We start from the raw sequence: 69,717 nt of genomic DNA on the forward strand, positions 1-69,717 counted from the left end.
CTGTACAGAAAGAATCGGACTCTAAAATATTGTACAATTAGCTTGTGAAGGAAATCCAAAATGAGGGCAGGCAAAAATATAGGGATTGGGAATTCAGTGTACTGGTTCTTAGTCCTCTCCCAGAGTTCTTTCGTGGGTGTAGCTGGTTCAGTTCATTACTGCTCCATTGGAACTGATTTGGTTCATCTCATTGATGAAGATGGCTAGGTCCATCAGAATTGATCATCATATAGTATTGTTGTTGAAGTATATAATGATCTCCTGGCCCTGCTCGTTTCACTCAGCATCAGTTCATGTAAGTCTCTCCAGGCCTTTCTGAAATCATCCTGTTGGTCATTTCTTACTGAACAATAATATTCCATAATATTAATATACCACAATTTATTCAACCATTCTTCAATTGATGGATATCTACTCAGTTTCCAGTTTCTAGCCACTACAAAGAGGGCTTGGCACCAATTTTAAACCCCTGAATTTATATTCTGACACATTCACCTTGTGACCTGTGACAAAATAAACTACATTCTGAAGCATTATATGAAAACTATTCCTTATTCTTAGCTCCTATGGTATATGCATTCTTCATGGAATGGCATTATACATATTAAATACTGAATGAATCTTATGTTTTGCTCTATTATACTATTCTATTAAAACATTCTCATTGTGAGTGAACCTTTTAGAAATGCAGCAGAAAATAGCCCTTAATATCACTTCATTAATTATTTGAAGACTTTCTCTAACCAAAAACATTTGCATGTAAATGTTTATTAAATACTTATTTAATTGTAGGAGGGTAAGGAGTTTGAGGGCAGAATTTAACATAATAAGTAAATTATTTACTTTTAAAAACAGTAATGGTGATTTTATTTCCTCCTATATAGCTAAGAGGAAAGAATACTTGACTTATTAATCCCCTCACAGATTCAGAACCACATATGATCCCCATTCTTGTCTCACTTAAAAAGAAATTTTTAAAAAATAGAGTCTAGAATTCTAAAAGAAATTAAAAAGGCCTTGGGGAAAAAGCAACAAACTTTGAACTATTAGTATGGAGGCATTCTTTCTTACTCTCCTGAAATTTCTGAGTTGGCACTGAATGGATGGACTGATTATTGAGTGAAAAAGCATTTTAAGTCTTTAATAAGTGCTGGGCATAATTCAAAATTCTAGATATGCCAATATAAACAAAGAAAGCAGTTAACTATATTCAAAGTAACAACTTTCTAGTAAGGAATACAATATTTAAAGGGGCGCTAGAAATCTGTAGGAATAGCAATGAAGAATTTAATAAGAGTATTTTGTATCATTTGGAATTGGTATTGTTTGGCTTGATATCCTTAATCTAGAAAAGATAACAAAAAATCTTATAAACAAAAGCTTTGCCCTCTTAAGGTCCCAAAGAGAGATCATCCATTTTCTTCCTATTTATCCATCAATGTAGGTTTAGTGTATACATATTATTGAATGTTTCTATGACTTCACTCTCTATCCCTTTGACCACATAAATATACACACAAATAATATAGAGCAGTTTTACTTTGAAAGAAATAGTATACCATTTGATTATGAATAATTATTTATAATAGTCCCTTCTCTGTCAAAAGGCTATCTTGGAGAGAAACCCTTTCCTAGCGAAATAACAGGGAAGAGTTTGTACTGAGAGGTCAGGTCAAGAGAACTATGGGAAGTTGGAGGAAAAATGGTAAGATTTGCTCAAGTGACTATGGTTAGTGTAAAATGATTGCTTTGCTGCAATGAGGGCCAAATGAAGATTATTTAAGAAATTCCTATGGGTCTAGTCATCCTACTCCTATAATCTCTATTTTTTTCATCTGCTTGTAAGTAGAAGTAAAGGCAGCATATAGGGAAAGTAATCCAAGGATGAAATTTAGCAGGACAAGATCTTCAACAGGATAATGGAGCAAGGGATGTGAGAGAAAAATAGTTTTTTTGTTAACAACAAACAAACAAACAAACAGTTAAACTGTTTACAAAAGATTAACTAGATCTAATTTGAGATAGGATAATTTTTAATCACCAACTTTATGCTTTACCTAAAGTGGATGAATTGATAAATATTTAAAATAGCTTGGTGAGTTCCAATTCCAATATAGTTTTGTCACTAGGAAAAAAAATGTCATTACCCTTTCTTTTTTATTAAGTCATACGGCTATTTACTTGCTTAGGTCAAAAAGAAAGACAATATATCAGGAATTATTGATAACAGTTTTTGAGCCTGCCTGCTCATATCTCTTGATTTGATTCATGGTTGACCTTTACAATTTTATTGTATTCATTTTTTTTGATGTGTGGTTTTCATCACTGTAGTTACTCTATATATTGTTTTCTTGCCTTCACTTACTTTACTCTGCAAAAGTTCATGAAAATTTCCATGAATGTCTGTATTTATCACATACAGAACAGTATCACAATTTGTTTACACTTCCCAAATAATGGGCATTTAATTTGTTTCAAATTCTATGTTATGATAAATAATGCCACTATAAATATTTTGATGTATGGGAACTATCTTCTTGTTATTAACTTCCCCTGGATATAAATCTCATAGTGGATTCTTTAATTTAAATAGTATGGATCTCATATCATTTTTTGCTAAAATATAAATTTTTTTCCAAAATGATTATCATTTCATAGCTTCAATAATATGTTTTCCTATCTTTCCACAATCCCTTAAATTCAATAAATATTTATTAAACAACTATACTGTGTTAAGTTCTGGTATATAAATTAAAAAAAAGTATTTTCTAATACTTTCCCTCAAGTTGTTTAAAAGCTAATTGTGGAAGACAAAACAAAAAAATTAAAAGTTGGGGAGAGAGGTCAAGATGCCATGGCAGCTATGATGTTTTGTGGAATAGAAACAAAGTAGAACCACTGATGGAAAATGGAGAATTATTTGAAAGTTCTGAGGCCTCTGGAAAGGAAGATCCCCAAACTGGGTATTGCAATTTTGGTCATCTTTACTAATTTCTTTGGGACTAGAGGAAGACTTGATTTTGAAGACTAGCTCCAATACTTATCTATGTGGCCATGCGGAAGTCACCTAAGCTCTCTAAGCCCCCATTTCTTCATGTAAAGTGGAAGTAAGGGAATCTGTAGTACCTATTTCCAAGGATGGCTGTATGATCCAATCAATTAATCAACTGCCAAATATGGTGTTTGTAAAAATAAATGAAGCAATCTTTTCTCTTAAAATTCATTCTATTAGAATGTAAAGCAGATACATATACATGTAACTATGGAATAAATATCGAATAACTACTAAATACATACAATGTTGTTTTAAAAAAAAGCAAATTAGGAAAGGAAGACACTAAAAATAGATAAATGAAGAAAGACTTGGTATTAGGTGAGAATTAAACTCTATATTTCAGCTAGTAAATTGAACATGTAAGATAAACTGGGGAACTATCAGGGCAAAGTTCCAGAAATGGAAGATGGAGTATTCTGTGTAATGAATAAAGAGATCAGTTTGGCTGTATTCTCATTAGTGAGTGTAGGAAAGAAAAAATGGAAAAAATAAGTTGGGACAAGATGATAAAAGATTTTAAATGTCAAACCAACAGATTCATAGTTTAATCTTAGAGGCAGTAGGGATTAAGGGGAATTAATTGTCTAGGGAAGTGAAATCAGCAGACAGGTGCTTAAGGAAAATAAATTTGGCAACTTTATGGAGAATGGAGAGTGATTTGAAGCAAGGAAACCAATAGGAAGCCTTTGGTGAAGAGGTGATGAGGACCTGAACTAAGGTGATGACCATGTGGGTAGATAAAAAGGTAGTGGATGGGAAAGATGGTGTGGAGATTGAATTGGTAAACTTGACAGTTGATATATTTAGGATAAGGGGATTGAGGAGGTTATAATAATATCAAGGTTACAAATCTTATTGAAATGGAATAATGCACTTAAAATGTTTTGAAAATAAATGTTAGTTATTATTATGGAAATTATTGTATACCTAGATATGCTAAAATGTATGCTTCTTGGGTTTATCATGGAAAATCCTGAGTGAATATTTCTCAGGCCTGATTCTTATTCATGAATGGACACAATTAGAATGTTGAGTTAGTTTGAAATGTAGCATTTTTATCTAGAAAATCTGTCAATTTTATTAATAAAATGATTTAAGATCACAAGTATATTGTTTCACCCTTATCTAGAGGTGTATTTTTCACTCATTATTACTTCTACTAAAAACTATGGGTTTTTACCCACAGACTTCTCAGAAACTAGACTGTAGTTTTGTGTCACTAATATTCATTCAAAATATTGAAGATTAAAAAATAAGGAGATATATGTTATGATAATGATCATAATAAGTTTAGAATATTTGTGGTAGTGGTTCAACTATCTTTGATTCTTGGATACAACAATAATAGCAAATAATGTTCCTAATAGCAATCAGGAAAGTCAAATGAAGTCTCTCTTAATATCATCTTGAATTGACCTTCATATATAATGAACTTCTCATTTGTTAAATATATAGGCAGAGATGGGAAGAGAGGTATGAGGCATTAGGTAAGAGGCATGTTGAGCAATCATTTTCTTAATGAAAAGTAACTAGCAGAGAATAATGCAAGTGAATTAAAAGCTTAATACGTAAAAGCTCAGGATAAATTCTTCTAGTCACTATAAATTTCAACTATTGCACTTTAAACACACAAACAAACTGGAGAGATCTTAGGTGACTCTCTTGCCTCTTGAGATATTTCTTGATTAGGAAACATTCAAGAACAAGAAGCTAATTTTATACTGAAATATATTGGATGATCCTTTGGTATACTGATACTACCTTGATTACTGTTACTCCTGGTATCCCAGGAGTCAACTAGTATAGTTGGCACACTGTCTTAATATGGCACCTACTTACTCCCAAATTTGATACTGGGAATGAATTTAGCATCTAGGTTGCCTAAATTGTTTTTTTTTTTTCCACATGAACTTCTCTTGCTTAGGAATAAACTTCAGGCAGGGTGCTTTAAGATGACATCACTGTATTATTAGTTTTAATTGTTATTTTTTTCCTAAGAGATGTTTCATAAAGTGGAAATAATCAGTAAATATTTGTAATATAAAATATCAATAAACTAGGAGAAGAGAGGGAAGAGAGAAAGAGACAGAAAGAGGCAAAGATAGAGAGAGAAAGAGTGAGAGACAAAAGAGAAAAAGAGACAGAGAGAGACAAAGTATCTTTACACACACAGGGACAGAGATACAAAGAGAGAGACAGAATGAGAGAGACAGAAAGACTGAAACAGAGCCAGAGAGAGAGAGATGGAAAGACAGAGAATTGGGATTGCTAAGTACTAAGAATTTCAGGAAGGAAAGATGGTTTACCTCTTATTAGTACCCTTGGTTGTTATTATGGGTTATATGGTAGTTTCTTTATGGCTTAGGTCAAAATTCTCTTCTTCCACAAAAACCTTTCCTGATCCCTTAGAATTATTACAAAATAGATTTATATGTCTAGTGTACTTGAATAACCTTTTTTTGTAAGCATTTTTTATTCATTTATCAGTTTGCCTAATTTTTCTCCTTAGATCAAAAGTTTCTTTAAAGATAAGAACTGTCTTCTTTTCATCTTTGTATTTCCAGGCCCAGGATAGGTCTTTAAATGCTTATGTCCATTCTATTGAAAAAACAAAGTTGTTGTTTTTTTTTCTTTATTTGTTTGTTTGTTTGTTTGTTTTTTAAGGAGTTTTCTTTATTCTTCTCCAGGCTGTATTCTAGACTTTGTCTAACATCTGGAAACCTCACCATGTCCCAATTATACAACATGAAGCCTCGCCTTATCCCTGGAATTCATGTATTTGAAGAACCTTCCATCTCAGTGTCTGTTCCTTTTGATTGGTTGGTTCCTTCTAGAATCTCCAAAAAAAGAAAGGCTTAAGGCCTGAACTCTTTTATATGTTATTTTCCTTCTTTAAAATGTGAGATCTTAAGAGGACAGGAGTCATCTTTTTTACCTTTTTTTTTTTTTTTTTAATTTTTTAATTTTAATTTTAATTTTTTTTATTTAATAGCCTTTTATTTACAGGTTATATGCATGGGCTTTCAGCTTAACAATTTGCCAAACCTCTTGTTCCCAATTTTCACCTCACCCCCCACCCCTCCCCAGATGGCAGGATGACCAGTAGATGTTAAATACATTAAAATATAAATTAGGTACACAATAAGTATACATGACCAAACGTTATTTTCTTCAAAAGATCAGATTAAAAATATTGTACAATTAGCTTGTGAAGGAAATCAAAAATGCAGGTGGATAAATATAGGGATTGAATTCAATGTAATGGTTTTTTAGTCATCTCCCAGGTTCTTTCTTGGGCGGGCTGTTCAGTTCATTTGCTCCATTAGAAATGATTTGGTTGATCTGTTGCTGAGGATTGATCCATCAGAACTGGTCATATAAATTATTGTTGTTGAAGTATAAATGATCTCCCCTGGTCCTGCTCTTTCACTGCATCAGTTCTTTGTCTCCAGGCCTTTCTGAAATCATCTTGTTGGTCACTTAAGAACAGTAATATTCCATAATATTCATATACCACAATTTTTAGCCATTCTCAACTGATGGAAATTATTTCCAGTTTCTAGCCACTACAAAAGGGCTGCCAAAACTTTGCACATAAGGTCCCTTTCCCTTCTTTATAACTTTTTGGGATATAATCCCAGTAGTAACACTGCTGGATCAAAGGGCACACTTGATAACTTTTTTAGTGTTCCAAACTACTCTCCAAAATGGTTGGATTCTTCACAACTCTACCAACAATGCATCAATGTCCCTTTTCCCATCCCCTCCAACACTCATCATTATTTTTCCTGTCATCTTGAATCGCAGGTGTTGGGTGGTATCTCAGAGTTTTTAATTTGATTTCTCTGATTAATAATGATTTGGCCCTTTCATAGTGGTAATGATTTCAATTTTATCATCAAAATTGTTTTCTATCCTGCCATTTTCAATTGGAGAATGGCTTGGTTTCAAAATTAATAGCTCTTATATATTTGGAAATAGGGCCTTTATCAGAACCTTTAACTGGAAGATGTTTTCCCAGTTTTTTGCTTCCCTTCTAATCTTGTTTACATTAGTTTTTGTTTGTACTAAGCTTTTTAATTTAGTAATAAAAATTTTTATTTTGGATCAATTGGTCTCTATTCGTCTTTAGTCCAAAATTTCTTCCTTTCCACAATCTGGAAGATAAACATCCTATGTTCCTCCAATTTGTTTATAATCTTTTCTTTATGAAAACTGGACCCTTTTGATCTTATCTTGGTATACGGTGTTAAGTGGGGTTCCTGAATTTCCCATACTAATTTCCAGTTATCAGCAGTTTTTTAAATAATGAATTCTTATCCAAAAGTGAGGATCTTTGGTTTGTCAAACACTAAATTCTATATTGACTATTCTGTCTTTTGAACCTCCTGTTACTGATCAATAATCTATTTCTTAGCCAATACCAAATGGTTTTGGTGACTGCTGCTTTATAATATTTGTAGATCAGGTCCAAGTAAAACCCCTTCATTTATTTTTTTTCATTAATTTTTTGAGATTCTTGACCTTTTATTATTCCATTTAAAATTTTTTGTTATTTTTCTAGATCATTAAAATATTTTCTTGGAAGTCTGATTGGTATAGCACTAAATAAATAGATTAGTTTAGGGAATTGTCATCTTTTATTATATTTTCACCATCCAGGAGCCGATTTTTCAATTGTTTAAGTCTGACTTTATTTTGGGAAAGTGTTTTGTAATTTAGCTCATATAATTCTGACTTTCCTTTGGTAGATTCCCAAATTTTTATGCGTCAACGTTTTTGAATGGAATTTCTCTTTGTATCTCTTGCTGTTGGATTTTTTTGGGATGTATAAAATGTGAATTTATGGGGGTTATTTTATAATCAACTTTGCTAAAGTTATGGATTATTTTAATAGCTTTTCAGAATTCTGGGTTCTCTAAACACATATATCATCTGCAAAGAGTGATAGTTTGGTTTCCTCACTGCCTATTCTGATTCCTTTAATCTCTTTCTCGCTCTTTTGAGGCTAGTGTTTCTAATACAATTTGAATAATAATGGTGACAGTGGGCAACCTTGCTTCCCCAGATTTACTGGGAAAGATTCCAGTTTTTCCCATTGCATATGATGTTACGTAGTTTTAAAATATGCTCCGCTATTTTAGAAAAAGTCCATTTTTCCTATACTCTCAAGTGTTTTTATTAGGAATGGATTTGGATTTTATCAAATTTTTTCTGCATCTATTAGATGATTATGGTTTTTTTTTTTGTTATTGATTAATCAATTATGCTAATGTTTCCTAATATTGAACCAACCCTGCATTCCTGGTTTAAATCCACTTGATCATATGTATTATCCTGGGGATGATTTTCTGTAATCTTTTTTCTAATATTTTTTTTAAGATTTTAGCATCGATATTCATTAGAGGATTTCATAATTTTCTTTCTCTGTTTTTCAAACCTGGTTTAGGTATTATACCATGTTTTTGTAAAAGGGTTTGGTAGGTCCTTCAGTCCCTATTTTTCAAATAGTTTATATAGCATTGGTTAATTGTTCTTTAAATGTTTGGTAGAATTCAATGTAAATCCATCTGGTCCTGGGGACTTTTTTTTGGGATTGGTTAATGTTTTCTATTTTTTTTTTCTAAGATGGACTGTTTGGGATATTTACTTTTCCTCTGTTAATCTGGGCAAGCTATATTTTGAAGGTATTCTTCATTTCATTTAAGTTGTGATTTATTGACATAAAGTTGGGCAAGTAACCAATTTTGCTCTAATTTCATTTTCATTAGTGGCAAGTTCTTTTTTCATTTTAAGACTAACGTTTTTTTCCTCTTTCCTTTTTAAATCAGATTTACTAATGGTTTGTTTTTTTTGGTTTTTATAGAAAACTCAGTTTTTTTAATTAATTCAAGGTTTTTTTACTTTTTTTTATTGATCTCTCCTTTTATTTTAAATTTCAAGTTTAGTGTTTGACTGGGGTTTTAATTTGTTCCTTTTCTAGCATTTTTAGTTTAAGCCCAATTTTTGACCTTTTCTTTTCTACTTTATGCAAAAGCCTCTAGAGATTAAATTTCCTTATTACCCTTTGGCTGCATCCCACATTTGATATGATGTCCATTATTGTCATTTTCTTGGGAAGTTATTAATTATGTCTTGTTTCTTTTCGAATTTTCTTTGTAAAATTATTTGTTTAATTATTTTTTGGTCTATTTCCTGGCTTTTTGTTAGTGTAATTTTATTGCATCGTGTTCTAAAAGGATGCATTCACTATTTCTGTTACGCTTTGGTTTGGGTTTTTATGTCCTAAATATGGTCTATTTTTTGTATAGGTTCCATGAACGTGAAAGAAAGTGTACCCTTTCTGTCTCCATTTTGTTTTCCAGGGTCTATTATCCTTTTCTATATTCTATTTCCTCTTTGACTTCTTTCTTTTTATTTTGTGATTTGATTTATCTAATTCCAGAGTGCAAAGGTTAGGATCTCCACTTTAGTTTTTGGTTATTTCTTCTTGCAGCCTTTAATTTTCTTTAAGAATTTAGATGCTAACTACTTGGTGCATATATTTTAATATTGATTTCTTCATTATTTATCCTACCCTTTAACAAGATGAAATTCCCTTTCCTTTCTCTTTTAATTAGATCAATTTTTGTTTTGTTATCTGAGATCAGGATGGCTCCCCTCTTTTTGCTTTACCTGAAGAAGTAGATTTTGCTCCCATCCTTTTACCTTTATTCTGCATGTATCTCCCTATTAGGGGTGTTTCCTGTAAACGACATATTGTGGATTTGGCTTTTAATCTTTTCTGTTTAATCCTTCTTCTTTTGGGGTTCCCCATTTCCATTTATGTTAAAATTCCCATTCTGTTTACTTGCCATCTTGTTAACCCCATTTTGCTTTTCTCCCTTTCCCCTTCCCCAACCCTTCCAGTATTAAACTGGGGCCCCTTGCTTCCTGCCCTCCTTTTTATATCCCTCCTCCCCACCCGGAATTCCTCCCCCTATCTTTTCCTTTTTCCTCTCAGTTCTGTATTCCTTGCAGCCATTCCTTCCCTTTTCACTTTTCCTTCTCACTTTTCAATGAGATGGAAGAAATTTCACCCATATTGAATATGTCTAAAATTTTTTTCTCTTAAAGTCAATTCTTTGGCGTAAAATACCCACTATATTCATCCCCTCCATTCTTTCTCTCAGATATAATGGTTTCTTTTCTTTGTGAGATATATTTACTTTCCCTTTTCATCAATGTCCTTTCCACCTCTAATTTCAAAACAAGGTATACATGTATTTTTTATACATCTTTGCAAAATATGTTTAGATTTTTTTTACCTTTTCTTTTTCTTGATTCTGTATTTAGATCAAACTTCTTTTAAGTTCTGTTTTCACCAAAAATGGTGAAATTATTTATTTCGTTGAATGACCATTTCTTCCCTAGAAAAAAACATTCTGGCTGGGGTTGTTATTTTGGGCATCGGTTCTAGCCTTTTGGAATATTAATTCAGGCCCTTCGTCTTTTTAATGTGGATGTGCTAGATCTTGGGTAATTCCTTATTGTGGCTCCTTTATATTTGAAGTGGGTTTTCTAGCCGCTTGATATTTTTCCTTTGTTTGAGGGGTTCGGCATTTGGCCACTATTTTCTTGGTGTTTTATTTTAGGATCCCTTTCATGGGTGATCATGACCTTTCAAGTTATTTTACCCTCTGTTTCTAGACGTCGGGCATTTCTCTTTGTTTCCTAAAAGGTTTAGGCTCTTTTTCATCTTTTTTCTGGGGTAATGTTCTAGATTGTTCTCTAGACCTGTTTTCCGGTCTATTTTTTCCCAGAAGGAATTTCACATTTTCTCCATTGTTTGGTTTTTTTTGGTCTTGCTTGACTGATTTTCTTGTTCCTCAAGTCATTCAATTCCATTTGTTCTATTCTTATTTTCAATGAAGTGTTTTCTTCACTCACTTTTTTATATCTTTTTCTAATTGTCCAATTTGTTCTGGGAAATGTTTTTCCATTTCCCAGTTTTTTCTTTAGAGAGCTTTTTCTGTTTCCAATTCACTAATCCTTTTTTCAAGGGTTTGTTTTTTATCCACTCTGTCTTTAAATGAGTGGAAAGAAACTTCAGACTCTTTTGCCAAGCCTCCCCTCCTTTTCCTATTTTTCCTCTTGTGAGAGCCTTTTTAATTTTCTTAATTATCTGTCTGAGGAACGATGCCCTCCTTGGGATTCGCCCGAAGATAATCTGTTTTTCCTCCAGGTTTGATCTTTCTCTGTCTGTATAAAAGCTGTCAATTTTTAAAGTCCTTTTAACTTTTTGCTCATTTTTGTCAGAGAAGAATCAGAGACAAACTAGCAAAAGAAAAAAGGGGAAAAAACCACAAAAGGAAATCTGCTTTTTGGGGAGGCTGGGTTGACCCTCTACAGACTGGGGGCAGCAGCAGTCTGGAATGTGCTCGCCTGTGTTCTAGACTCGGGGATGCTGAGATGTTGTGGGGGGGGTGGCGGGTCCAGAAACTCCACTGTTTGGGGTTATTTCTTCACCTTGTGTTTTTAGCTTCTTCAGGCTACTGACTTTTGTCAGGGCAAATTCCAATCCTGTGGTGGCCTCCCCACAGGGCGGCTGAGATCACACCCCAACCCCTCGTCTCTCGGCCGGGCGCCAAAGCCCTCGCTGCCACTGTCTGCCCTCAGCCCGGCCCGATCTAAAATCCTGCCCTCGAGCAAAAACAGACCTTTCCTGGCGAATCTCAAGGATGTCTTCTCTTGGTAACTGTTTGTGGGGTTTTTTTTCAGTCAGGCATTAATTCAGAGGCTTGTAATGAGATGGATTCTGAGAGAAAATGCAGAGCTTACACAGCTGTGTGCCTCCTCGCCACCATCTTCGGACCCACACTTAACACTGCATACCAAGATAAGATCAAAATGGGTCCATGATTTAGACATAAAGAACGAGAATATAAACAAATTGGAGGAACATAGGATAGTTTATCTCTCAAACTTGTGGAGGAGGAAGAAATTTGTGGCTAAAGACAAACTAGAGACCATTATTGATCACAAAATAAAAAATTTTGATTACATCAAATTAAAAAGCTTCTGTACAAACAAAACTAATGTAAACAAGATTAGAAGGGAAGCAACAAACTGGGAAAACATCTTCACAGTTAAAGTTTCTGATAAAGGCCTCATTTCCAAAATATATAGAGAACTGACTCTAATTTATAAGAAACCAAGCCATTCTCCAATTGATAAATGGTCAAAGGATATGAACAGACAATTTTCAGATGATAAAATTGAAATCATTACCACTCATATGAAAGAGTCTTCCAAATCATTATTAATCAGAGAAATGTAAATTAAGACAACTCTGAGATACCACTACACATCTTTCAGATTGGCTAAGATGACAGGAAAAAATAATGATGAGTGTTGGAGGGGATGCGGGAAAACTGGGACACTGATACATTGTTGGTGGAGCTGTGAATGAATCCAACCATTCTAGAGAGCAATCTGGAATTATGCCCAAAAAGTTATCAAACTGTGCATACCCTTTGATCCAGCAGTGTTTCTACTGGGCTTATACCCCAAGGAGATACTAAAGAAGGGAAAGGGACCAGTATGTGCCAAAATGTTTGTGGCAGCCCTGTTTGTAGTGGCTAGAAGCTGGAAACTGAGCGGATGTCCATCAATTGGAGAATGGTTGGGTAAATTGTGGTATATGAATGTTATGGAATATTATTATTCTGTCAGAAATGACCAGCAGGATGAATACAGAGAGGCTTGGAGAGAATTACATGAACTGATGCTAAGTGAAATGAGCAGAACCAAGAGATCATTATATATGTCAACAGTGATACTGTATGAAGATGTAATCTGATGGAAGTGGATTTCTTTGACAAAGAGACCTAGTTTAGTTTGAATTGATAAAGGATGGACAGAAGCAGCTACACCCAAAACAAAAACACTGAGTAAACTGTCTGCATTTTTGTTTTTCTTCCTGGGTTATTTTCACCTTCTGAATCCAATTCCCCCTGTGCAACAAGAAAACTGTTTGGATCTGCACACATACATTGTATCTAGGATACACTAGGACATATTCAACATATATAGGACTGCTTGCCATCTAGGGGAGGGGGTGGAGGGTGGGAAGGAAAAATCGGAACAGAAGTGAGTGCAAGGGATAATGTTGTAAAAAAAATTACCCTGGCATGGTTTCTGTCAATAAAATGTTACTATAATAAAAAAACTCATTAATATCCTTCCTGACATATGATTTGGAGATTATGAATCTTGTCTTTTGTGATACTTTGCTGTTAGTGAATATATCTTCCTTTCAGAGGGGAATAATTCATTCTCAATACATTTTTGATCATGTATTCTCCACTTACTGAAAAAGAATACAGGAAATGAAATTATGTGAAGGTTAAGAATTGATCATCAAGATTCTGTTTTCAGTAGGATATCCTAAAAAATTGAAAATTATAGCAAATCCTTGTTCCTACCCCTTTTGAACTTCCAAATGAGCCAGAATTCCTATCTCATTCTTTGTCAGTTTATTTTGCAAAGGTTTAGACAAAAAACTGGTTGAATAACATTTCTTCTTTGTATTGTGGGGGTTAAAGATAATATAACATAAAAAATCGGGTAGCCTATAGAATCCCAACTATAACCAATAGAAATGTCTATATGCTTTCTCGATTCTCAATATCTCTTTAAATAAGTCAATTCTAGAAGACACCTTGGTATACTGTAAAAGTTGGAATCAGAAGTTTTATTTTCAGGTCCAGACATTTTATTTAGTTCCTATATGAGCATGGACCACTCTAGGCTTTCTGACATTTTGAATCTCTTTGTAAAAATGAGAAACTTGGTCTACCTGAACTTGAAGATTCTTTCCAATGCTGAATTTTTTACTCCTTTAATTTTATGATCATTCAAATAGCAGCTCACCCAAAAGTGATGCAACGCCATCATTACACTCTCTCAGCTTTACATTTTCATTTGCTCATAGTGTTGGCACTCCATGCTTAGATAGTACCTCATTATAGAATCCATGTATCATTTAATCAATAGCTAAATCTTAATTTTATCTTTTGAGGTGGAGCACAAAAATAACTCAAATTCACTTCTCTATGATACACTGATAAAAGTCACTTTTTCTTTAAGATCCTGAGCACCAATTCTCGTATCTGTTTGGTTCTGATTCCATAGATGACAGGATTGAGTGCAGGTGGTACAACTACATACAGATTAGCCAGGAGAATGTGGATGTAGCCAGGTACCTTATGGCCAAATCGGTGAGTGAGAAAAGAGAAGAAAGCTGGAATGAAGAAGGCCAAGATGACACAGATGTGGGAGCCACAAGTATTGAGAGCTTTGAGTTGAGCTTCCTTGGATGTGAGGAGGAAAACAGCATGAAGGATCTTTAGGTAAGAGATGGCAATTAGAATAACATCCCCAAATACCATAGCTATAAGAATCAATCCAAATATCATGTTAATTTTAATGTTAGCACATGACAACCGAGCAATACCCATATGCTCACAATATGTGTGAGGGATGATATGGTGACCACAGAATGGCAGCCTCAGGATGAGAAACACCATTGGAAATACCAAAACAAAATTAGCAATGAATAAAATAGACATAGTAATAGCAATGGTTCTGTTGGTCAGTATCATACTATACCGAAGGGGATGGCAAATGGCAACATAACGATCAAAAGCCATGGCTACAAGCACAACAGTTTCCATGGCAGTGAACATGTGAATGAAGAACATCTGGGCAACACAACTTCCAAAGCTAACCTCTCTCTGGTTAAGCCAGAAGATACCCAACATTCTGGGAATGGTGGAGGTGGACAGACCTAAGTCAACTGTAGACAACATGGCTAGAAAATAGAACATTGGCTGGTGGAGGCTGCGTTCAGTCTGAATCACAAAGAGAATGGTGAGATTTCCCAAGAGTGCAATCAAATACACAGAGCAGAAGGGAAAACCGATCCAGATGTGCATGTCTTCCAATCCTGGGATTCCCAGCAAAAGGAAGGATATAGGGTGAAACTGAGTATCATTGGAAAGAAGCATTCTGCTCGTGATTAGTTCAGTAGAATGCCACTCCTTTGTTCATTTCATGTCTGGAAGAGGAAAAAAGAGATGTATTTTGAGTACTCCAATATGTAAATTGAATATGTTCAGTACTTCTTTTCCAAGATTCAAACAAAATAAATCCTCTTCTTTTATATTCCTGTCATTGTGTATCCTACAAGCTGGTAGAATTGGGCTACAGAATGAAACACGCATATATTTTTTTGGAAGTAGTCAATGTGAGTTTTTTTTTTTTTTGCTTAACTATAGATATTTTTATAAGGCTTTTTTTTTGTGGTGATGGGGTTGAGAGAGAAAAATATGTTTTTTATTCTAATTTGATTTATTTAATATTTCCCCCCAATTATATTCAAAACAATTATTTTCATTTCTTTTTAATATTTTTGAGTTCTAGGTTCTCTATATTTCCTAAACCACATGTGAAGTCTCATAAAAGTCAAGTTATGAAAGAAAACATAGCTCTCCTACCCTAATAAAAATAAAAACTCTCAAGAAAAATTAAGTTAAAAATAAAGAAAGAGATGGGGAGAGAAATAGAGAATGCTTCAATCTGTATTCAGACTCAATCAGTTCCTTTTTTGAATATAGAGATTTTTCATCATAAGTCCTTCAGAATAGTTGTCAATGATTGTACTACTGAGAATAGCAAAATAATTCACATCTGGTCATCCTAAAACATTGCTATTACTTTGTATACAGTACATTTTACTTTGTTCATTGAAGACTTTCCAGGTTTTGTTTTTCCTGAGAACCTTCTCCTGATCATCATTTCCCAGAGAATAACATTCCAAAAGAGAAACTTGTTTCAAAAATTCTTTTATGATTACTATTGCTAATTATATTTTCCTCCCCCGCCCACCATTTATTCTCTCTTTCTTTTCACCCTTTCCCTCCTCAAAAGTGTTTTGCCACTGAACATTATATCTAATGTGCTGGCCAGGTCTAGGGCTACTTTTACTGCTGCTACACTGGGACTGCACACCAGACTACTATCCCATTGCCACAGACCCTCTTCACTGACCTTTTTAGTCCTCCTTAGTATCCTTGGACTGAGAGATCCAGAAGTCTCCAGCACTACTGCTCCTTCAGAGATACTGCCTAGCTGATGCTGGGATCCAGTCCATAGCTGGGGTTGTGAGCTGGGGTCCCACTCTAGTTTCACAGACCTTTTCTGTGGACCTTCCAGTTCCTGTTTGGTGTCGTTGAGCTGAGAGGTCTGGAAGCCATCAGTACTGCCACTGGCTCAGAAGTTGATCCAGGCAGGGCTGGGACTGGGACTGGAGCTGGGTCCGGGAACATAGTACTCCCACCTTTTTTTGCTGATCCTCTAAGTTGCCTTTACCTGAAAAATGTTCTATTCTATATTTTGGGGTGTTCTGATGCTCTAAAATTTGCTTGGTGTCATTATTTAAAGGAATTTGGATCAGTTTGGGGAAGATGTTGGACAAGTTCCTGCCCTTACTTTACCATCTTGTTCTGCCTCCAAAAATCAAAAAAAAATTATTTAAAATAATTTAAAATATTATTAGTTGAAAGGAAGAATTACTTAATCAATTATGACAATTTTGTATACATTAAATGAAAGGAGTAATAAATTCAGTCAAATAAAACAACAAAATTCCGTTGCAGATAAGAAATTTTTACTTTCCATAAGAAAAATTTGGTGAAAAGTAAAAAACACCTAAAAGAAGAAAAAACTATCTCAGGTGGTAGAAAGTTCCCATCATTGGATGTCTCAGAATAGAGTTTGGATGAACATACAGCAGAATTCTTGGTGAAGTGTGTATTCAGGTACAGTTTGAAGATGAACTTTGGTATCTTTGCAACTTGAGAAATTTTGTAATGTTATTTGCTGAGATCACTAGGTTGATTCTGGCTTGAGTCAAAGAAATTGCTTCACACTTACTTGGTCATCAGGTGATTCCTTTGAAATACTACAAACTAAGATGAAGCTTAATTAAATTGCCTAGGTTAATACTGGTTTTGATTTTCTCCTCCTAGTTTGCCTTCCTGCTCTCTGCACTCTAGTGAAATAGTTATTCTTCTCATACTTATATGGCAATATCCTTAGGAGAGAAGTCTATAAATGTTTCACTAATTGCTATTTTTCTTGCAATTCACATTTACAAAGCATAACCAGAAAGTTTCTATGCCATTCTTCTATGTACCTTTTGTTCACAGTTTTCCCCTCCAACTAAGACTTTAGTAAACTCTGCTTAGCTATTCCAACACACAGTTGGTTCATCCTATCTTTTTTTTGTTTGCTTCTGAGTTTGTCTCCACAAGATTTGATTAATTTATCAGAGAACACAGAGCAAGGATAAAGAGTATTGAACCTAGTCTTCACAAGGTCCAGCTCTGCGCAGAGAGCACAGAGACAAATAGATCACATTGAGCCCAAACATTTCCAATTCTAGGCTATGTAGAAGGTTTACCAAGGGGTGTCATAATCATTCAGGATTATAATATAAATTTCAGTCAATCCTTTCCCATTTCTTATCGAATTCTACTAGTTTCATTAGAGGAAGTAATTGTGCAAGAAGGCAGGCTAAATTAATCTACATCACTTATTATAGAAGTGATTGTTCAGTTTGAGAGGATCATTGCCAGACCATGGCCCAACCATATCAGGTTAACTGTTATTTTCTGCACTGTTCTCTAGAATAATAAGAAAAAATGCCCTCTGTTTACCTCTTATTCTAAATGGATGACATTAAAAATCCATAGACTTTGCTATTTTCAATTTTCAGGATTACAACTGCTAGGAAGAATCATTCTCTCCATCACACTAGAATAGACTTCCTTCTTAGGCACACATTGTCTTACAACCACAGATTTGAAATAGTCTGGGAATCAACCAATGATTATAAAAACCAATGATTTTATAAAACAACCGGGGCTCAGAGAGATTTAATTTCTTATTCAAGTTCATATTTGAAACCAGAGCCAGGCTTTGAATGAAGAACATATGACTCCAAATCTTAAATATCTTTCACAGGACTATGTTGCCTCTCATAGATTTGTGTCACTTCTCATCTTGTTTCCTCTATCTAGCATTTTCTCCTATATCATCTCAGCTTATTTCAGTTATTAAAACAATACAACTACTTTATTGGAAACTTCTTTGTAGCATGATTGTATATATGTAACATGTATCTTTCCTTTAGACCTCTGACGATCAGGAAATATGCTTCATGCCATTTATATATCATAGAATAAACAAAGTAGATGCTCAATAAAACTAAATAGAACAATGGATATCTATCTATTGATTGATATATGGACAAGTGGATAGAAGGAGAAGGATAATTATTAGCTATCTTAAGTGTTCTCTATGCTTAGAGAAATAGGAATAAAATAACATATTGGCCTTACAAATTTAGGACTCCATTTTCTTTGTGGTACTTCTTATTTCTTTGGATCAGAAAAGAATTGATGTGATTCAGAACTCTCATCTGAAGTTTAAAGCTTGAGGATTTATTGTCTCCAAACAAAGGGAAATAATTCATTTCCACCTCCATCAATTTTCCTAACTATTAATTTGACATTCCCCCATCAGTTCATTTGTTGATTCTTTTTCCTAAACCAAAGTAGGACATTCTAGAAAATCCCATCCCATATACTTTAGAAATTCTGGGACTTCCCAGCTGACTAGAACTAAATTTTTCCTTAGTGAAATTATAAAGGATAAAATAAAACATCTGATGGAGGTGGGTGAACTGTGAGTTTGTTTGTATATGTGAGAGTGGAAGGTAGCTTTCTGATAGAACTATTTGTATTCTTATACTTCTTTCTCTAAATTATTACCTTAATGCTCACATCTGCTCAGCCCTTCTGCTGTCCATGAAATATACCCTGAGCTCCATATATGCTTATTTTCCATTTCTCTAGTTACAAAGAATTTGCTCTAATTCACTCCTGCCTCTAAGTCCTTCATGGATGTTCTCTATGCATCCTATTCCTGCTTAGTTTCTTATATCTGAATCAGCCATACTTCTGGATTTCTACAATGATGATTTCATTAATACAGAATACTAAGCTTTTTCCTCTCATTCTGTATGATTTCTTATTTATTTTTAGGAGATCATCACTTGGATCCTAGAATTCAATTATCTCTTCCCCCCTCTCATTCATTTTGGTACTCTGTGTTACCCTAAGTGACTGAAACTGAAGGAATAGACTCACCAGATGCCTTGAAAATGAGTAATGCTCTTTCAGAAATAATATTGCTCATCTTCCAATTTCTCTATAATTTTCCTATAAGCTGGAAAAGGTTTATATTGAGGCTGAAATGCTCCCTTGCTCCCTTTCCTAACTGAAAAAAACTTTACATAATAAAGATGTCCCTAAGGCCTACAGTTTTTCTATTTTCAGTGTTTTACAGTCCCTGGGCACAGGTAATCACAAAGAGTGAAGAATGACTTTGTGATCACACTTTTTGTAAGGCATTGGGACTGATGACTGAAGACATTTTCTGCCCCTATGTAACTTATACCAGATACATAGGTAGAATTAAAACTGGAAAGATAGATACAATGTATCAGTGTCCCCGTTCCCACATCCCCTCCAACATTCTGCATTATCTTTCCCTGTCATTCTGGCCAATCTGACAGTTGTGTAGTGATATCTCAGAGTTGTCTTAATTTGCATTTCTTTGATCAATAGTGATTTGGAACACTCTTTCATATGAGTGGTAATAGTTTGAAAACAAAATTAAAAACTTTTCTCAAATGCCCCCTTATGGAAAATATGAGGAAAAACAAATTGTTTATATGAATCATAATTGTAGAAATGCTGGGTTCTTGAATTTTAAGGAACTTCATGGATTAGCTTAGCAAATGTGTAATTTAAAAAGGATAATTTGTAAGATCATCTTTTGGCAGTTTGAGTGGTATGGCACTGAATAGGTACATTAATTTCGGTAGCGTTGTCATTTTTTTATATTACTTCAACCTACTGATGAGCACTTGATATCCCTCCAATTGTTTAGATCTAACTTTTCTTGTGAGAAAGGCATTTTGTAACTGTTCATAGTTGTTGGCTTTGCCTTGAGAGGTAGAGGCCAAAATATTTTATATTATCTATAGTTATTTTAAATGGGATTTAAGAACATAGGTCTCTAGAGAGAGACCTATGGAAACTGAATGTGGATCAATATACGCTATTTTCCCTTTTTTGTGTTTGTTTTCTGTTATTTATTTTGTGGTGTTTTTTCTCCTGTTGATCTTGGATAGGGCGAGCAAATATAATAAAGATGACAATACTACCTAAACTAATCTATTTATTTAGCGCTATACCAATCAGACTCCCAAAAAACTATTTTAATGACCTAAAAAAATAACAACAAAATTCATATGGAAAAATAAAAGGTCAAGAATTTCAAGGGAATTAATGAAAAAAAAATCAAATGAAGGTGGCTTAGCTGTACCAGATCTAAAATTATATTATAGAAGAGCAGTTACCAAAACCATTTGGTATTGGCTAAGGAATAGATTAGTTGATCAGTGGAATAGGTTAAGTTCAAGGGACAAAACAGTCAACAACTATAGCAACCTAGTCTTTGACAAACCCAAAGACCCCAGCTTTTGGGATAAGAACTAACTGTTTGATAAAAATTGCTGGGAAAATTGGAAACTAATATGGCAGAAACTAGGCCTTGATCCACACTTAACATCATACACCAAGATAAGGTCAAAATGGGTTCATGACCTAGGCATAAAGAATGAAATTATTAATAAATTAGAGGAGCACAGGATAGTTTACCACTCAGACCTGTGGAAGGGGAAGGACTTTATGACCAACGAACTAGAGATCATTACTGATCACAAAATAGAAAATTTCGATTATACCAAACTGAAAAGTTTTTGTACAAACAAAACTAATGCAGACAAGATTAGAAGGAAGAAAACTGGGAAAATATTTTTACAGTCAAAGGTTCTGATAAAGGCCTCATTTCCAAAATATATAGAGAATTAACTCTAATTTATAAAAATCAAGCCATTCTCCAATTGAAAATGGTCAAAGGATATGAACAGACAATTCTCAGATGAAGAAATTGAAACTATTTGTAGTCATATGAAAGATGCTCCAAGTCATTATTAATCAGAGAAATGCAAATTAAGACAACTCTAAGATACTACTACACACCTGTCAGATTGGCTAAGATGACAGGAAAAAATAATGATGAGTGTTGGAGGGGATGCAGGAAAACTGGGACATTGATGCATTGTTGGTGGAGTTGTGAACGAATCCAACCATTCTGAGAGCAATTTGGAACTATGTCAAAAAGTTATCAAACTGTGCATACCTTTGATCCAGCAGTGTTACTACTGGGCTTATATCCCAAAGAGATCATAAAGAAGGAAAGGGACCTGTATGTGCACGAATGTTTGTGGCAGCCCTCTTGTAGTGGCTAGAAACTGGAAACTGAGTGGATGCTCATCAGTTGGAGAATGGCTGAATAAATTGTGGTATATGAATATTATGGAATATTATTGTTCTGTAAGAAATGACCAACAGGATGATTTCAGAAAGGCCTGGAGAGACTTACACGAACTGATGCTGAGTGAAATGAGCAGGACCAGGAGATCATTATATCTTCAACAACAATACTATATGATGACCAGTTCTGATGGACCTGGCCATCCTCAGCAATGAGAATCAACCAAATCATTTCAATGGAGCAGTAATGACCTGAACAGCAACCCAGAGTCTGGGAGATGACTAAAACCATTACATTGAATTCCCAATCCCATATTTATGCCCACCTGCATTTTTTATTTCCTTCACAAGCTAATTGTACAATATTTCAGAGTCTGATTCTTTTGTACAGCAAAATAACAGTTTGTCATGTATACTTATTGTGTATCTAATTTATATTTTAATATATTTAACATCTACTGGTCATCTGCCATCTGGGGAGGGGGGGGGGTAAGAGGTGAAAAATTGGAACAAGAGGTTTGGCAATTGTTAATGCTGTAAAGTTACCCATGCATATAACCTGTAAATAAAAGGCTATTAAATAAAAAAAATAACATATATTGGATTGCTTGTCATTTAGGGGGGGGGTGGAGGGAAGGAGGAGAAAATAGGAAACACAAGGCTATGCAAGGGCCAATGTTGTCAAATTATCCATGAATATATTTTGAAAATAAAAAGCTTTCTAAAGTATATATACACTTCATATCATCTGCAAAGAGTGATAATTTGTTTTCCTTATTACCTACTCTAATCTTAATTTCTTTTTCTTCTTTTCTTGCTAAAGCTAACATTTCTAATACAATTTTGAATAGTAAGTGTGATAGTGGGCCACCTTGTCTTACTCTTGATCTTATCGGGAATTGTTCTAGTTTATCACTGATGCCCTACTGATGGTCTTAAATAGATATTATTGATCATTTAAAGGAAAATTTCATTTATTCCTATACTCTTGAGTGTTTTTAAAAGGACTGGGTTGTTTGGCAGTTTAGTCCTCAATGTCTAATATTTTATCCTGCCATTTGATTTTCAGTATCTTCCTAAGACAATTCAGTGGAAAGAAATTCAACTTCCTGACATGCTGCTGGTATATTGTCCAGATTTTATAAGCATACAACAATGAGTTTAGCACAAAGACTCTTTAGACTTTCAGTTTGGTGGTCAGTCTGATACCACTCCTATCCCACACTTTCCTTCAGAGCCTCCCAAACACTGAGCTAGCTGTGGCAATAGGTGTGTCAATCTCATTGTCAATGTGAACATCCCTTGAAAGTATACTACCAAAGTAAGAGAACTCATCCATAGAATTCAAAACTTCACCATTTACTGTATTTGCTGGTTCCACATATGGATAATGTGGTGTTGTCTGATGGAGAACCTGCATTTTCTTGGTGTTAAATTGTTAGTCTAAAATTTGCACAAACAGCAGAGAATCAAATCCATTCTTTGTTCCATCTCAGTTTCAGAGGTTGCATTGATCACACAATCATCTTCAAACAAACAACAACAAAAAAAATTGCTCCACTTCAGTTTTAACTTATAGCCTTTTAAAGTTGAAGAATTTACTATCAATGGGGTAGCTGACTTGGATTTCATGTTTATCCTTATTGAAGGCATTTGAAGACATGGCTGAAAACAGCATAGAAAGGCATATAGCCTTGCTTCATTACAACGGTGACTGGGAAATCTCAAGAGCATTGCCCATTTTCCAGAACCTAGGGAAGCATGCAATTGTGGAACTGACATGATGAACTTCTCTGGGCAAACACATTTTGACATAATTTTCCATAAGTCCTCAATATCAAAAGCCTTAATAAGAGTTACCAATATTGTATACAGAATTCTGTTCTGCTCCTGGAATTTTTCCTGAAGTCAGGCAATAAATACAATATCAACTGTTCCTCAGCCCTTTTGAAGCCACCCTGGCTCTCAAGTAGATGATCCCTTTTTAGGTGTAGAGTCACCTTGTAAAATGAGGGGTTTGGATTTGGTGACCTCTAAGGCCCTTTCCAGTTCTAAAACTATCATCCTATAATCTCCAAATCTCTTTGAGCATGTCTATGTTAGGCAGCTTCAGACTTTGACAGTGGGGTTTAAACACTCTCCCATCCATAGGAGTTCTAGGCACAAGAGGTAATTCCCAAGTGCTTTCTATTGCAATATAAATGTCTCTTTCTTCAGTAAGCTAGATAACAATCCTAGTCAGTCAGAATACAACCAACGTTGGTGAGCCTTATTTTAGTTTAAGGGAGATGATGGGATAATATTAACAAAGAAGAGAGAATTCACAACTCAAGACTTGTAACTGGGCAGAGACCTGGATCTATCAGAAGCATACATAAAGGTAATAACATTTCCAGATAGAAATAGTGGATTTTCTATGTTTCTCTAAGGTTTTTAGCATTTAGAGGTAAATTGGAGAGAATCACCCTGTAGCCACAGACTACACATCTTTATAGGTAGCAATAAGGAGAAAGAGAATACAAAGTGACCACATAAAGGTTTATATTTCAGAGTCAAAAACAAATGACACAATTGTTTCTTATATACAACAATTCTGCCTAATTTTCTATAAAGTTGTATGATTAATATATTTGGCTGAGAACAGTAACTACTTATATAGTCATAGAATCTGGGGTTGTGGAGGGAACACAAAGATGCATAGTCCTACTTTCTTTGTGTATGTCCTAAAGGGGGCTATTAAGTTTCAACATAGAATGCCCATAATGAGGATTCTACAGTACCATAATTAGAAAAGTGTATATAGATAGATAGATAAAGAGAATATGTCTTTGTCCTTATAACAGTATTTCTGACAGTTTATATCTGAAATTTAAAATCTTTTAAAACTTTCTTTTTAAAATGTTATTTTTAATATTCTGTGAATTCTGAAACAACAGCATTATAGCAGAAGCACCTTTGTATCTAATATGAGCTAGAACTTTTGCTAAGGAAATTAAGAGGAAATTTATAAAACATAAATCATGATATAGTTTACCTAGAAATTGAACTATCAGTCAGAAAACTATTTGGGACTATCTCTCTATTTCTGTCTTTATCCCTTGTGTTCCTCAGTTCTGTTTCTCTCTTCTCTGTCATTTATTTCTCTGTCACTGCCTCTGTCTCTTTATCTCTCTTTTCCTCCCTTTTTCTCTCCCACCCTTTCTCTCTCACTCTCCCTCTTTCCTTCTCTCTCTTGCTTTCGCTCTTGCTCTCTCGAACTGCCTCTGCCTCTGTCTCTCTTTTTCTTTCTCTATTTTTCATCTTTGCTTCTCTATTTCTGCATCTATCTCTCTTTCTTCCTCTTTCAAGACTAATTTATGATTAGAACAAACCTGCCAAGTCATCTGTGTTTTTACTAGGGTTCTAAGTTATTTTGAAAAGTGTGTGTGTGTGTGCGTGTGTATGTGTGTGTGTGTGTGTGTAGTTATGGGGAAAATTGAAATAGCAGATGTTATTTAAAGAAGTGACAGATATCTACCCTAAAAAATAATTGTGCAGACATCTGCAAAATGGTGAAGAAATAAAGTAAATAGTAGATAGAAGGTTTGTTTTTTAATCATTTTTTAGGTATGTTTGACTTTTGCAAAGATGCTAAAATGGTTTGCAATTTCCTTCTGTAAATAACTTTAGGAGGAAAAAAAGAAACAGGGTTAAGTGACTTGCTCTAGGTTACATGGTTAGTAAGTATCTGAGGTCAATTGAACTCAAGAAGCTGAGTCTTACTGTCTCCAAGTCTGGCACTTTGTCCATCACCCCATTTACCTATCCTTAAATAAAAGGAAACTCTTAACAAGAATGAAGAAAAAATTTTAAATGATTATTCAATTTCATTCAACAATCATTTATTAAGTATTTACCATATTCCAGAATCATAATATTATTATTAGGAGAATTGACAATTAGTGGGAAAAATCAACACATTACAGATACATTTGTATTTATCCTTTCTGATACTGTCTTTTTTAAAATAAAGCACTCTATTTTATAAAAACAAGAACAACACATTTATCTCCATCACAGGTAAAGCTCAGAAGCTTATGCAGTTTATACTTCAGAGATATTTGGCCAAGTGCTGCCCCATTGAGGCAGGCAATACTTATTGCATAGATAAAATACAAATCCTTTGCCTAGAAATAATTACTAGATAGATGGAATTATATCAGAAGGAAACTTTTTGTGTGTGTTCTATTAAACTTATAATAGATGGGAAAGGATCCAAATGATATTGATAGAAAGAGATGGTGAACAAAGGACCTACCCACTCTAGGGAGTCTCAACCCAGAGTTAGAGCTCATGATAAGGTTGTCCTCAGAGGTTGCAACTGAGCTTGGATTAATCAAGAGATGATAGATAAAGATCAGAGATCAGACAAGAGTTTAGGGGCAGGAGCAAGAGCCTTCTTCTGTGCTTAGCAAAAAATTAGGACTCTCACTATATAGCTTGAAGGTGTTAAAAAGGTACCACTGTGCCACTCGATCAGTAGAATAAAGCAGGGCAACAATAACAATCAAAGGATAGGACCAGGCAAATAAGCCAGAACCCTAAAGAATCAAAGTCAGCTCTGGAGCACTATCAAAAAGTCTAAAGCAAAAATCTGATAAAATGACTAAAATATGGGACAAATTTTGATCTAAAGAATTTTAAGTAGCCTTGGCTAGGTAATCACCTTTATCACTGTTACGAGTCAAGAGAGTAACTAGGCTGGCTTTTTTTTTGGAGAGAAAACTCTGCTTTGATCAGCACATCTGATTTTGGCTTTAGTCAATTCTTCCAGAATTTCTTTCATGTCTTACACGCCACCCATGACCTAAGTGAGATTTTGGCTCCATAAAAATTAGAAAAATTCACAGTTGAGTAGATCAAAGATTACCTAGTTCATTCTTTAAATTAATAATCAACTCTGACTAGAATATCCATAACTAGTTATCATCTAGACTAAGTAGATCCAATGATGAAGAATTCACTACCATACAAGGTAATTCATTCAAAATTTTGAAACCTCACATAGTTTAGGTATTTTTTTTTACTTTTTGTTAATCTAAATTTGCCTCTTTGACTGCAATCCATTGATTCTACTTTCCAGTGGGAACAATAAAAATTAATCTATTCATTTTTTTCTTTTTTTCAAAAATATTATTAAACTAAATACAAAATAAGAAAAAATAAAAAAGAAAGATAGAAAAGGAAAACAAAACAAAACAAAAAAATTGTCATGTTGCCCAGCAGAACATTATAAATAACAAAAATTTCTATTTCAAAAAAACATGAATAATATTGGGAAAAATTATATTCATGAATGCCCATCTTTGATTCTTTGTAGGCTATTCTTTTGTTCTCTGCTATGCAGTTTTTACTTCATTCTTTTTCCTCTTTCATCCACCCCATATCACAGAAGCCAGCTATAGTTAAGCACACAGACATACACACATTAGAATCATTTTCTTCTGTTGTTTGCTCATTTTCCTAGCCTATTGCAAGTCTTTATTAAAGTAGGGTTCTGTTTCCAGGGTGGAGGATACATTGTCCAAGCTTCAGGAGGTCTTAACAGCTATTTTTAGAGATTCTTCTAGGATCCTGACCCTATGAGTATCCCTGCTTCTCTGAAGCTGTAAGATCCAGTATGATAAAGCAACAGAGTTCTTCCTCAGTGTTAATAAATTAAACTTCTTGTGAGCAGAGACTCTAGAAGCTGTTATAATTATAGCTGCCCAGGGCCACTCCTTGAATGTTGTTTTCCTAATACTTTCTCACCTTACTGACAAACCTTTCCTATTGACTTTCCAAGTCACCTTTGTCTCTGGGCTGAGAAGTCTAGAAATCACTGGTATTCCTGAATCAAATGGGCCTAGATTTGTTCCTGCTTTGCTGTTTCTGGGACAAGGAATGAGATTGCACTGTCTTGGTCTGTACCATTTCTTCATACTGGATTCCCACACAAACATTTCCTGCTGACTTTCTAAGTCATAATCTGAAAAATTGTTCTACTCTGGACTTGTGTGTATTTTGATACTGTAAAATTTATTTAGAGTCATTATTTAAAGGAATTCAGAGCCATTTGGAGGAAAGCAATGCAAATTCCTAACTTTATCATCTTGAGAGGCAAAAAAAAATCAATTAGGACTTCTCACAAATGGAGTGGGCTACCAATTGAGGTAACTTTTACAGAAATGTTGGACTAAATATTCTCTGCAATCAATAAGGAACAATGACACCTTGTGTTGAGATTAGTATCCCCATTTATTGAAGCTGCTTTATCATACCCAAATATTGTTGTTATTGTTTCTATTTTTGTTTCAGTTCTGGGGGTGCATCACTTTGTGAAAAGCTAATAGTAATATTTTCCATTTACATATCCAATTGAATATTATTTATTGGCCATAACTTGCAGGTCTATGTAATTTTTCTTAATTCTGTGCAATGCTTCTATTTTCTGGCACATTCTGGAAACCATAATTGTAATACTTAGAGGATTTATACTGTTTATAGCATGTGTACTCAAACTAATTAATATTACACATTTAATTTGAAAGTTAAATCTTCTTAGTGTTAATTTGAAAAAATGACCAAGATAAATTGACTGGGCATAAGTAATGAAATAATTCAGTTTCAAATGACACTTTTCTTTATGTTTTCCAGATTGCAGAAGAATGGGATGAATATAATGTCTCCATTATAGAAAGAAATATTTATTTCTCTTCTAAAAAGTGGATTAAAACAGCATCCAGAGAATGTCTTCAGTTAATAACACTGAATTCCATCCTTTCAACTTCCTTCTAATAGGAATCCCTGGATTGGAAGAATTGCACATCTGGATAGGTTTCCCTTTCTGTGTTGTGTATCTGATAGCATTTGTGGGGAATCTCACCATTCTATTTGTGATCAACACTGAGAAAAGTCTCCACCAACCCATGTTTTACTTTCTAGCCATGTTGGCCACTGTTGACTTTTGTCTCTCCACAGCCACCATCCCTAAGATGATGGGTATTTTCTGGTTCAACTTTAGGGAAATCACCTTTGAGGGATGCCTTATCCAGATGTTTTTCATCCATATTTTCACTGGTATGGAGAGCATTGTGCTTGTGGCTATGGCTTTGGATCGCTATGTGGCCATTTGTCACCCTCTCAGGTATAGTATGATCCTCACTAATAAAGCCATTGTCACTATTTCTGTAGTAGCGATCCTGAGGAACTTTTCTTTAGTAACACCAATGGTATTTTTAGTCCTACGGCTGCCCTATTGTGGTCATCATGTCATTCTCCATACCTATTGTGAACATATGGGAATTGCCCGATTGTCTTGTGCCAGTATCAATGTAAATATAATCTATGGCTTATTTATTATTTGCATAATATTTTTGGATATGACCCTGATTGCCATTTCCTATGTCCAAATTCTCCAAGCAGTTTTTAAACTTCCTTCTAAGGATGCCCGTTTCAAAGCTCTCAACACTTGTGGCTCTCACATTTGTGTCATTTTAGCCTTCTTCACTCCTGCTCTCTTTTCATTCCTTACTCATAGATTTGGCCACAATATTCCTCATTATATCCATATCCTATTGGCCAATCTATATGTTGTTGTCCCTCCTGCACTAAATCCTGTTATTTATGGAGTCAGGACAAAGCAAATTAGGGAATGTTTGATTCAAATCTTTGCCAGGAATGATTAATGCTAAATGAAGAAATGCACATTATTCTATTCTGTTCACAGTTTTCAAAAGAGATAGAGTATTGTGCTATTTCCAATAGTGAAAAAGAATCTCACCCTTAATAGGAAACTAAGTTCTCAGGTACAACTCAATTAAAAAAATTAAAAATTTAGAGCTTATCTTTGTGTCAATTCTAGTGTGAATATATGCAAGTAGAGAAAGGATATACTTATAATGTCTTGAAATTCAGCATTTAATTTATTATTTTAGAGAACTATGTGATCAAAAACATTTTTAAGTGCTTAATAAATACTTGTTAAATTATAGAATAGTTAAGGATTGGGATGGAGTTTTTAGATAAAGAGAGCAGTTCATTCTTTTTCTCCCAAATTTCCTGTAATATGATAGTCTAAATCAAATGGTTTAAACTCTGTCTTAATGCCCTCCCAGATTGAGAAACATTTCTCAGCTCCATGTCTATCGTACCTGAAAAGGTCAAGTAAATATGTAGATAAACACACACAAGTATGTATGTATGTGTGTGTATGTACACAGACAGAGAACTTGGAAAATATCAAATGACAAAATTCAAATAACATAGCTGTAACTATACAGTCTCTTATCCCTGTTGACCTGGTCTTTGAGCTGGTACTGACTGGCTGAATAATTCTATGGCTGACTTCATGTACACACTATGTAAGTAGTTACCATGTGCTGATCACTATATTGAGTTCTAGGGAAGGAAACAAAATGTTCATTCTTTTCTAGCAGCTTATATTCTAATTAGAAAAAACATAAAGAAGAACTAGACATCTGGGAAAAGGGCAAATAAAGAACATAGTCAGAGTGAAGGTGATAAGATTTGCAAATGGCCAGGGAGTGCCTTGATGTCCTTGTTCTAAAAATGCTATGGTAAAAAATTACCTATTAGAGTATTAACTTCTCAGGGCCCACAAAGAGGAATGATGCAATGCCTTCCCATCTTCCCAACAATGAGTATTGAGTATAGTTATGTTATTGCAAATTTCTATGGTCTAATTCTTTATAACACATATTAATTTATGTTTAAATAGAAATTCATTGGTCTTCTTCCAAGTTTTAGATACCAATCCAGGGCTAAGTCAATGTCATCCTTTACCTTATTCTTTAACTAATCAAAACCTAGATAATTACTATCATGCTTACTACCCCTCTCCAGCCTAAAATATCAGAAAAGCCCATTATTGAGCTATTTCTTTATTTTTTCTTCTCTTTTTTCCATTGATCACAAAGGTATGTATGCAGTGAACTGAAGCCTTTCACTCTACCTTCAGTAAAAAATAATAAAAGATGTGGTTCAATATAAAGGAAGAATAAAATTCAATAGTTTAAAAATGGAAATGAATCTTGTTTTATTTATTAGTTTGAATAGTTGAAATGGTAGATTATACTTAACTCCTTCTATACAACCTTAACTATAAGGGGAGGTGATACTAAATAAATATAAATGACCAAGTTCTTTTCTTAAAATGAATAACATGTAGAATGTGACATGAAATAAGACCCATCAAAGTCTTGGTTAACTGAAATATATTTTGTGTAAGAAGATAGACATAAAATTAAGAAGTCAGTCTAAATTAGGCTATAGAATTTTAAGGTCAAATAATGCAGAGCTCCAAGGATTTCAAATGAATTTTAAAAAGGAAAAAATACAAACATTGTTACATAATATAAAAAAGGAAAATTAATAAGAGATATATAATTGTTCTTAATTTATATACAATCATTAATGATAGCTAAATTAATAAAAGATAATCAAGGACATAAAGGAGAAAATTATAGTAATATCAATATATTTACCTCTATCTTCTAAAATATGTCAGAACATGAAAAATCAAATGAATAACTAATATTGCTAGACTTATTTAATAAATTGGAATTTATAACCATATAGAAACAACTAAGTGTGCAAAACATGAAAAATATTTTCAAATGTACACAGCGATTTTTGTGGAAATAGAAAAAAACATAATTTTTTTGCTAAAGAAAAAATTATTTTATTGTATTTCAATAAAATGGGAACTAAATAATATTGATAACATAATTTAATAATAAAATAGTATTGAAGCAGCTGGATAATACAATACCTAGAGATATTCTGGTATTCTGGACTGAGATCCAGAATCATGAAAATCTGAATTCAAATCCCATATCACATTTACTAGCTAATGTAATCTTATTTAGTTTTTGTTATTATTCAATCATTTTCAGCAGAGACACTGGAGTGCTTTGTAATTTCCTTTTCCAACTCATTTTACATGAAGAAACTGAGGCAAAAGGGATCAAATGATTTACCCAGGCCCATACAGCTTGTAAGTGTCAGAGGCCAGATTTGAATTCAGATATTCTTCACTACAGACCTAGCACTCTATTCATTGTGCCACCTACCTGACCTTTCCATAGTTTAGTCCACTGTAAAATGGGGTAACAATAGTATCTCCCTCCCAGTTGTTGTGAGGATTAACTAATATGAGTTGTATAGTGCATAGCAAAGTACCTGACATATATTAGGTGCTATATAAATGCTATTATTATTATTGTTGTTATTAAGATTATTCTAATAACAAAAGTTATGGGAAAAATGGAAACATTATTTTTTATACACTGTGTGTTAATGAGAGCAGATGGAACTTATCATACCTCAGGCTGCTGAAATTTTGTCCCCAAGCCAAGATAAACAAATTAATTATTTTAGTGCTATACTTGTACCTCTGAAATATCAAGAAGACAAGGGGAAGGCTTCTAGTATTTATATATAATCTTTTGAAAAAAAAAATGCTTAGAGACTAGAAAAAGATCATAGGATGCAATAGTATGGATGAGTTATTATCTGCACAGGTGAAAAGATTATCTATCAGTATCTTACCAGTAAGATCATGGATACATTAGGATCATTTCCTTTATCACAAACTGCAGGTTCTAGTGAACTTCCTAATACAATTTCACAGAACTATGCTTCTTTTCATTTGACAATACTAAATTCCACATATCACTATCATCATTAGCCCTCATTTTTGGATAAATTTCTGTGTAATAACATCGATATATTCTTCCTCAGCAAAATAATTTACTTTGATATCCCCAAACTATTCTTTCTGAGAGCCTATTATTCTTCACAAGTTAACTTTCTTTTTCTAATTTCAGACTTTGGGATCCTCATTAGGCATTATGTTCCCTTTCACTGTGTCCTTATTATTGAATATCTTCATGTAGAGACTACATAATGCTTTCCTGTGGAGTTTCCTGTGAATTTAAATATTAAAAATGTTCATTTTCAAAATCCCTTCCATATCTTAGGCCACTTATTTATTCTCAACTAATTTAAAGTTTATTTTCTAAATTTAATATTAATTTAATTTAAAATAATATTTTGGTTTACGTTATACTAGATGTTGGGCAGGTAGGTGCTACATAGATGGAACCACTGGGCCTAGAATGAGGCAGTTTTATCTTTGTTTTCCAACACATACTCATGTACATTAATAGGTTCTCCATTTGCAATATTATTCCCAACATCACTTTCAGTCAATCAACTTATTTGAAATATGATCTTTCATTGCTGTAATTTATTTATATGTTTTGTAGCATCAAATCTTTATGATTTGAATCTATTAATTAGTATTTATTAAGCACCCATTATCTGCCAGGTACTTGAAAGTTAGTTTTAACTTCTGACATAGCTATTAACCTTTCTACATTTTACATCATTTTTTTATTCTATCTGGTTTAACAACTATATATGGACATTATTGTTCCACTCAGCATAAATCCCTTTCCATCTAATGTACCAGACCACTAAGATGCTTTGAACTCTTCGGAATAGAGATTAATTTGAGATTCCCATAGAGAAGTATTGTTTATTTGTATCATACTAAAATTTAAGTATGGAGAGGTAGTAGATAAAATAGAATAGATATTAGAATGATGAAATTCTAATGAAGGAAAGATGATGAATAATGATTTGGAATAAATATGACAACAGAAGCACAATCTATATGAATTACTTAATGCACCTCTTTCATCTGTACTTCATAACATATCCAAGAGGTAGAAGTGTTTTTAAAGGAGCCAACAGGAATAGATTGCATATTGAAGAGGACCGTGAAATCAGGAAGGTGATGCCATGACATGCAAGTGAAATTTCTTATTTGTAGTACAAATACCTAAGACAAAATAATTACTGAGGTTTATTCTAGTGCCAAATTCTATGACTATTTAAGTGATCTGACAAAGTTTGGTTAACAGGAAAGTTGGCACTGGGAAATAAGTTTCCTCTATTATTGCTGAATATCCTTTGCATTAAACAAGGAGAGTTATGTGATTTGAGCATCATTAACATTATTCTCTGTAACTACAAGTCATCATTGAACATCCACATTTAAATAATATGTTCTATACTTTCACAGGATGTTTACATACAAAAAGCTTACCAAAAACAACTCTTCTATAACAAACTTTCTTATAGAAAATGGATAAACCTTCACACTGTATGCCAGTCATTCTTACTGGAACATATGTAAGTATGAAGGGGGATCTAATATAGATCATAGAAATGAAAAGAAATAAGAAGATAAGCGTAATCAAGTGGAGACTTTACCATTTAGTGGCATGTTTCCTTTTTTATAGTCCCTTTCATAGAGCTAAATCAGTTCATTATTTCCACTATGCCTATATTCCATTATTCCCATTATTCATTATTACTACTATCCAACCACAATATTATAATGGCATGTTTATATTGTCTGTAACTATAAAATATATCTTCTATTTAATAAAATTCTGAATAATGACATTTATTCATTTGAGGTATAGCACAAAAAAATATAAATTAGTTTCGTCATGTCACACTGATGAAACCATAACTTTCTTCAATAATGTCAACACCAGTTCACAGATTTCTTTTGTTCTGATTCCATAAATGCCAAGATTAAGTGCAGGAAGTATGACTACAAAAGATTAGTCAGGAGGATTTGAATGTATCCAAAGGTATTATGCCCAAATCTGTGAATGAGAACAGAAAATAAAGCTGGGATGAAGAAGGATAAGATCACAAAGATGTGAGCTACAAGTACTGAGAGCTTTGAGTTGAGCATCCCTGGATGGGAGGTGAAAGAATGCATAGAGTATCTTCATATGAGAGATGACAATAAGGATAACATTCCCAAATGCCACAACCATAATAACTAATCTAAAAGTAATGTTAATTTCAATGTTTGCACAAGACAACCGGGCAATACCCAAAGGCTCACAGTAGGTGTGAGGGATGATGTGGTGTCCACAGAAGGGTAGCCTCAGGATGAGAAAAACTGTTGGAAATATCAGGAGGAAATTAATTATAATCAAAATGCTAGAATTACAGCAATGACCCTATTGGTCATTATCATATAATATCGAAGAGGGATAGCAACTGGCAAGATAGTGATCAAAACCCATGGCTACAAGCACAAAAGTCTCCATAACTGTAAACATGTGAATGAAGAACATCCAGGCAATACAACTCCCAAATCTAATCTCTCTCTGGTTAAACTAGAAAATTCCCAACATTTTGGGGATGGTGGAGGTGGACAAGCCTAGATCAACTGTAGACAACTTTGCTAGAAAATAGAACATTGGATGGTGGAGGCTGCATTCTGTCTGAATCAGAGAAAGAATTGTGAGTTTCCCCAAGAATGCAATCAGATACACAGAGCAGAAAGGAAAGCCAATCCACACATGCATGTCTTCTAAGCCTGGGATTCCCATTAAAAGGAAGAACAATGGATGAAATTGAGTGTCATTGGAATTTAGAATACCATTTTTTTACTCACATCTGGAGAAGCAAAAATGTTTCATGAGTGTTATTTCCTGCCTGATTTACTGATATAGATGATACTTCCCTTCTAATCCATCCAATCAATCTTCTATCCAACCAGTAACATAATTTGAAAGTGAAATAACCAGATCATGAGGGACAATCTGTATATCTATTAGGTGAGAGCAGGATTTGAATCTATTCAAATAAGAAATTAAAACTCCATTCTTGAATAATCAGTTATTTTATTCCCATAAAGAAAAAAAAGTCTTCTAAGATTTGGAATTTCTCATGGCTGTTTTAGTTGGAATGAATTCTATATCACTGCACAAGATTAAAATGGAAAACAGATTCGTAAGAATTTATGAATGCTAAAGTGTGATTTAAACTGTGATCTCAGATTCTGTTATAGCCTCTTTTACCTGTTCATTGCATCCATTTTGTGTTTTGAGTCAAAGAAACTGCTCAGCATTCTCATTTGAGTGGAGCAAAGTCCCTTAGACAGTTAATCTTTAAACTTTTTGACTTTTCTCTATCCAGTGTTTCCCTTCCCTCTCCAATCAAATAGAGTAAGCATTATCCTTCTAAACCCTGAATGAAGATATACTTCCCAAAAGATACACTTGTGGGAAATGTCTATAAATGTTTTTTGCCAATTGCCACTTTATCATAGTCCAAGAAATTTTCAAACAATAGCCATGAAAATCCTGTTTTCTTGCTTTTCCCTCTTCATCTCTCTTGAAAACACATTTTACAAAATTCCTCCCAGTTGTGACAAATCAAAGCTGACTTAACTGAAGAGGATTTTATTGTCCTCAATTAGGGGGAAATTAACTTTTGATCCTACTCTCCATGGGCTTTGAATAATTTAGCAGAGACCAAGGAACAAATATAAATAGGTATTTTGGCCACATGGTCACATTGGATCCTGACATTCCAAATCTAGGCTATTCAGAAGACTTAACAAACTGTGCTCATGTGCCCCCTCCCTTCATTGTCAACTCTTACTACAGTCTTCTGTGAGAAAGTTTTCCAAAAAGTCAACATGAATTCAAATCACTCATTGAAGAGGGGTTTGTTTAGTTCACAAAAGGGTTCTCTGATAAATTCCTTGCTACATATCATGCTACACATTTTTATCATGCTACACAAGAAATATCAGATCAAAAAGGAAAAAAAAATGAGAGAAAAAAAGCAAGCAAACAACAGCAAAAAATGGTGAAAATAGTGTGTTGTGACCCACATTCAGCCCCCAGTCCTCTTTCTGGTTGCAGATGGCTCTCTCCATCACAAGTCTATTGGGATTTGCCTGAATCACCTCATTTTTGAAAAGAGCCAAGTCCAATACAGATGACTATTACATAATCTTCTTGTTTCTGGGCAAAATGTTCTCTTGGTTTTACTTATTTCACTTAGCATCAGTTCATGTAAGTCTTTCCAACCCTCTATAAAATCATCTTGCTCTTGATCATTTCTTATAGAACAATAATATTCCATTATATTTATATAATATAACTTATTCAGCCATTCCCCAACTGAGAGGCATCCAATCAATTTTCAATGTCTCGCCACTACAAAAAGGGCTACTACAAACATGTGTGGACTTGTAGATCCTTTTCCTTTTTTATAATCTCTTTGGGAGACAGATCCAGTAGAGACATTGCTGGATCAAAGGGCATGAGAAGTTTGGTAGCCCTTTGGGCATAGTTCCAAATTGCTCTCCAGAAGGGCTGAATTAATTCACAATTCCATCAACAATGTATTAATGTCCCAATTTCCCCACATCCCTTTCAACATTTATCATTATCTTTTCCTGTCATCTTAGCCAATTTGAGATGTGTGTAGTGGTAATTCAGAATCCTGACAATGTTTTTTAAAAGTTTTAAGTTCAGAAAATTATATATTGGGCATGTTGTCCTGGATTATACCAAAACTTCACTTAAAGCTCTCTAATTATCACTGAATCAACGTATATTTATTAAGCATCCAGTACATGCCAGTAATTGTGTCAGGACCTTCTAGGAAGGTGAAATTTGCTATCTCTCCACATAACCCATTACACTTTTTGATAATTACATGTGCCCTCTGAAACTTTTGTTCATTAATCTCAGAACTGCCTTAGGAGCAAGTAGTATAAAATTATCTCTTAGCCTTGAAATGTGAAAAGAATTAGAAGTAAATTCCCTTTTCTAATTTCTAAATATTTACAATACTCTCCTCACTCTATAATGTAGAAATTCATTTCTATGAACATTTTCTAATATTTTGTTACAGAAATAAACATAATACCTCAGACATGGTATAACCAAGGTGTAATGGACTGAGATTTGAGTTGATGCACTGAGGTCCCAAGTACATGAGGCTAAATAGTAATTGGGCTATACTCTATTAATATACATGATTGGATAAAGAATGGTCCCTGCCCACTCTCCGTGCAAGTCCTGATGTGTTGTATAGGAAATGACGATTTTGGTGGGTGGAGGCAGAGAGAGAGACAGGAAGAGAAGCTGGGAGAGATTGGGCCTGGGTTCGAGACTCTGAGCTGCTGGTTGTGTGGCTGCTGGTCGAGCTAGCTTCTTGACTCAGCTGCATACATTGCCATCGCTGATTCTCTTCCACCTCTGATCCTTCTTCACTGAGAATAAAGACTGACTATTTTTCCCTAACCTGAATTCCTGACTCCTGCTGATTTAAAAATACAAGATCTTCACACCAAGGTATGATACTTCCATCATTTTAAACATTAGGCCCATCTTAACTCAGCATAGATCATATTATGAGGCAAGAATCTAAGGTATTTAAATGCATGCTGGTCTAGTTGATAAGAGCGTTAAGAGTTTGAGTCAAAAAGATTTAAGTACACATTTTCCTTTAGACACTGACTAAGTGCTCCATGACCCTTTTCAACTTACTTATATTCTCAACCTTAGTTTCCCGTTCTTTAAGTAGCTATCTCATAGGGTGGTTTGAAGAATCCAATGAGACAATGCATCTAAAACATTTAAAGTATGATATAAATTCTTGCTATTATTGTTGTTGTTATATGACATAAAGAAACAGTAGTTTCATAAAATATATTAAGAAATCCTCTTTTGTAAAAAATAAATTTATGTATCTTTATCTAAACACAGGCCCATACTGTGAATCCTAAGTACTACATATGGACATGGAAAGAATATAGAGGGAAGCTTGACCCCAGAAAAAAATTTGAAACAAAGACATTTCCTTCTTTGCAGAGTTATGGAATATATGTGTCTATGGATTGTCAAACATGTTTGATATATTGTGTGATTTTGCCAAACTTCTTTTCTTTCTTTTTTATTTTCTTGGTGAAAGATAGAGCTTTCTAATTATAAGAGAGAAAACTATTCAGAAATGGAGTTAATATAATAACAAAATCGAGAAAAATAACATTTTAAACTGTGTGGAAGATCTTAGATAGTAAAGTATATATAGTCATTAAAGTCCCGTTGTAAAGGGAATATTATATAGGATGGATAATGCTGAAAATAACATTTCAGGATCGTTCCAGATAGAGCCACAGACAAGATTATGAAAGTAAATGAGAGAGGATGCAAGTGTGTAAAAAATCAGAGAAGATGACAAAGGATAGAAAATTTTTCAGAGACAGTAAGGGAGAGAAGTTACATGTGTAGTCAAAGATCAATAGATTCCCAAATATTTTATATCATCTACAGTTATTTTAAATGGAATTTCTTTTTGTATTTCTTGATGCTAGACTTTTTTGATGATACAAAAATGCTGATGATGTATGTGGATTTATTTTATATCATGCAACTTTATTAAAATTATAACCAAAGATCAGAAGAAAAATAGAAAATGAAAGGGAAAAATGAATAATTTCTCAGTTAAAGATCTCATAGCTTATATATATATGTATATATATATATACATATATATATATACTATCAGTCATTCTCCAATTGATAAATAATTAAAGGGTATGAATGGGCAGTTTTCTAATGGTAATTCAAACAATTTATAGCCATATAAAATGCAATAAATTAATTTATTTAGAGAATGAAAATTGGATAAAATAAAATTAAGGAACAGTGAGTTATTATTTTCCATTTATCAGAGTGGCTAAAGTGAGTGAAAGGAAAACAACAAATATTGAAAAGGATGTGGAAAAAATTGGGACACTAATTCAATGTTGGCAGAACCATAAATTGAGCCAACCATTTTGGAGAGGAATTTGGAATTATTCCCTTTGACCTAGGAATACTACTATAAGGTCTGTTTCTGAAGATGGTTAAGGAAAAAGGAAAAGAATCTATTATGTTCTAAAATGTTTAGCAGCATCTCTGTGATAACAAATGATTGAAAATTCCAGGAATATCTGAAATTTGGGGAATGGATATAGGATTGTAATGGAATATTACTGCGCTGTAAGAAATGGTGACTTCAGTGATCTTAGAAAAAACATGTATAGACTTGCATAAAATAATGAAGAGTGAAATGAACAGTACCAAGATAACACTGGATATAGTGATAGCAACGTAGTTTTTTGTTTTGTTTTGTTTTCTTTTGTTTTACTGTTTTTTCTTTCTTTTTTTTTATTATAATAACTTTTTATTGACAGAACCCATGCCAGGGTAATTTTTTTGCATTATCCCTTGCACTCACTTCTGTTCCGATTTTTCCCCTCCCTTCCTCCACCCCCTCCCCTAGATGTCAAGCAGTCCTATATATGTTGAATATGTCGTAGTATATCCTAGATACAATATATGTGTGCAGAACCAAACAGTTTTCTTGTTGCACAGGGAGAATTGGATTCGGAAGGTAAAAATAACCCAAGAAGGAAAACAAAAATGCAAACAGTTTACATTCATTTCCCAGTATTTTTTCTTTGGGTGTAGCTGCTTCTGTTCATCATTGATCAATTGAAACTGAATTAGGTCTCTTTGTCAAAGAAATACACTTCTATCAGAGTACATCTTCATACAGTATTGTCGTTGACATATATAATGATCTCTTGGTTCTGCTCATTTCACTTAGCATCAGTTCATGTATTCATCCTGATAGCAATGTAGTTTTAAGAAAATCTTTTGAGCTGCTAAGTCATTTTGACTATTACAAATACCCAAACTAACCATATAGGACTTATGAATGAAGACACTTTCTGCATCCAAAGAAAGAACTGAGAAATAGAAGTATATATGGAATGGTTTTACTTAAATAAACACACACACATATTTGTGTCTTATAGTAGCTATCAGAAATGGGTGTAGGGGAAGGGAAGGAAAAAAGGAAAAAAAAGTCACAGGAGAACTTTACTACATATTTAAAAGGAAGAGCAAATTACACAAAATAGATTTGCTGTTTCATGCATAATATTTTTTTCTATTCTGTTATCTCTAGAAACGATTGTTTTATTTATTAAGTTCCAAATAAATTAAATTTAAAAATTTGAAATTTAGTAGTCAAAGACGATACACAAAAATCATCTGGAAACTATAGGTAGAGAAGAGACCTAGGACATGATAATCAAACCAAGTAGAACTGCTGAAGGAAATCAGGTACATTCAAAACCTCGCCTTCTAAAAAGAAAAATTTGGGGAGAGTTTAATGTCTCACTCTACGTGTTCTCCAATCAGAAAGGAGAAAAGGATAAGGAAGAGAAAAAATTGTTGAGTATCCAAAATGACATGATGACAATAGGTAAGAAGATCAACTTATGCTGGATGGGCATGATGTTCTGTGGAGTCCAAACCAAACAGCTGCCTAAAACATTCATCCTTCAGAATTGTGAATGTGGAAAGTTCTTCTTCAAGGCAGACTTTTTTATTCTATAGACCAATTCTTCCTAAGGCCTGATGTTTAGCAAGAACTCAGACTGGCAGGCCTCTATTACTTTCCTTTTCAAAACAAAACAAAACAAAACTTCTCTTTTCTCTGTTAAATAAGAAATTTCAATCTCTTCTCCTTGATACACTTTTTTTTTACCTTTTAGATTTTCATGTGCTACTCTTTCTTGGTTCTTCTAATATTATTTTATTCTTCTCTATACCTTCAATCTGGTTTTATTTACTAAGGGTAAGTATCCTTCAGGGCTCTTTTTTGGGCCCATCTCTTTTCTCTTTATATTCTATTTTAATTGGTGAGTTTGTCATCTCTATAAAGATTGATTCTCTGGTTTTTCCAGTTCTATACTATCTCCTGACTTTCAGTCTCAGATCTTCAACTCCTTATTGCACATTTCATAGCTAGCAATTATATAATGCTTTAAGATTTGCACAGCATTTTATAAATATCATCACTTTCTCTTGACAATTACTTAGGGTGGTAGAGGTTATTGTCATCTCTATTTTACAATTGAAAGCAGACATTATAAGTTTCAGCTAGTAAATATTTGAAGCAGAATTTGGATTGGGGCAATTTTCTGACTTCAGGTGCAGTTCTCTCCACTGAATCACTTAGCTGTTTGAACATGTCTGAAATTTAAACCCTTATCTTACTGTCTCTCCGACTCTTCCTAACTTTCTTATTACTGGAAGAATAAAAGGTCAAGAATATAAAGGAAATTAATTGAAAAAAATTCAAAGGTTGATGACTTAGCAGTACCAAACCTCAAACTATATTATAAAGCAACAGTCATTGAAACCAATTAGTGTTGGTTAAGAAATGGAGTGGTGGATCAGCAAAATAGATTAGAAACACATGAAACAATAATCAAGATCTATAGTAATCTAGTATTTAATTAAACTCCCAAACTCCACCTTCTGGAATAAGAATTCACTATTTGATGAAATTGTTGCAAAAGCAGGAAAATAATATGTCAGAACCTTGGCATAGAACTACATCTTACACTCCATACCAAAATAAAGTCAGAATGACTATATGATTTGGGTATAAAAGATGATACATAAATAAATTATGAGAACAAGAGATGTCACCTATAAAATCTTTGGAGAAGGGAGGGATTTATGTGGTTAGATTTTTATATTTCTGAGAGGGGGAGTTTGAGATCTCCCACTAATATAATTTTGCTGTCTATTTCTTCCTGTAGCTGGTTTCAAATCTTCTCTAGGAATTTTCCTTCTCTATTACTTGGTACATACATATTTAGTATCTTTCTCAAGACGTGCTTTCCTTCTTTATCTCTTTTAATAAGATCTGTTTTTACTTTTGCTTTATCTGAGGTCAAAATTGCTATCTCTGCTCTTTTTTTTTTTACTTCAGCTGAAGCATAATAAAGTATGTTCCAGTGTTTTGCCCTTACCCTATATGTGTCTCTCTGTGTCAAATGTGTTTCTTATAAACAACATATTGTAGGATTCTGTTTTTTAATTCATTATGCTATTAATTTCTGTTTTATGGAAGAGTTCATCCCATTCACATTCACAGTTATGATTATCAACTCTGAATTTCCCTCTTTCTTATTTTCTCTCCTGTATATACTTTTGGTCTTTCTTTCCACCCTATCCTCAGTTATGTTTTTTTTTTCATCCACCCCACTCATTCTCTTATGTCCTATCATTCCTGCCACTTTTGTTGGTAGTGTTTTTTAACCCACTCTATCCACTACCTTAACTCCTATTACCCCTCCCTTCTTTTCTTATTAGTGTTTTTTAACTCACTCTACTCACTATCTTATCTTCTCTCACCCCTTCCAAGGACCCTTCTCTTATTGTTTCCTTTAGTGTTTCTGTCCTCCCTTATATCCTGTTTTTCTCTTTTCTTTTCTTCTTTCTACTTTTACTTTTTTTATAAGGTTAGATAAATTTTTATACCTAAATGAATGATTAACTTATTCCCTCTTAGAGACTACAGTGATCAGATCAAGTTCAGACAACATCCAATGTTCATGCCCTTCGTTCTTTCCCTCCATTGTAATAAATCTTTTGCAACTATTCATGTGAACTATTTTTTTCATTATACCTCCCCTTTTATCTTTTTCCAGTACAAACCTTTTTTATTCCTTAATATCTTTTTTCTTTGATGTTATCAAATCAGAGTCCATTTACAACCACACTCTCAGTCCCTGTGATGCCCTCCTCTGTCTGCCCCAGTGACACATACAGTTCTCAAGAGTTACAAATAGATTTTTCCATCTAGGGATGTAAACAGTTTAACTTTTAAATAATGTATATTTTCTCCCTCTTTAGCTTTTTAATCTTCTCTTGAGTCCTGTTATTGTAGATTAAATTTTCTGTTTAGTTCTGGTTTTTTAAATAGAAATATCTGAAAGTCTCTTACTTCATCAAAGCTACATCACCTCCCCTGAAAAATGATGCTGTATCTTGCTGAGGAGTTAATTCTTGGGTATAACCCCAGGTGCTTTGCCTTCTGGAATATGACATTGCAAGCCCTCTGATCCTTTATTTTAGAAGGTACCAGAGCCTGGATAATCCTGACTGTTGCTCCTTGATATTTGGATTTTTTTATGGCAGCTTGTGGTATTTTATCCTTGAGATTATAGTTTTGGAGTTTCACAACAATGTTCCTTATGGTTTTCCTTGTGGGATCTTTCCAAAGGTGATGGATGATTTCTTTCAATCAATATTTCCCCCTCTGTTTCTAGAATATTGGGGCAATTTTCCTAATGATCTCTTGTAGAATGCTATCCAGGAACTTTTTTTGGTCATGACCTTCAGGTAGGCCAATAATTTTTCAATTGTCTTTTCTGGATTTATTTTGCAGGTCAACTAATTTTCCAATGATGTATTTCTCATCTTTCATTCTTTTTAGTTTGTTTAACTGATTCTTTCTGTCTAACAAAGTTATTAGCTTCCATTTGTCTTATCTAATTTTCAATGTGTCACTTTTTTTAGTTAATTTTTAATTTTTTTTTCCCATTTGGTTAATTCTACTGTTTAAGGAGTTGTTTTCTTCAGACAATTTTTTTCTTTCCTTTTTCAAGCTGTCAACTCTCATGAATATTTCATTTCTTTTCTCATTTTTTCTTCTACCTCTATTTTTTGCCCTTTAAAGTCTTTTATGAGAACTTTGAAAAAACCTGTTTGGACTTGAGACCAGTTCATATCACACTTCAAGTTTTTCTCTGTGGACATCCTGTCCTTGTCTAAGTTTGTGTTTTAGACTAATTTATCTCCATAGTAATTTTCTATGGTCAGGACTCTTTTCTGTTTCTTTCTCATTTTTTGCCCTTTTTTCTTTTGTTATTTCCTCTTTTTTATTTTTAAGGTTGGGCTCTGTCCCTGTGGTATAGGCGGCACTATCCCAAGATTCCTGTGTAGCACTGAGTCTTGACTTTGAGCACAGGAGCCCCTTGTGTTTGCAGGGGGTAGCTTTGCCTGCTCTGTTCAGGAAAACAGCCTGGTTTCTCAGAGTTTGCCTTCTGAGGTAGGACTGGAAGTTGTCCCATTGGTTTTCTCCTCTACTGAGCCAGGACTGAGGGTCTTAGTTGCTGATTTGCTATGATTAAGATTTTCTCAAGAGCTTTCTCAGAATTTATCTGAGTTGGGCTGAACATCCTTTTCTCTAGAGGGCAGAAACTCTGAAAAGGTATACTTACGGCTCAGTATGATTGACTTAATTCTACAACAAGATATTAACTCAATGGAATTGAGGAGATAATTGGTTCCCTAGTGATGTAATGATTGGCTTACACTCAGTATGATGATTTCACAGTGGAGGTAACTTTGAACCTAACTATAAATAAAGTCAAGGATTCTGAAACTTCATCTTACCCCTAACCCCAATACTAATTGTTAATGTTTCCTCCTTTTTCAAATTAATTTGTAATTACATAGCTATAGACTGTTGTAGACCTCCACTAGAATGCTTTTTTCCCTATATAGTTCTTTTAGTAAGTAATTGAATCTGTTTAAAATCTATCTAGTTGTACTATTCTTATCCTTAATTTCTCCATATTGTAACAGGAATGATTTAATAATTTTCTTACATCGTTTATCTGAAATGTAAGTACAATAAGTCAGAATCCTCATTTGTCCCTCTTGTCAAAAAAGGTCATGAAGAACTGGAATATTGACTATCAAATCAAAGTCCTAAGCATTGTAGATAATTGTCAACCACTATATCACCATGAAATTCATCATCTATGTATTTTTCCACATGGAACAGTTAATTCTCTGTAATCTTTCAGAGAAATTAAGATATCCCAATATCCCCATAATCCAGTTAATTGAAACCATCTCATATCTGAGGTACTCTCCCCACAACTGGAAATAAAAATAAAATGTCACAAATATATGGTTGAGAATAACTACAATAGCTTATGCCTTCACACATAATATTATAAATTCAAATCATGGTCATTTCTTAATTTACTGGATTCTTCCAAAGAGTTGATAATGGTGGTGGTGATGGTGGTGATTTAAAGATCATCACCAACATCTCATAATTTATGGAAATTTTAAAGACAACATGGTTTTAATCAATAATCTTAATTTCAAAGGAATTTCAAGTGTATTTATTTTAAATTTCATGACATTATTTGTATTTGAGAACTTATGTATTAACAATGATGTACAGTAATTTTAAAAATCACAATAATAGGGACAAAAAGTTTGTTATATTCTTCTACAAAACTTTTATTTGTTTGGGAGAAATAGTACAATTTTTGTAGAAAGAAAATTCTAATTTCACATTAAAATTTATGAATTTTATGGAATTATTGATTGACATAAATTTATAACAAATTTTTCAGGAACACATCTCTTTCATTAAAGAAACTACACATGAATTTTTTTGAGGAAGAAAAGGGATTTTCAAAGGTTTTCTCTGTACCAAGATTTTTAATCTTGATTTTTCCATGTGAAGAATATTGCCACAACCCTCTCTCGGATCTGCTTGGTCCTGACACCATAGATGATAGGGTTAAGTGCAGGTGGTATGACCACATAGAGATTGGCAAGGAGGATGTGAATATAATGGGGGACATTGTGTCCAAAGCGGTGAGTCATGAAAGAAAAAAATGCTGGAGTAAAGAAGGCTAAGATGACACTTACATGGGAGCCACAAGTGTTAAGAGCTTTTAGTCGAGCTTCTCTTGAGGGAAGCCTAAAGACGGCATGAAGAATCTTCACATAGGAAACAGCAATTAGAACAACATCCAAAAGCATCATACAAATGAGAAACAATCCAAAGATCACATTTACCCTGATGTTAACGCAGGCCAGTCGGGCAATGCCCATGTGTTCACAGTAAGTATGGGGAATTACATGGTGTTCACAGAAAGAAAGTCTAAAAATTAGAAACACCAATGGAACAACCAACACGAAATTTTTTATAACTGACATCCCTGCAATGATGCAAATGGTTTTATTGGTAAGGATGGTGCTGTACCGAAGCGGGTTGCAAATGGCAACATAACGATCAAAAGCCATAGCCACAAGTATATAGGTCTCCATTCCTGTGAACATGTGAATAAAAAACATCTGAGTAACACAGCCCTTAAAGCTTATGTCTCTTAAGTGGAGCCAGAAGATACCAAGCATTTTTGGTATTGTGGCTGTAGATAAACCCAGATCAACCACAGACAACATAGCCAATAAGTAGAACATGGCCTGATGCAGACTCTGTTCAGTCTTGATCATAAACAGGATGGTGATGTTACCCAATACTGCAACCAGATACATGGCAAAGAAAGGGAAGCCAATCCAGATGTGCATGGCTTCTAGCCCAGGAATGCCCAGCAGCAAGAGGGAGGAAGGATGGGGTAGAGTGTCATTGAAAAGGAACATCCTGCTAGGGTCTTCCAGTGGCTACACTCATTTCAATGATGCTTTAACTCCCAGGAAATTCGTTCAGGAATGAAAAGAATGACCTCATCTGTCTTCCCAGTAATGGAAATAAGCAGAAACAAAAAATATATTATGAATTCCATTCTCTCCTGGGAGCCTAGAGGAAGACTATTCCTTAAATTCCCTGTCCTCTATTGTTCCTTCCACAAGCTTAAAAGCAAATGAAAAAGAGTGCAATCTAGTTGGTTGCATAGCCATGGGAGCAGAAGATTTATATTAAGTTAATAGAACAATGTAATTGAAATAACAAAAGCTAGGTTCTATTCAAGTTTTACCATTAACTAATTACATGACTTTTTACAAGTTCTGTGTTTTATGTATCCCTGAATTTTATAATACTCAAATAAATAAACAAATGAATGGATTGATGAATAGTTTAACCAGGTATACTTGCAAATTCTCTTTCTTTTTTTTCTAGCTGTCTTAAAGACACTCTGAACTTTTCCACTGCTCCCATTCATGTACCTTTCTCTATAAATGCCTGAATACTCTGCTTTTTAGCTCCCTTTTCTATATTGTCTTTCTTTATGAGAAGGCAAGCCCACTGAAACCAGTTAGTCAATAAACACTTATTAATCACCTACTATGTAGGTGAGCACTTTGCTGAATACTGAGAATACAAAGATAGGCAAAAGGTTGTATCCATCCTCAAAGAGCTTAAAGTCTGATGGTAGGAGGGAGAAAACATTAAAACAACAGTGTACAACCAAGTCATATAAAGGACAAATTAGAGTTAATCAACATATATATAGTAGTAGAATTAAGAATGATCAATACAGTGTCATGTGGAAGAAAAGATTTTCTGGCCACTTAAAAGAAGACTAAGAAGTCAAAAACTGGAGATGATGTAGAAAAGTACTCCAACCCTGAAAAATAGCCAGCAAACATACCTGGAATAAGAACATGAAGTATCTTGATCAAGGAACAGAAAAGTGGCTAGTGCTACTGGATCACTTAGTACAAGGGGGCAATATGAAGTATAAAAAGACTTAAAAGGTATGAAAGAGATGATATTATTTGAATGCCAACAGAGTATTTTTTATTTGATCCTCAAAGATCTAGGGAACCATTGGAGTTTATCAAGTGTCATGATAGAAAAGGGAATGACATTATCACATCTTCATTTTAGGAAGATCCCTTTGCCAGATGAGTAGAGGAAGAATTGGAATATGCAGAAATTTCTGATAGATAGAGCAACCAGCAAGTTATAGTAATAGTCCAGGTGTACAGTAATGAGGGACTATATCAAGATGGCGGTAAAGGAGAGAAAGGGAGGGATGTAAACAAAAGAAGTTACTAAGGTAAAATTGATTTGCTCTTGCATTTGGGTTCTCAATACTTTTCAAAATGCTTAGCACATAGTAAACATTTGCTTACTTTATTTCTAACTCTAATTCTAATTCTAACTCTAAAATTACAGATATTGAACTGAAGCCCAGAAAGGTGCAGTGACTTATCCTACTAGTAAACTTAAGGTAACCTGATATCTGCTCCAGAACTTCTTATTCCAAATCCAAAGGTCCTTACAGCTATATCTTGTTGTATCAGCTGTTAGCCATCTTCTGTGTGTGGAACTTCAGGGAACAAATTATGTAATTTCGCTACACGTAGCCTCATATTTATTAATACATTTTTGCATAAATAAATAGTGGTAAATAATTTGCCATACTTTGTCTTTTTTCTTCTTTTCCAGTCTGCAAATATCTCCTCTAGATTTTTTTCCTTCATGGACACAGCTAGTCAAGAAACATATATTAAGTGCCCACCATGTGACAACCACTGTGTTCTGGGTATATAAATAAGATAGAAATGGCCTCTGACCTCACAGAACTTATGGGAAAGACAATACACAAAACAACCTGAATTTAAAAGGAGAGGGAAGAGGCAACTGGGCATGGTACCATGATGAAAAAATTAAAGAAGAGTATCCAATTGAGAAACAAAGAAATGGCTGACTTGAGTTCCCTCCTTAAATGAAAGTTTTGAAACTCATTACTCCAAACTACAATCAAAGAGGCAGAGAGATATTATTGGATGGGGGCAGGGGGAAGCTAGTCCTATTATGTATAATGATGAAATTTTCCTATAAGATTCCCAGGGACATAATGGAAAGGACCCAATGAGATGAGTAAAAATCATGTTTTTTAAACTGTTCTCTCTACAACCACTTTTCAGGAATAAAATGAGTTATTTCTCTTTTGCTATTTGGTCCTCTGACCATATAATCTTATGATATGCCAAGTCCTAAAAAGATCATCTTGTAAATCTCTATTTGAACATGAATTTCCTTACAAGTAAGTGAGAAGTTTTTGTTGGAGCAAAACAACAGAAGCTTTTGTTGGAAGAGGCATTTAGAAAGAAAAATTCCTACCTAAACAGTCCTTTAAAATTTGGGATAACTGATTCTTAGTTAAAATTTCTTTACATCAACACTAAACTACTACCTCAGTATTTACACTCACTTATTCCTCCTGGCTGTCCTCTGGAGTCAAGCAGAACAGGAACCATGCTTACCATATTTGTAATTTTTTCTATTACATAACTGCCCTTCAAACACTTGAAATCAACTTGAACACTTGAAGTCGACTCTACTCCTCTCCCACCTAAATCTTTTCTTCTCTAGCCCAAACATCTCCAGCTTCCTTATCCAATTCTTATGTGCAAATTTGAAGGCCATTCTAGAATTAAGATCTCTGTGGACCAGGAGATTATATGGGTGATAACATATGAGTATATGCTAGTAAGCTTCTACATAGTGGGAAGCTTGAGTCAGGGAATACAAATATGTCTTCTTTGTTATTATCCTCATATTGTCATTTTCAGTGTACAAAATATGATACACTGCTGACTATCACATTCTTAACAAAACCATCATAGACATTTGTGAATAGTAATAAAGACAGATTGTGATATTTAGATAAGGGATATTTTCATTCATTTACTACATATTCATGGAGAGTTATAACTCACCCTAGAATTATGAGCTACTATTACTATTCTCAATTTCTTTTCCACATCATAGATAAGCACTATGGATTTTCTGACTATGGAAATAATATTTATGCATAGAATTTATAGTAGATCATCATTTTACTCATTGAAGAAGCATATGTGTTATAACAGATAAACATATAGAGTATTTAAGAAGTGGATTGCTATTTTAGGAAGACATTTAAATAGGAAACTTCCTAGTCTATTCATAGTGTGATATCACTTATGAAATTAAATTCACATGTATGACATGGATCCTGGAAAAACTGTATTTTGAGTTCTTTATATATTTCAACCACAGAAATGTAAAGGGAAACCATAGAGCTTATTAATATGGTTTCAGAGCTATGAGGTCCAAATAATTTAATGGACATAAAATATTTCACAAACTTTAAAGTGCTATACAAATATGTTATAATTAGGAGTAGCAGCAGTAGTTTAGGATGCCCAGGTCTCCAGCTGATGACTTCTTTCCTTGAACTTCTTTCCCTGACTTCCATTGAGCTCAAGCAATGTCTATAAAGCAACACAAAGGTGTGCTAGTAAATGTTTAACAGCTGTCTCCAAGAAATAAATATTTAAAAATGGTTTTGTTTATTTTGCATGAACACTTTTCAAAGTCTAGACAATCAGCACTACTGTTTTCTGAAATGTAAATGTTTACACTGATAATTTAACAATGGGTTCTCACAGATTAGAGCTGGTTCCAACACACTCCATTGTGATTCGAAAACCCAGATGCCTTCTGTCACCTTCTTTACCAATCTCATGTGAAGAGTTGGCCATATTTCTTATGATGGTAAACCACTACACCTGCCCAAATTAGTCTATTCTATTTCATTTCATCCAACAAATTGTCCCTTCTGTAATCCCCACTTTCTCATTTATCTTCATTCTCTCCCTAAATACTGTTTCCTTCTTTACTATCTGCAGATATGCCCATCTCTCCCCCATCCTTAAAAAACTCTCACTTGGACTTTCAATTTCTGCTAACTATCATGTTATATGTCTTCTGTATTTTTTAACTAAACTTTTTGGTAAGATCAGCTACAATAGGCACCTCCACTTTATCTTCTCTTACTTTTTTAGCCCTCAATAATCCAGCTTCTGACATCATCATTTCACTGATTCTGCCAAAGCTACCAAAGATTTCTTAATTGACAAATCAATGGCATTTTCTCAAATGCCATTTTCTTCATTTTTCTTTACCATTCTGCAGTCTTTGACACTGCTGATTACCCAGTTCTTCTTGATAATCTTTTCTCTTTAGGTTTTCAGGACATTACACTTCCTGGTTGTCCTCTTACCTGTCATACTACTCCACAATCTTCTTTGCTAAATATTCATTCAGGTCATTCCCTCTAACTGTAGATTCAGAAGGCATCTATCCTAAGTCCTGTTTTTTTCTCCTTCTGATCTAGCCTTAATTCAGTCAATGGGACTTTGGATTTGGAAAAAAACCTTAGATTAAAAAGACCAAGAGCCCCTATATTTGAGATCATATCCAGTCATCCTGATCTATATCTTGACACTGGACAAAGATCTCTTTAAAGATATCTATCATTAGATAGATATCTAATAGAACCAAAACTATCCTTGACTGAACTCATTATCTTTCTTCCTAAATCCCCCCCACCTTCACTTTCTTTTTTACTATATAGGCTACCACCATTCTATCAGTTCCCCATGATGACACAACCTAGGTATCAACCTATACTCCTTGCTATATCTCAGCACCCAAATCCATTCTATGGTGAAGGTCCATTGATTTCCCCTTTGCAACATATTTCAAGTATGCCCCTTTCTCTCTTCTCACTCTGACTCTACTCTAGTTCAATGCATCATCACTTTATACCTGATTATTGCAACAGCCTGTTGATAGTGCTCTCTGTCAAATCTCTTCCCATTTCCATCCATCCTCCATTCGGTCCCCAAATTAATTTTCCTAAAGCTATGTCACCACCTCCCCCTTATCACATTCTCTCTCTCTCTCTCTCTCTATTTCTCTTTCTCTCTCTCTCTCTCTTTCTCTCTCTCTCTCTCTCTCTCTCTCTCTCTCTCTTTCTCTCTCTCTCTCTTCCTGATTGTCCTCTTACCTGTCATACTACTCCACAATCTTCTTTTGCAATAATCAGGTATAAAATGATGATGACCATAGAATGGATATGGGTGCTGAGATATAGCAAGGAGTATAGGATGATACCTAGATTGTGTCATCATGGGGAACTGATAGAATGGTGGTAGCCTAGATAGTAAAAAGGAAAGTGAAGGGGGGAATTTAGGAAGAAAGATAATGAGTTCAGTCAAGGACAGTTTTGGTCAAAATATCTAATAGAATTAAATTTAAGATGTATGAAAAGTAATTCAAAATGCTAGATTGGAAGCAAGCAGATATGACAATTAAATCATAGGAATATGAGAGCTGAGGAGATATCTCCCCAACAGATTCATTGCAATTAAAGCCTGGATCAGTCTTTCCCTATATTTATAATGGTATTGTGGAAGTTATATCTGGAAGAGTGGAAAACTTTTGCAAATTAATAAATACTCCCAGGCAATTTCTCTAGGAGGAATAAATTGTTCCACTGGATTTTACTAAATGTTTATAGGTATTCCCCACCTTCAAAGAAAGAACAAAAACAACTACTGTGGATTTGTTTGAGTCTAACTAACTAGGATGAAATTATTTGCAGACTGTAACTGATGGAAACTTGAGAGAAAATCATTCTCTTCTAAATTGTAAACACCATCATGCTTGTTGACTGAATCCCACCACTTTATTTTAGGACCCCATTGGCATTGTATCTGACACAGAATAGGCAGTTAATAAATGTTTTTGATAAACTGATTCTCACCTGTACTATTACAGCCTCCTAATTGATCTTCCTGCTTTAAATCTCTCACCACTCTAATTCATTCTCACAGCTTCCAAACTCATTTTCCTTAAACCTAAAGCTTATTCCTTTATGTCACTAAAACATAAAACTTACCCTTTCCTACCCTACTAATTGGTCAGGCAGCCAAGAAACATTATTAAACACCTGCTATGTGCAAGACACATTGCCAAGGTCTGGGGATACAAAATACTCAATAAACTTAAGTATCTCCCTATTGCTTCTGGGATTAAATTAGCTCCTCAGATACACTTTAAAAGCCTTTCATAATCTGGTTCTAGTTTGTCTTTCTGCTCTCATTATACATGAGACCTTCCATGCTCTATGGTCTAGCCAAATTGGCATTCTTTTTCTTTTTTATATGGGACAATACATCTCTTCTATCCATGCCTTGGTATTGGCCATTTCCCACACCAGAAAACCAGGTTATCCTCATCTCCTGCTGATAGAATCCTCATTCCTTAATGAACTTATACTTATTTGTCATATTTATTTTATATACAAAAATTTTATATTGACTTATATGTGAGTATGTTGTCTCTCTGATAGAAAGTTCTTTAACAGGCAGATTTCCATCACTTCTTTGTTACTTGCATCCCTTGTTATTTTGGCATATAGTAGAAGCTTAGTAATAGTATTGATTGATAGATTAAATATAGTACAAGTATTCTTTACCTATGGTCACATTTTGTTAATATTTTGATAATTAAACTTGTATTGTAACTGATTTCTTTTTACTCCTTTGTGTTTTATGATTTTAAAATATTATTTTAAGAAAAGCTACATAGATTTCACCAGAATATCAAAATCTCCCATAACATTAAAAGGTTAAGAACTCATGATCTAATATAATCTACAATGTAATTCCTGATACATTATAATAAACAATAGCTCTATGATGCTGCTACATCACTTTTTGTAAAATATTAGATCATTTAATATCTCCTCGTATCAGTTTCTTCACCTTTAAAATGGGTATAATAACAATAATAAATTACCTATGTCACAAAGTTGTTGTAAGAACATTCTTCGCATATCTGTACAAAACTGATGTATTATATTTACATGATTGTTTTGTGAAATAAGTTGAGAGCTAAAGAAACTTCTATCCCTATTCATGCTTGACTCTCCCCTGCCCAAAAAATCACTACTTGATGCTTCATCCTTTTATTATTCTAAAAGTGGGGAGTGAGGAGAAGAGTGAAAGATTATCTGAGGCTACAAAAGCTTTTAGATTCTCAATTTTCTATGATGTTCCCCTTTACTTCTTTTGGAGAAAGATCTTGGGGTCAGGAGATCAGCAGCTCTGTTTCACTAGAAGATCTATGTCCTATCTAGCAACCTACCTCTCTAACATCATATATTTGATTCCATTCTTATAAGAGTGAACTCACCAGCCTCAGCTACAGCCAAGTTTCAGACTCTGCAGCCTAGCATCTAACTCAGTTCCGTGTATGCCCAGCCTTAAGAATGAAAGGTGTATACTTTAGCTTCTCTCCTTTCTTAATTCCTCAGGAGCATCTTTTTACCAGAGCTCCTTGGGGACTGAACAATGACATAGAACTGTAGCCACAGCAACAAGCTCTGATACTTATGGATCCAGGTGTAAGAACCTGTAAAAGGGAATTCTCTCCAGCTTCCATGCTTCTACACAAAATAGAAAGAAGTCTTTGTTATTCATTATTACATCATAATTCCCCAAACTTTCTAACTAGACACACTGTTTTTTTTTTCTTATGATGAATCTATAGGGTTTTGGTGACTACAGTTCCTCTCTATAAAGTGGTAGTGGTTGTATGTAGTCTACATTTTGTGACAGATAAATTGAAAGGTTCTAGGTACAAAAAGAAAAGAAACATTGTCTCTATTTTAATATGGATAAATAAGTATACAAATAAGTATTTAAAGAGGTAAAATGAAATCAAAACAAAAGATAAATTCAGAAAAAAATGTTCTAGGAGAATTTGAGAGAGACTGTTTTTTTTTCTTGGGAGAGAGGTTGACTATAAGAATTTATATTGCATATATATATTGCATATATTGCAGAAGCAATCAATTAAACTGGACCTTAAATGAAGTGAATGATTACAAATATCATTTAATTAATTCATTTTTTGTGAAAAATTATTTCTCCATTGTAATGTTCTCTTTCCTAAAATATGATGTTCTCTAGGAGCAGATTTCTTGGGGAGCTTCTGGGAGCAGTCTTAGTTTCAGTTCTGTGTAATAATCATCTCAAATGCAGCTAGCTGTTAAAGTCCAGTCCTTTATTGTCTCTTCCAAAATAGTCCTGTTAGCTTTCTTAGAGGCCCATCTTCTCCTTGATTCCAAGAGCTCCTGTTGCTAGTCCTTTGTCTCTTCCAGTTTCAGCCTCTCTTCTTCCAAATGTCTCCAGCCAGCACAAAGGTCGAAGTTGGAATGAATTTATCTCCGCCTCCAAGAGGGTGAGCTTTTGGGCTTCTGACTTGTGAATCTCCTGGACTTGTGAATCCTAATTGAATCCTGGCTCTGAATCTCCTGGAGCTTCCAGTGGGCTTGTCCTTTTATATGCTCTTTTAGAGGTGTGAACTCTTAAAGGTGTGAAAGGTGTGAACTCTAACTTGTGAACTCTCTTAAAGGTGTGAACTCTAAAGGTATGAAGTAAGTACATAAGCATTGTCTCTATCCATTCCAGTGACTGAGCACCTTGTTTCAAGTTCTGGCCCATAACACTCCTTAGTTAAAAAGAAACTCCTGGAAGGCAGGCATCAATTTTTTTTGTCGTTATCTTCCTGGTGCCCACTATCAATAGAAATGCTTTAAAATGCATTGTGATATTTTGGGGATTATTTTAATCACTAAAATTTTCCCCGCTATTCCACTTTCTCTCCCTTACGGAATGCCATCACATATTCATTTTTAAGATTCATTCTTATTTTAATTTATTTTTTAATTAAAGCTTTTTATTGTCAAAACACATGTATGGATAATTTTTCAATATTAACTCTTGCAAAAACTGGTTGCAAATATTCCTCCCTTCCCTCTGACCCCTCCCTTAGATGGCAAATAATCCAATATATGCTAAACATGTTAAAATATATGTTAAATACAATATATGTATACATATTTATACAATTATCATGTTGCACAAGAAAAATCATCAAAAAGGAAAAAGAAAATGAAATGCAATGCAAGCAAACACCAACAAAAAGAGTGAAAATGCTATATTGTGATCCACCCTCATTTCCCATAGTCTTCGCTCTGGGTATAGATGGCTCTCTTCTTTACAAGATCATTGCAACTGGCTTCAATCATCTTATTACTGGAAAAAAAAAAAACATGTCTATGAGAATTGATTTTCATATAAACTTCTTGTTCCCATATACAATGATCTCTTGGTTCTGTTCACTTCACTTATCTCAGTTCATGTAAGTCTCTCCAGGACCCTCTGTAATCATACTGATGATCATTTTTATAGAACAATAATATTCCATAAACTTCATATGCCATGATTTATTCAGCCATTCTCCAACTGACTGATTAAGATGATATGAAAAGATAATGACAATGCTAGAGGGAATGTGTGAGCTGTCTTAATTTGCATTTCTCTGATCAATAATGATTTGGAATACCTTTTCATTATGGGTAGAAATAGTTTCATTTTCATCATCTGAAAATTGTTCATATCCTTTGGCCATTTATAAATTGGAGAATGGCTTGAATTCTTATAAATTTGAGCCAATTTTCTATATATTTTAGAAATGTGACCTTTATGAGAACCCATGAATATAAAAATGTTTTAGCCAGTTTATTGCCTCCCTTCTAATCTTTTCTGCATTAGCTTTGTTTGTACAAAAACTTATTAACTTAATATAATAAAAATTATCTATTTTTTGTTCAATGATGTACTCCATTCTTCTTCTCCATGCTTCTCCACAAATTAGAGAGGTAAACTATCCTTTGTTCTTCTAATTTGGTTATAATATCACTCTTTATGTTTAAATAATGAGCCCATTTTGAGCTTATCTTTGTATATTCTGTTAGTGTGGTGTGGTGTGGGTCAATGCCTAGTTTCTGCCATGCTAATTTCTAATGTTTCCAGCAATTTTTGTCAAATAGTCAGTTCTTATCCCAAAATTTAGAGTCTTTGAGTTGGTCAAATACTAAGTTACTACAGTCACTGACTATTTTGTACTGTGAACCTAGCCTGTTCCACTGATCAATAATTCTATTTCATAGCCACTACCAAATGGTTTTGATGATCACTATTTTATAATATAGTTTTAGGTCTGGGACAGTTAGGCCACCTTTGTTGGCTTTTTTTTTCATGAATTCCCTTGAAATTCTTGACCTTTTGTTCTTCTAGATAAATTTTGTTATTATTTTTACTAGATGTGTAAAATAATTTCTTGGGTGTTTGATTGGTATGGCACTGAATAAGTAAATTAATTTAGGTAGTAAATTTTTATTATCTTTTTTTATTATCATTTTTATTATATATGTTCAGGTTACCACTAAGCATTTGATATTTTTCCAATTGATTAGATCTGATTTTATTTGTGTGGAAAATGTTTTGTAAATGTGTTCATATAGTTCCTTACTTTGCCTTGGCAGGTAGACTCAAATATTTTATATTGTCTTCACTAATTTTAAAAGGAATTTCTCTTTGTATATCTTGCTGAAGGTATTTGTTGGTAATATATGAAAATACTGATGATTTGTGTGGATTTATTTTATATCCTGTGACTTTGCTACAGTTGTGAATTGTTTCTGGTACTTTTTTAGTCAATTCACTAGGATTCTCTAAGTATACCATCATATCATCTGCAAACAGTGATAATTTGGTTTCCTCATTACCTACTCTAATTCCGTTCATCTCTTTTTCTTCTCTTATTGCCAAAGCTAAATTGTCTAATATAATATTGAATAGTAATGGTGAGAGTGGGTAACCTTGATCTTATTGGGAATGGTTCTGGTTTGTCCCCATTACAAATGATGCAGATGGTTTTAAATAGGTGTTACGGATCACTTTAAGGAGAATTCCATTTATTCCTATACTCTCTAGTATTTTTAATAGGAATAGATATTGGATTATATCAAATGCTTATTCTGCATCTATTGAAATAATCATATGATTTTTGTTAGTTGGGTTCTTGATATAATCAATTATTATGCTAACAGATTTCCTAATATTGAACTAGCTCTGCATTCCTGGTATAAATCCTACTTGATCAGGGTGTATTATCCTGGAGTGACTTGCTGTAATCTCTTTGCTAATATTTTACTTAAGTTTTCTGCATCAATATTCATTAGTGAAATTGGTCTATGATTTTCTTTCTCTGTTTTGACCTTATCTGATTTAAGCATTAATACTATGTCTATGTCATAAAAGGAATTTGGTAGGACTCCTTTCCCTACTTTTTCAAATACTTTACATAATATTAGAATTAATCATTCTATTTGGTAGAATTTATATGTCAATCCATATGATGCTGCAGATTTTTTCTTAGGAAGTTGAAAATTATCTAAGCATATGTTTTGAAAATAAAAGTTTACTTTACAAAAAGAAAAAAAAGGATTCACTTGTAAATCTGTCTGGCTCTAAACTCTTTTCTTAGGAAGTTCATTAATAACTTGTTCAATTGCTTTTTCTAAAATAGGGTTATTAAAGTAACTTATTTCCTCTTCTGTTAATCTGAGCAATCTATATTTTTTGTAAGTTTTCATCTATCTTATTTCCTCTTCTATTAATCTGAGCAATCTATATTTTTGTAAGTTTTCCTCCATTTCACTTAGATTATCAGATTTATTGGGACATGGTTGAACAAAAATAACTTCTAATTATTGCTCTAATTTCCTCTTCATTGATAAAAAGTTCTCCCTTTTCATTTTTGACACAAACAATTTGGTTATTTTCTTTCCTTTATCTAATCAAATTCACTAAAAGTTGATCTATTTTGTTGTTATTTTTTTCATAAAACCAACTCTTTATTAATTCAATAGTTTTCTTACTTTCATTTTTATTAATCTCCCCTTTTATTTTCAGAATTTCAAATTTGTTATTTAACTGAGGGTTTTTAATTTGTTCTCTTTTTAGCTTTTTTAGTTGCAAGCACAATTCATTGATCTTCCCTTTCTCTATTTTATGCAAGAAATCATCTAGAGATATAAAATCTCCCTAATAACTGCTTTGACTGCATCCTTGAAATTTTCATATATTGTCTTATTATTGTCATTTACTTAGATGAAATTATCAATTGTGCATATGATTTGTTGTTTCAACCACTCATTCTTTAAGATTATATTATATAATTTCCAATTAATTTTTGATCTATTTTCCCCTGGCCTTTTATTGCATATAATTTTTATTGTCTAATAATCTAAAAAAGTGCATTTACTATTTCTGCCTTTCTACCATTTGATTTTGCTTTTTTATGCCCTAATAAATGGTCAACTTTTGTATAATATCATGTACTGGTGAGGAAAAGAATATTCCTTTCTGTTGCTATTCAATATTCTCCAAAGGTCTATCATATATAACTTTTCTAGAATTCTTTTTACCTCATTAACTTATTCCTTATTTATTTTGTATTTGGATTTATCTAGTTCTGAGAGAGCAAGGTTGAGATCCTCCATTAGTATCATTTTACTCTTATTACCAAAGCTAGCATTTCTAATACAATATTGAATAGTAATGGTGATAGTGGGCAAACTTGTTTCACTCCTGATCTTATTGGGAATGTTTGCAGTTTGTCCCCATTACATATGATGCTTACTGAATGTTTTGAATAGATGCTACTAATTATTTTAAGGAAAAGTCCATTTATTCCTATACTCTCAAGTGTTTTTAATAGGAATGGATGTTGGATTTTATCAAATGTTTTTTCTGCATCTATTGAGATGATCATATGGTTTTGTTAATTTGGTTATTAATATGGCCAAATATACTGATAGTTTTCCTAATATTGAACCAGCCCTGAATTCCTGGTATAAATCCTATTTGATCATAGTGTGATCTGGGAATGATTTTCTGTAGTCTTTTTGCTAATATCTTATTTAATATTTTAGCATCAATATTCATTAGGGAAATTGGTCTATAATTTTCTTTCTCTGTTTTCAACCTACCTGGTTTAGATATCTGTACCATGTCTGTGTCATAAAAGTAATTTGATAGTACTCCTTCATTCCCTATTTTTTTCAAATAGTTTATATAGCATTGGAGCTAATTTTTCTTTAAATGTTTGGTAGAATTCACATGTAAATCCATCTGGTCCTGGGGATTTTTTTTTTAGGGAGTTGATTATTAGCTTGTTCTATTTCTTTTTCTGAGATGGGACTATTTAAGCAATTTACTTCCTCCTCTATTAATCTGGGAAGCCTATATTTTTGGAGGTAGTCATCCATTTCACTTAGGTTATCAAATTTATTGGCATAAAGTTGGGCAAAGTAACCCCTTATTATTTCTTTAATTTCCTCTTCCTTGGTGGAAAGTTCTCCCTTTTCATTTTTAAGACTACTAATTTCATTTTCCTCCCTCCTTTTTCTAACCAGATTTACCAAAGGTTTATCAATTTTATAGGTTTTTTCATAAAACCAATTCTTAGTTTTATTTATTAGTTCAATAGTTTTATTTTTCCTTTTAATATTATTGATTTCTACTTTTAATTTTAGAATTTCAAGTTTAGTAATTGGTTGGGGTTTTAAAATTTAGTCTTTTTCTAGCTTTTTAAGTTGCAAACCCAAATCATTGATCTTCTCGTTTTCTATTTTATTCAAGTGAGCCTCTAAAGATATAAAATTACCCCTTGTTACCTCTTTGGCTGCATCCCACAAATTTTGGTATGATGTCTCATCGTTGTCATTATCTTGAGTGAAATTATTAATTGTGTCTATAATTTGCTGTTTCACCCAATCATTCTTTAAGATGAGATTATTTAGTTTCCAATTACTTTTTGGTCTATTTACCCCTAACTTTTTGTTAAATGTAGTTTTTATTGCATCATAATCTGAAAAGGAAGCATTTACTATATCTGCCTTCCTGCATTTAATTTTGAGGTCTTTATGTCCTAATATATGGTCAATTTTTGTGTAGGTTCCATGAACTGCTGAGAAGAAAGTATAATCTTTTCTGTCACCATTCAGTTTTCTCCAGAGATCTATCATAACTAATTTTTCTAATATTCTATTTATCTCTTTAATTTCTTTCTTATTTGTTTTGTGGTTTGATTTATCTAATTCTGAGAGTGCAATATTGAGATCGCCCACTATTATAGTTTTGCTGTCTATTTCTTCTTGCAACTCTCCTAACTTCTCCCTTAGGAAGTTAGATGTTGTACCACTTGGTGTATATATGTTTAATATTGATATTGCTTCCTTGTCTATAGTAGTACCCTTTAGCAAGATATAGTTTCCTTCCTTATCTCTTTTAATTAGATCAATTTTTGCTTTTGCTTGATCTGAGATAAGGATGGCTACCCCTCCTTTTTTGACTTTGCCTGAAGCATAATAGATTCGGCTCCAGCCTTTTACCTTTACTCTGTATGTATCTCCCTGTTTTAAATGTGTTTTCTGTAAACACCATATTGTAGGGTTCTGACTTTTGATCCAGTCTGCTATCCACCTCTGCTTTATGGAAAATTCATCCCATTCACAGTTAAAATTACTAATTCTGTATTTCCTGCCATCCTAATATCCCCAGATTATGCTTTTCTTTTTCTTGCCCTCTTACCCCCTTCCCTAATATTAAACTTATGGGTCCCACTTGTGTTGCACAGCTCTCCCTCTTTAGGATCCCTCCCTCCTCCCTTTAAATCCCTTCCCTTTTTTTGTACCCTTCTCTTATTACTCTTTTTCCTTTTCCTTTTACTCTCCCACTTTTTAATGAGGTGAGAGAAGATTGTCTGTAAAACAAATATGTCAGTTATTTCCTCTTTGAACCAACTCAGATGAGAGTAAGATTCACACAATGTTCCTCCCCTTCTCTAAGTTCCCTCAGATATGATAGTTTTCCTTTGTCTCATTGTGGATGTAGTTTCCCTCTTTTTATCTCCCCTTTTCCCTTTTTCTGACACTATCCCCTTTCCATTTCTACTTCCCTTTTTATATTATTATATCAGTAAAATCAAATTATACATGTGGTTTTTATGTATGTCCACAACAGAAATACAGTTCTCAAAAGTTCCTTTTACCTTTTTCTACTTCTTTTGAGTCCTTTGATTGGAGATCAAATTTTTTGTTTAAATCTGATTTTTTTCCTTAGAAACAAATGGTATTCCTCTGTTTCATTAAATGTCCATCTTCTGCCATGGGAAAAAAATGCTCAGTTTAGCTGGGTAGTTTATTCTTGAGTGTATTCCAAGTTCTTTTGTCTTTCAGAATATCAGATTCCAGGCCCTTCAATCCTTTAATGTTGAGGCAGCCAGACCTCAAGAGTGACCCTTATTGTGGCACTTCAGTATTTGAATTTTTTTTTCCTGGCTGCTTGTAATATTTTCTCTTTATCTGAAAATTCTGAAATTTGGCCACAATATTCCTTGGAGTTTTTATTTTAGCGTCTTTTTCAGAAGATGTTCGATGAATTCTTTCAATACCTATTTTACCTTCCGGTTCTATTACTTCTGGGCAGTTCTCTTTGATGATTTCCTATAAAATAGCATCTAGGCTCTTTTTTTCATCATAATTTTCGGGTAGTCCAATGATCCTCAGGTTATCTCTCCTAGATCTATTTTCCAGGTCTGTTGTTTTTTCAAATAAATATTTGACATTTTTTTCCAATCTTTCATTTTTTTTGGTTTTGCTTGACTGATTCTTGATGTCTCAGTGAATCAGTCATTTCTATTTGTTCAGTTCTGACTTTTAGTGAGTTATTTTCTTCATTAGCTTTTTTCACTTCTTTTTGTATATGTCTAATTGAGTTTTTAAATGAGCTGTTTTACTCTATGGATTTTTTTTTCCATTTCACTCATTTCTTTTTTAGTGTATTTTCTTTTTCCAATTCACAAATTCTGTTTCCCTGCATTTCTTTGGAGTTTTTTACCTTTTCCAATTCACATTTCAGGAAGTTGTTGCTCTCTTGCATAGCTTCTCTTTCCTTTCCCCATTGTTCTTCTAATTCTCTTTTAAGGATTTTAATAGTGTCTTCTAGGAGAGCCTTTTGTATTGGGGACCAACAATTGTCTGGAGACTGCCTGTTATTAGTTTTCTTGGGGTTGAAAAGCTGCTCTCTTTCTGTATAGAAACTATTGATTGTCCTTTTGATTTTTTTACTCATTTTTTAAAGCCTGTAGGGTCTGCCTTCAGGACTAGGAGGTTACCAGCTTCCTCTGCACAGCAGTGATAGGTGTATGGACCAGTAGCTGTCCTGCCAACAGGCTACAAAGTGCAGCAAGGTACGGGAGTGCTCTAGAAAAGAGTTCCCCACCCGGAAGTAACTCAGGTCTACAGGGTGGAGCTGGGAAAGTGCCCTGTAAAGAACCCTGCTATGTGGGTTAATGACTGCCCTGGGACTAGATGCTGAGGGGTGAAAGTTTCACTACACCAAGCCAAATCCTGCCCTGGGGCTGTGGATATTAGCAGCTGAGCAGTGAATGGCCCTGCAGGGACAGGAAGTGTTTCTGCCCCAGGAAGCACAGTTGTGCTGGGGAAGTTCTATTGCCCCAGACCAAACCCCTCACTGTGCATATTAGAGGCTGCCCAGGCTGTATCCCCCCTCCATACAGATTTGTAACTGCCCTCTGCAAAAACCCCATACTGTGGGGTGTGGCTGCAGGGCTGTGTTTTGGATCTTCCTGGGTTACTTCTGGGTTTGGGTGGTTAAAGCCAGATCTTGTTAGGTCCTGTTGTTTTTTAGAGTACCCTCTGTTTTAGGCTTTAATTTCTCTGCCAGTTTATTGCTTTGTAATCAAGGCAGAGCAGTTAGCCTATAGCAGAGTCATCTCTATAGCTTCTCTAACCTCAGAGATCACCCCCGCCCCTGGTCTGCTCAGGACACTAATCTCTCCCTGCCTACTGGTCTGTTTCTGGCCCCTCAGGACAAACCTTTCCTGGTGATCTTCCAGATTTTCATCTGGTAAATTGTGTGCTTCTAATCTTCATGAATTTTAGCAGTCAAGTGCTATTTTTGAGGCTGAATTTACTAGTTGGTTGTGAGGGGATGAGACAAGCTTAGAAAGTTGGGTGTGCCTTCTCTGCCATCTTGGCTCCACCCCACCTTGCTCATTTTTTTAAAGGTTGAAGTCTGTTCTTGGCAAAAGGGTAACAGTTGCTTTAGGGTCCCTTGAAGTCAGTGCTGCTGACTGACTTCCAGTAATGGCCACTGGCATGGGACCATTGCCAGGTCCCATGTTTTGTCTGGAATTCAGAGGCTCAGTATTTGCCTTTTGCATTTGCTTTGAATGTCTCACAATAAATTTACTGATCCACTGGTTTGTAACCAGGACAGTGTAGTCTAAGAGCCTCCCAGTATCTTCCCCAGTGCATGGATACTACAACACCTTGGCCCCTTACTCTGTGTCTTCACTTGGCCACTTCCTCCCCTGCCCAATTTAAACAGACCTTTTCTGAAGTTTTTCCAATGTGTTTTATGTTGGACATTTGTTTCACTTCAAATATTTGTGGATTCTGCCCCTACAAAACCATTTTAGAGGCTTGATCTGATGTTGATCTGAGAGATACTAGGAGGAGCTCAGCTAAAGACATTTCTACTCTCTGCCATCTTGGCTTCATCCCCTCTTATTTTTTTTTTGCTGAGGTAATTGGGGTTAAGTGACTTGCTCAGGGTCATACAGCTAGGAAGTGTTAAATGTCTGAGGTCAGATTTGAACTTGGGTCCTCCTAACTTCAGAGCTGATGCTCTATCCACTGCACCAGATAGCTGCCCCCCTTTATTTTAGTTTCAAATAAATAACTCTCCTCTTTCCCTTTCTTTAATTCTCTTACCCCTTTCCATTAAGAAATCAAGCAAACTACTCTTATCAACAACTGCATAATCAAGCAAAAGTAAACCCCTCCCTTTAACTGTGTCCAAGAAAACATCTCAATTTGTACTCTTGCATACATCATTTTTCTCTCATTAGGTGGGCAGCATATTTCTTCACAAGTCCTTTGGAATTGGTGTTGATTACTGTGTCAATCAGAATTTACAACTTTTTTTTAATTGTCTCTACAATACTGTTATTATTGTACAAATTGTCCTCCTGATTCTGCTTATCACATTACATCAGTTAAAACAAATCTTCCTAGCCTTATGTGAAACGATTTATTTTACCATTTCTTACACAATAGTAGTATTCCATTACATACATATAACTTGCTAATGCATTATGTTATTGATGAACACTCCTTCAGATTCCAGTTTTTGCCAATACACACACACACACACACACACACACAGAGAGAGAGAGAGAGAGAGAGAGAGAGAGAGAGAGAGAGAGAGAGATTCTATAGTTTTGTGTTTTTCCTTTTCTTTGATCATCTGTAAATATAGATTTATTAGTTATCTTTCCCTCAAATTCTTAGCTCCTATTTTTTCCAGGTACCATTGAGGATACTAACATTCAGTTATGCAGGCCTGAAACCTTATGGTCATCCCCTCATGCTTTCATACCACATTTCCTTTCAATCTATTGCCATGTCCTTTAATTTTAACCTTTGTAACATCTCTCATTTATTCCTTCTCTCTTCTAATGGTGCCATTGACCTTAGTCCTTTTCCACCTCATTCTAGAATCATTGCAATAGCATTGTGATTAGTGTTCTTGCCCTAAATCTTTTTCACTACAAGTTATCAACAATTGTTAAGTATTTCACATATGCCAGCCAATATATATATATATATATATATATATATATATATCCATATTTTATTCAATAGTCATATTGCTCTTCCTAAAGCAAGTTTGACCATATTACCTACAAATGCAGTCAAATTCATTTGCTCCTGAAAATCTCTATGATCAAATATAAAACAGGTTTTCCTTTAAAGCATTTCATTATCTGATTCCTTTCCTGAACCCCCTTGATGCAAGCATATTTCTTTTGAAATTAAATCTAAGTTATCATCTGTGTGTATACATAGATTTTTTTAATGATTACAAATACTGATGTCTACATTTCTATCTATGATTTGTATCTATATATATTTGTAAAAAAATTGTGTGTATGTTGTCTTCCCAGTAAACTATGAGATCCTATTGAAAGTGGGGGGGGGGGAGGGAGGGGCGTGTATGTATGTGTGTGTGTGTATATGTGTGTGTGTGTGTGTGTGTGTGTGTGTGTGTGTGTGTGTATTTCTTCTTATCCCTAGCCTTTAGGGCAGTGATTGGCACATAGCAGGCATTTAATTCTTCTAGAGAACAATGATTTATTTCATATTATTTTTGTTCAATCTATCTAAAAACAACCTTACTCCTTTAGATCTCTTTCCATCTCATTACCCAGCCAGTGTGTAATATATTTCTCTACTTTGGAAGGTTTACTTATTAATTTCTTTTCTCTATTTGGGTAATTCTATTATCCAATATATTCTGCTGTTTTTCTTAATAATATTTTTAATCGAGTTTCTCTAAACATTTTGTATGCTGTTGGTTTTCATCTTCCCTAATTTATCTTTTATTTATCTTTAGCCTTCATTTTGAAAAATTGAGTTTCACATTTTCTCTCCCCTTTTTGCCATTCCCAGACCTACTGAGAAGGCAAGAAGTATGTTAACACTGAAACTAAAGTCATGCAAAACATATTTCCATATTACCCATGTTGAAAAAAAAGAAGCAAGAAGCATAAAGAGTAACAATAAAGCATAAAGAGTAAAAGAGTTTAATCTACATTCAGAATTCACCAAGTCTCTCTCTGGAGGTAGACAGCATTTTTCATCATATTCCTTTAAAACTGTTCAAATACATGGGCAATTATCCTTGTGGTTTTCTAATATTGAACCAATAATACTTTTGCAAAATAAATCCAACATAGTTATGGCATATGATCTTGGTGATATATTTCTTTAATCTTTGTGCTAATATTTAGTTTAATTTTAAATAGTTTTTAATAATATTTTATTTCTCAAAATACATGCAAAATTAGTTTTCAACATTCACCTCTGTAAAACCTTGTTTCCTAATTTTTCTCCCTCTTTCTTCTCCCTTCCTTCCCTAAGACAACAATATAAATTAAACATTATATTTCTTTTTTTTTATTTAATAGCCTTTTATTTACAGGATATATGCATGTATAACTTTACAGCATTAACAATTGCCAAACCTCTTGTTCCAATTTTTTACCTCTTAGCCCCCCACCCCCTCCTCCAGATGACAGGATGACCAGTAGATGTTAATACATTAAAATATAAATTAGATACACAATAAGTATACATCACCAAAACGTTATTTTGCTGTACAAAAAGAATCAGACTCTGAAATAATTGTACAATTAGCTTGTGAAGGAAATCAAAAATGCAGGTGGGCATAAATATAGGGATTGGGAATTCAATTTAATGGTTTTAGTCATCTCCCAGAGTTCTTTTTCTGGGCATAGCTGGTTCAGTTCATTACTGTTCCATTGGAAATGATTTGGTTGATCTCGTTGCTGAGGATGGCCTGGTCCATCAGAACTGGTCATCATATAGTATTGTTGTTGAAGTATATAATGATCTCCTGGTCCTGCCCCAGAGATTCTACTAAAAAGTTATCAGAAATAATCCACAACTTAGCAAAGTTGCTGGTTATAAAATAAACCCACATAAGTCATCAGCATTCTTATATATCACTAACAAAATCCAACGTCAGAGTTACAAAGAAATTCCATTTAAAGTAATTACTGATAATATAAAATATTTAGAAATCTATCTGAAGGAAAATCAAAACTTTATGAGCAAAATTACAGACCACTTTTCCACACAAATTAAGTCTGATCTAACCAATTGGAAAAATATTAAATGCTCTTGGATAGAAGGCGACAAATATAATAAAGATGACAATATTACCTAAACTAATCCTATTTATTTAGCCTATACCAATCAGACTCCCAAAAACTATTTTAATGACCTAAAAAATAACAACAAAATTCATATGGAAAAACAAAGGTCAAGAATTTCAAGGAATTAATGAAAAAATCAAAATGAAGGTGGCTTAGCTGGCCAGATCTAAAAATTATATTATAGAGCAGCAGTTACCAAAACTATTTAGTATTGCTAAGGAATAGATTAGTTGATCAGTGGAATAGATTAGGTTCAAGGATAAAACAGTCAACAAATATAGCAACCTAGTCTTTTGACAAACCCAAAGACCCCAACTTTGGGATAAGAACTTACTGTTTGATAAAAATTGCTGGGAAAATTGGAAACTAATATGGCAGAAACTAGGCATTGATCCATACTTAACACCATACACCAAGATAAGGTCAAAATGGGTTCATGACCTAGGCATAAAGAATAAACATTATATTTCTTTTTAAAATGGCAACTTCCAGATTCTCTCCCTTATCTCCATTCCCAGTCCCCATTAAGAAAGCACATGTGAAGTCATGCAAAACATTTTCATAAAAGTTATATTGTGAAAAAAAACACAAATCTACCCCCTCACAAAAAATCCTCAGGAAAAATAAAGAGAGAGAGGTGTAGGAGGGAGGGGAAAAGGAGGGAAGAAAGGAGGAGGAGGAGGAGAAACAGAGAGGGGGGGAGGGATGGAGGGAGAGAGAGAGGGAGACCTGGAGAGAGGGGAGAGAGAGAGAGAGAGAGAGAGAGAGAGAGAGAGAGAATGCTTTGATTTATTTCTATTTATATTCAGACATAATCAGTTCTTTTTTGGGATATGCTTAGGATTTTTCATCATAAGTCTTTCAGAGTAGTCATGGGTCATTATATTGCTGAGAATAGCAAAGTCATTCACAACTGATCATCCCAAAACATTGAAATTATCTTGTACACAATACATTTCACTTTGCTTAAGTACATGGGGGACTTTCCAGGTTTTTCTGAGAGCATCCTGTTCATCATTTCCTATAGAAAAATAATATTACATAATAGTTACATGCTAAAATTTGTTCAGCTATTCCCCAATAAATGGGCATCCCTTCAGTTTTCATTTTTTGGCCTGAGAATAGTTTTGTTATAAATATTTTTGTATATATATATGTCCTTTTTCTTTTTAAAAAAAATTTTTTGAGATTCACGCTAAATAGTGACATTGTTAGGTCAAAGTATATGTATGATATTACATCCCTTTGGGCAAAATTCATATCTTTTTATTTACAAATTGGGGCATGGCTCTTTATTTTTTATAAATTTGATAAAGTTCCTTATATTTTTTTGAAAAATGAGGCCTTATCAAGGAAAGTTGCTTCAAAATTCTTTTTACAACTATTGTTGCTAACTCTATTCTATTCTCTCTCCCCTTTTACTCTGTCCCTACTCAAAAGGGTTTTTTTACTGACCACTCAATATGACCCTCAATATGTTCTCTCTTTTATCACCCTTCCTCTTTCCCCATCCCATTTTCCTGCTACTTTCCTGCAAGGTAAGATAGAATTCTATACTCATATTGAATATGTATGTTATTTCCTGTTATATTAATTTAAGGATAGGTTTGGAACGCTCCTATGAATAACCTTTTTTTAACTCAATTAAAATGAAAATAAAATTATAACTCAAAGTGAACGTAAAGTTTAATTATACAATACAAGGAATAGATTGCCTACAATAACAACCATACAGTAAATAATACATAAAAGACAAATAATAAGGAAAGCTATGATTAAAATAGGGGAGAGAGAGGTAATATACATCACCAATCTAGGAACACAGCTGGGGGCCCTGTTGCAGCTCAATCTGGAAAAGTGTTAGCCCAGGCAGGATAGGATCTCCGTGGGTAAAGCCCAATGAGGATTAAAACAGGACTGAATTTATAGGGCTTGAAAATAAAGAAAGCACAGAGCTAACTTGCTTACATATAGAAAATTAAGTATAGGAGAAGGAAATGCCAAATGGGCTTCCAAGATATGACTTGATAAATGTAGATGTCAGGGAGGGGGCTA

General features: G+C 33.9%; 3 protein-coding genes and 1 pseudogene across 3 annotated transcripts; 1 reads left to right on the forward strand and 3 right to left on the reverse strand.

The window, feature by feature from the left end:
* Positions 1-14,169: 14,169 nt before the first annotated feature.
* Positions 14,170-15,116, reverse strand: LOC100913768 (olfactory receptor 52E8-like). The gene has a single exon (XM_003764798.3). It carries the CDS (start codon positions 15,103-15,105, stop codon positions 14,170-14,172), a length of 936 nt encoding a protein of 311 aa, XP_003764846.1. The 5' UTR covers positions 15,106-15,116.
* A 13,063-nt stretch (positions 15,117-28,179) lies between these two features.
* Positions 28,180-29,273, forward strand: LOC100913940 (olfactory receptor 52E4-like). Its single transcript, XM_023499769.2, has one exon. It carries the CDS (start codon positions 28,335-28,337, stop codon positions 29,271-29,273), a length of 939 nt encoding a protein of 312 aa, XP_023355537.1. The 5' UTR covers positions 28,180-28,334.
* A 4,860-nt stretch (positions 29,274-34,133) lies between these two features.
* Positions 34,134-35,075, reverse strand: LOC111719876 (annotated as a pseudogene).
* Positions 35,076-45,824: 10,749 nt separating this feature from the next.
* Positions 45,825-46,772, reverse strand: LOC100914459 (olfactory receptor 52E8-like). The gene has a single exon (XM_003764868.1). It carries the CDS (start codon positions 46,770-46,772, stop codon positions 45,825-45,827), a length of 948 nt encoding a protein of 315 aa, XP_003764916.1.
* Between the last annotated feature and the right edge of the window lie 22,945 nt (positions 46,773-69,717).

This window comes from Sarcophilus harrisii, chromosome 3 (genome assembly GCF_902635505.1).
Source record: "Sarcophilus harrisii chromosome 3, mSarHar1.11, whole genome shotgun sequence".
NCBI classification, from domain to species: Eukaryota; Metazoa; Chordata; class Mammalia; order Dasyuromorphia; family Dasyuridae; genus Sarcophilus; species Sarcophilus harrisii.

Excerpts from the sequence above, each read along its gene's own strand:
- LOC100913768 (XM_003764798.3), bottom strand. The coding sequence starts at position 15,105 with ATGCTTCTTTCCAATGATACTCAGTTTCACCCTATATCCTTCCTTTTG.
- LOC100913940 (XM_023499769.2), top strand. The coding sequence starts at position 28,335 with ATGTCTTCAGTTAATAACACTGAATTCCATCCTTTCAACTTCCTTCTA.
- LOC100914459 (XM_003764868.1), bottom strand. The coding sequence starts at position 46,772 with ATGTTCCTTTTCAATGACACTCTACCCCATCCTTCCTCCCTCTTGCTG.